This window comes from Ursus arctos, unplaced genomic scaffold (assembly GCF_023065955.2).
Source record: "Ursus arctos isolate Adak ecotype North America unplaced genomic scaffold, UrsArc2.0 scaffold_23, whole genome shotgun sequence".
In the NCBI taxonomy this organism is placed as follows: domain Eukaryota; kingdom Metazoa; phylum Chordata; class Mammalia; order Carnivora; family Ursidae; genus Ursus; species Ursus arctos.
In genome coordinates, this window is record NW_026622908.1 from 35,318,349 (window position 1) to 35,390,437 (window position 72,089).

The following is a 72,089-nucleotide window of genomic DNA, read 5'->3' on the forward strand; positions in this document are numbered from 1 at the left end:
ATTTTCTTACTCCTCTTAGCAACCCCTTAAGAAAGGTAGTCAGTACCTCCATTTCTCAAATGCTTGTTGTGTAACAGGAGTCGTCACGTGCCTTCTCTGATAATCAGCATTCTCTTATAAAGCAAGATGAAATCTGAACTCTGACATTTGATTTTTCTCCTTCTTTACTACATACAAAAATCCCAAACAAGAGACTGTAATAAAGGAGGCGGATGGATTCCATTCTATAAATTGGTCTTATTTTTCTGAACTGACCATGTATTTAGCATCATTTACTGGCTGAAAGTAACTTTATTTCTTGTTCAGCATGCTGTGATCTTCTCCGGACATGTTGGGACCACGATAAAGTCTCTGGATACACAGACACATTCAAATTCTCAGAGACTTCCTGATCACCCCAAGATCTTCATTTCTGAATACAGTGTCTTCTTAACATGAACCAAGTACCTGCTTCCGTGGCTGGGGTGGGAAAAATAAGACTGGCATATCCTTGTGTGCCAGGAAGTAAAGATTCCCATCAAAAGTTGGGAATGGGAATATATCAATAGGGCAAGAAGTCAGCTTTCTTTAGCCACAATTGGTAAAATTGGTAAATGAATAATGGTAGGAATGGGTTAAAGTCCATTAATCTGAAAATAATTCATGAATACTTATTAATATAAATAGATAAAGATAAATGGATAGATAGATGATAGATAGATAGATAGATGATAGATGATGGATGGATAGAGAGATAGATGATAGATAGATATAGATAGATAGATGATAGATAGATAGATGATAGATAGATAGATAGATAGATAGATAGATAGATGATAGATGATAGATAGATAGATAGATAGATAGATAGATAGATAGATGATAGATAGATGATAGATGATAGATAGATGATAGATAGATAGATGATAGATAGATGATAGATAGATAGATGATAGATAGATAGAGAGATAGATGATAGATAGATGATAGATAGATAGATGATAGATAGATAGAGAGATAGATGATAGATAGATATAGATAGATGATAGATAGATAGATGATAGATAGATAGATAGATAGATAGATAGATAGATAGATGATAGATAGATGATAGATGATAGATAGATGATAGATAGATAGATAGATGATAGATAGATGATAGATAGACAGATAGATGATAGATAGATAGATAGATAGATAGATAGATAGATAGATGATAGATAGATAGATGATAGATAGATAGATGATAGATAGATGATAGATAGATAGATAGATAGATAGATAGATAGATAGATAGATAGATGATAGATAGATGATAGATAGATAGATGATAGATGATGGATGGATAGAGAGATAGATGATAGATAGATAGATAGATAGATAGATAGATAGATAGATGATAGATAGATGATAGATAGATAGATGATAGAGTCCTTACACATCCATGAAAGAGATGAAGCAAAGGTGGTAAAATTCAGACAGTTGGTGCATCGAGATAATAGGTATATGAGTATTCATTTTTCTACTTTTGCTAGTTTTATGTAGGTTTCAGATTTCTAAAAATACAAATTTGAGGGAGGAATTGAACCAAGTGACTTTGTTCTTAAATGATTATCAACTATGGGCTTCAAAATCTCTCTGAAAATAAGATTTCATCTCTTTTTAAAATCAGAAGGGGGAATGAAGCATGAGAGACTATGGCCTCTGCGAAACAAACTGAGGGCTTCAGAGGGGAGGGGGTGGGGGAATGGGATAGGCTGGTGATGGGTAGTAAGGAGGGCACGTATTGCATGGTGCACTGGGTGTTATACGCAACTAATGAATCATCGAACTTTACATCAAAAAAATAAATAAATAAAAATAAAAAATTATAAAAAAAAGCCAGGGATGTACTGTATGGTGACTAACATAATAAAAAAATTATTAAAAAAAAATAAAAAAATAAAACCAAGGGATTCAATAATCACTGATCAATAAAATCCCACCCTAATCACCCACATTATTTTTTTTATTATAATAATATTTTTTTATTATATTATGTTAGTCACCATACAGTACATCCCTGGTTTTTGATGTAAAGTTCCATGATCCATTACTTGCGTATAACACCCAGTGCACCATGCAATACGTGCCCTCCTTACTACCCATCACTGGCCTATCCCAGTCCCCCATCCCCCTCCCCTCTGAAGCCCTCAGTTTGTTTCTCGGAGTCCATAGTCTCTCATGCTTCATTCCCCCTTCTGATTACCCCTTCATCCACATTATTTTTGAAATTTAGTTAACTCTTTCATGTAGATAGCCATCATGTCCCATGTCGTCAGAATGCTAAATTTTGCCACCTTAATTCTTATAAAATGTAAATTATTCTGATGTGCAGCATAGTATGTATCTCTCCTAGTAAGTCCCTAATGCTGTGTTCAAGACTTATATAATAGCGGTGCTGAAAATAAGGGGGGAAATGTTTGAATTCAAGAAAACCAATATAATTATTTTAATATATGTTTTCAAAACACCTCCAGAGCCTCCTCTATTCACATATCACATGAATCACCATAGTGGATTCCTGTGTCCATGCATGAAGACCTGTCTAGATTTTGCCCCCAGAACAACTTGCTCTGGCTGGTCAAATCTTCCTTCTTCACTGTGATTTACACATACGTGTGCGCATGCACACACACACACACACACACACACACACACACATCATACACATCATACACATGGACTTAGGAGAAGTACCATCAAGATCTTGGTGAAACACAATGTTAGTTTTCTCTTCACCTGAAGAGACATACTTTATGAATCTCTGAAAGGTCCACAGAAAGGAAGAAGAAAGGAGATTAGAGAAAAGAGAGAGAAGGAGGAAAAGAAGAGACTAGCCCAGGATGGAGAAAAGGAAAAGGAGAGAATAAACACCAAGACATCAACTGTAGGGGCACCTGGGTGACTCAGTTGGTTAAGCATCTGCCTTAGGCTTAGGTCATGATCTCAGCGTACAGGGACTGAGTCCCACTTCAGGCTCTCTGCTCAGTGGGAAGCCTGCTTCTCCTTCTCCCTCTGCCTGCCTCTCTGCCTACTTGTGTTCTTTCTCTCACTCTCTCTCCCTGTCAAGTAAATAAATAAAATCTTTAAAAAAAGAAGAAGAAGAAGAAGAAGAAGAAGACATCAGCTGTGGGATGGCATCTGTTTTAATAAACCAGCATGTTAGAATCACATCCTCCCACAAACTCGACCCCACCCATGCGCGGCAGGTATGTAGGAACGGTGTGTAAGTACTTGCAAAGGTGACATCTGCCTCCTGGAGGCCAAAAGGCCTCACACGAGGTTCAACAAGGGCCTCATGAAACCACATGGTAAACTTACAGTGTCTGCATTGGCTATTACTGAGCAGGAAGGAAAGTCCAGGAACTGTTAAAACAAAATGGCGGTGACCAGTGACGTGAGCCACCTGAAGCATAAACACCAGGGGACACATTTTTTTTTTTTTAATGTTAGAAAGTAGATGCAAACCACCTCCATCTCTACCACTTTTGAGCCTTGTAACCCTGGCCAGTATTGAATATACTCAATCTCTCTGAATCAGCTTTCTCCTGCCTGAGAAATAGAGCTAATAGCACTTCTCATGCCACTCTGGTAAGAAGTAGGTAAAATGAGGGAGGTAAATATGATGGACCCATGCAAAGGCTTAACAAACGTCTCTTTTAGCCATGTGTTCTCTCTACAAACGACATAGCTAGGAGGCCAGATAAAGGCCCCTGGCAATCCTGAAACTCAGTGCATTCTCCTGACCATTCATTCATGCTTTTACTCGTGTGCTGAACAAATATTTGGTGAGGACCTAATACTAGGCTGGACTCCACAAATAGGATGATGAGAATCAAATAGGTAAAAGCCCAGCCCCCCGGACCTTAGAATTTAATTCCCTGCTCTGTCCTCTAGGCAAGAACTTCTATAAACTTCTGACAAGTTCCAGGCTGAGAGGTGGGGGCACCTGGATACAGAAGGTCTTGTATTGGTCTAACCTGCCTGACCGGGGACTCTGTATTCAATGAATGAATACACTTGAGTCATTGTAACCCCCTACTCTGACCTCCTATGGAGTAGTGATGTCAAGAAGACTCATTGTTTTTAAAGATGCCAGAGAGGCCTGGAGGCACAATTCCAGCCCATAAAGTCTCCTCAATACAGGCTCGGGGGTTGGATCTATAAATACGTGAGTGATTCACCCTCCCCTGGTAAGAGATGCTAGTTTTTCAAAAAGCCCGTTGTGGAATTGACATCTCAGAATCATATCCTTCAAGGAAATTTTGGAATAAACACACTTGTTTGTAATCAGGAAAAACTCCATTACCAATACTTTCTGAGCCTTCTAGACACCTTGCACATAAAGCAGGAACGAAGCCATGCCCAAATACCTTTTTTAAAGAGGTTCTGATCCGCAACTGGCCAAGGCTCATGTGCTCTCCCTCTGTGACAAGGTCAGTGTGAGAAATCATTCTAAACTGTCCCCTGAACCACAAAGAGGTCCGTCTGGAGGGGGCCAGCAACAATCCTAGCACTACCGATGCACGAATACTCAGAAGTCAATCGTTACACTTTGCCATGAAATGAAGAATGCTTTGTCTCTCTTTTTGTACACTGTTAAATTTGAGGGGCTGCTGGCGGCCATCAATTTGAACATCTCACATTACAAATGAAGAAACAGTCCCGGTGAAAGGACCAGGCTTGCAGTAGTCGGGGACAAAGCTGGGACTGGCATCCCAGTCACCACTGTCGGACGTACTTCATCTCTCTTCTCCATACCACTTCTTTCTTTTCTACCTCCTCTGGGGTTTTGTTCTCGTTTCATTCACAGTTATCATTTCTTCTGTCACTTTCCTTCTCTCCCCGCTCTCCCTTTCCCTCTCTCTTTCTCTTTCTTCCACAGAATTGAGTAAAACAAAAATGGAGTCCACTGGATGCCAGTCTCTACTAAAAGAAGATAGAACAGAATTCCCAGCCTAGAAAGTCCCAGATGTTGGAGAGCCTTTTGAGTAGAAAGAGGTAGAAGCCAGAGAGCCTCACCTTCCATAGTCAAATACCTTTGGTCTCTTCTCCTGGACCCTAATAATGATGGTCATTTTAATGACAACATTAAAAATAATAATAATAATAATAATAATAATAATAATAATAATATGAAGTAAGGCCCCAAACACAGGCAACTACACTCCAAAGCAAAAATAAAACATACAATAGCAGTAATAGCAACTGCTGCATTTATTGAGTATGTCCAGGTGTTAGGCATGAAACTAGTTTCTTCCAATACATCATATAATTTAATCTGCTTTATAAATTCATAAGTATGGTTTTCGTTCACTCCACTTTGTAGAATAAGAAAATCTATACACAGAGGGGCGCCTGGGTGGCACAGCAGTTAAGCGTCTGCCTTCGGCTCAGGGCGTGATCCCGGCGTTGTGGGATCGAGCCCCACATCAGGCTCCTCCGCTATGAGCCTGCTTCTTCCTCTCCCACTCCCCCTGCTTGTGTTCCCTCTCTCACTGGCTGTCTCTATCTCTGTCAAATAAATAAATAAAATCTTAAAAAAAAAAAAGAAAAAGAAAATCTACACACAGAGATCATAAGAATCTTGAGCAAGTATTAATACTCAGCTTCGGTATTTCTGAATCCAGAGTTTATTTCCAGTGGTATAAGCAGCCTCCCTGCCTCCAAAGCAAACAAGTACAAAAGCTCCAAAGGCCTGAGAAGCTAGACTCGATATCCACGCGAGTACAGACAAGAAATTAACAATTACAAAAGTCCTGCTGTGTGCCAAGTGGTTGCAATGCAACACCAATAGAGGGATGAGAGAGTCTTTGATTATCTCTCCGGACGCACACCCCCACTTCCCCTCAGTGCATTTGTGTTCTGGAGTCGATCAAAATGACCTTATCCCGAGATTACAGAAAGAGCCAGCCAACTTCCCCTGGGCAAGCCATTTACCTGCCCCTGACAAATTTCCAACCAGACTGTTGCCCTCAAACCTCAATTATGCTGAAATCCTGCAGGTAGCCTTAGTGTATGTGTATAGCCTACAAATACCAAGTGTGTATATGTGGGACTCATGAAACTTCCATACAGAAGTCATGGAAGCTACTGAGCATTTCTGTAAATACCACGGCGTTTATGTTAATTCAATGGAATACTGAGAATAGTGCTTCTTTCATTTTACAGACGGGAAAACTGAAGCCCAGAGAAGTAAGGTGATTTGCGTGATCCTCTACAGCTAATAAATGGTAAACAGAAATCTGACCCCAGGTTCATCCAGCTCCAAAATTCATGTTTTATATATTTTTTCTTAGATCCTTATTTAAAAAACAAAAACTGCCTTTTCTAAATTATAAAAGTAACATGATTCATTTGTACAAAATCTGGGAAATACTATCAAAAATAAAGATGGAAAAATGCTTCAATAACACTATAATCCAAACTAATGGCAACATTAGTTTTTAACATTTTCCCTTCCAATCATATATTATTCAGTAAATAGAATTCATCAACTGATTTTTTCATTATATTGTATACATGAGTTTATGAATTTAAAAATTCTATAAAAACTTCTTTTTAAAACATCTGTATAATATTCGACATACACATAGTTCATCAGCCTTCTTCCTATTGCTGGATAATTAGGCCATCCCTGATTTTTAGCAATTATAAACAGTACTAGAATAAAACCCTTAGTATATAAATCTTAGGCTGAATTACTGATGATTTACTTAGGACTGATTCCCAAATATAAAAAGGGGTGTTTCCTATTATTTCATGCTGCTTCTTTTCTTGAAATTAAGACCCTTCCTCCCCACCACAACTACACTACCCCAGAAGCTCTTCTTCTGCTTCATTTCTAAACCACGGAGTCAATTTATTATCATATAATGTCTAGACCCTGGGTTTGAGGAACACATGGAGGAAAAGTTGGGGATCTGGAATCAGACAGTCTGAATTTCTGCACCAATTTACTTGTCACTGAAGTGATTCTTGCATGTTACCTGAGGTCTTCAGCTCATGTTTTCTCATCTGAAAAATGGGACACTAAGAATACGTCTCTCAAAAGATTGATGTGAGGATTAAATCAGATATAGCATGTGACAAGGGCTTTGTAAACCCTTGTTCATTCTGGCAAACGTCAGCTGCTGTTCTCTTTAGGAGTGCGACAGATTTAGACAGCTTTCAAAGATAAAGGAGAAAAGCTAGTTTTCTGCTCATTGGCTTTTTTGGTAAACCTAAACCATTCTTTTAAAAATGTTTTTTAAAAAATTGAGAACCCTAGGGAGAAGTAACAGCTATCACAAAGAATACTTTCCAAGTCCACCAAGCATTCATGTCGACCTGGAGATTTTGAAAGTTTTTGCTCCCATGTGAAATTAACAAACCTAAATGTCTCCATCCACAGGCAGGCCAGAGACCTAGTGAACCCAAGCCCACGGGGGAGCAGCGTAGGCAGCCCTGTGACCTGAGCCTTGCCCCACCACCCTGGGGCGTGCCGCGACTTTCAGACCGACTGGGATTGGCTCAAGCTCTTTCCTAGGGGCATTTAATGCTGAAGGGGGATGCCTGCCAGCAGAGATAGGAGAAGTAAGGAGAGAAAGTTGGTCTCACCTCCCAAGACAAAAATGTGATCCAGCCTCTATCCGTGCAGAAGATTCAGGACTGACAAGTGAGAAGCTGGGGTGTGCTCACTGTCAGTTTTGTGAAGCAGTAATGAGGCTCCAAAGAAGTTTTCTGGGCAGGTATCACATCGCAGTGGAATAAGAAGGAAGGAAAAGAGCCATTTTATGATCCCATCAGAGGCAAGGATTAGAAATTTCAGGAGTCAACCCAGAAATCTCAGGGGTGCAGTGACAATGAAGCTTGACGACAAGCATGCAGGTAATGAGAGCCTTGTAGGAAAGAGTCAGCAGTATCTAGGCGAGAAGCATGGAGCAAATGAGAAACCAGTAACAAATGGGAGAGGTGAGGACTCTGTAAAGGAGGAGTCAAATGGGAAATGCGACACGGCCAGAAAAAGCCTCAACAGGTACAGCTGGCAGGAGATCCAGAGACACAATCAGAAGGACGATCAGTGGCTGGTGATTCATCGCAAGGTCTACGATGTTACTGGCTGGGCCAAGAGGCATCCAGGTGGGCATCGGGTCCTCAACCACTACGCTGGCGAAGATGCCACGGTAAGGAACTCAGTGCTCTGCCCTCTCTCTTCCAGCTGCTGGGTAGTTGGGATGAGGCTCTCTTTCCAAGAGTATTTTGAGTATGTCCTCAAACTCCACAATTGCTCATCTCCCCCCAAACCAATTTTTCAGGATTCCTATCCAGCAAATTAAGCCTCAGGGCCCAACTCCTACTTTGGGATGAGCTCAGATGTTGACAGTAGACAGTGTTCGCATATTTTGGATTTTGTTTTGTTCTTGGTGTTTTGCTTTGTTTTTCATTAAAATCACTATTTTGTTTTGTTTTTGGAGAATGGTTGACACAGAGTTAACATTAGTTTCAGGTGTACAACATAGTTGTTCAACAACTCTATATATTATGCTATGCTCACCACAAGTGTGCCTACCATATGTCACTGTCTTTTTCTTCTTAAAAGAGCGAGTAAAATCTGGAAAAAATGTCTGTGCCCAAAGAGAAATTTCTCACACCCCTATAAATGGGGTGTGTAAAAGACAGACAGCAGTTCATCTGCTAGGTATCAAAATGCTAATAACAATAATGCAAACCTACAATTATGGATGGTGCTTTTCTAACCCAAGTCACAGAATCCGATCAGACGATGTGTTGGCAAAGATGTGAGCCTTCAACTGCCTTAGAAATAACTGATAAACTCACTTGGCTTGAGACAGCTGGGCTGATAAATCTGTAATTTGCTGATGATGTTTATCTCCCAGAAATTAGGAAAAGACCATGATTCTGCATACAATTCTAGCCTACAAGGAGAGACTGAGTAATAAAATAGAAACCATCAGAACTTTAGGGGAAAACACCCATGCCACCTAAGAATTCATACATAAAGAATGAAAATCCTGAGCATGATTGGTCAGCCATGTACCTTAGACTTTAGGTAAAAAAAAATCCAAAAATATTCAGAGAAAAGATTCTTCCAAAGGAATATGGCTCGAGAAGAATGCGAGGCTCCAGAAGAATTCTGACAAATGTAATATTCCATAGCTACTCCGAACACGGGGACCCTAAACTTTGGAACTGGTTGTGTGAACATGGGAAAGTTATTGAAATTCTCCCAGCCTCTACTTCACGATTTGCAAAATGGGAATGACCTTACCCATCTGACGGGTTTATGGTAAATGGGACTAATGCTTGGAAAGTGTTTAGCTCAATGCCAGACACTTAAGAAAGTTTCATTAAATTGTACCTATTTTATTTATCTCACTGACATCCCTAGCCTCAGAGGTGTAATTATTATTTCCTGTTTACCACCAGCTCAGAAATTCTGATTATATTTGGCGTCATCTGATTGGGAAAAGAGGGGGCCCATGGTGGAGAATTTTCATGCTCTCTAGTGAAGGTGAGCAGAACGTACAGGACCTGCAGTCAAATGCTTACTCTAAAACTAAGAGGTATTTGCAGGTTGTGCCCTGAAAGGCAACTGTGGACCAAAGAAAGTATAATCTCTGTGTGCTGGCCCTGGACCCAAAGGTGCCCACAGGGAGACACTTTTCTTTTATTTACATAGAAACACTTCTCCAAGCTTCTATCCTCCTCATAAAAGGTAAATAATGATAGTCTTCTCTGTAGGATGATTCATTCATTCATTCATTCATTCATGCAGTCAGCCATTCTAAAACCCTTGTTAAGAGTCCAGCCTAATGATTGAGTGCAGGTTTGGGAACAAAACAGGCCCGGCTTGCATCTGAGCTCTCCCACTTACTAAGAATGTCTTGAGGGGAGGATGCTGAAGTTCTTGGAACCTCGGCTCTTTATCTAGAAAGTGAGGATAATAATCTTCATCTTAGCCTTGCGAAAGTCAATAATGCCTGTGGTGCTTGGCACAGATTAAATACTGAAAAAATGGCAGTTCTTGTGCTTTCTTATTACTTAGTTCTCCTGAGATGGGTTGTAATCTTCTCCAAAGAAAAGACAAGACAAGTAAGTCCATAAAACAAAATGGGTACATCAGCTCCTCTTATTGCACATGAGTGATCTTAGTGTTTTCAAACTATATGATTTCGTACTAATGACACGATGGGGCACCTAGTTGGTACAGTCCGTTGAGCATCCGACTCTTGGTTTTGGCTCAGGTTGTGATCTCAGGATCACAGGATCGAGCCCCGCATCCAGCTCCACACTCAGCGAGGAGTCTGCTTAGGACTCTCTTTTCCTCTCCCTGTGCCCTTCCCCACCACCCAAAATGGATAAATAAATCTTTAAAAAAATTTTTTTTAAAAACTAATGACATGGTGCAAATAATTACAGTCTAGGCCTCGTCTTACCTGAGAAGAAGTCACAGGGAAAATGTCCAAGTAGGATTGATTATATAATTAACAATATATCTATATGATGGGCTATTTGGCAATTACGGAAATGAGGCTTACAAAGCATTTGAGGGCAGGACATGAAACACTACTTGGCCACAAGTTCTATGTAAGGCAATGGTAGGAAAGGATCAAGTGCAATCTTGTGATGCGTGCACATGAGCAGCAGATCCAGGACAAAGAAAGCAAGTTAAGTATCCTCCTTATCTCTGGACAGCCACACTCTAAGAAGGATGCTGAGAAACTCGAGTTCTTTCGGGTGCGGGTCAAAGGTGAATTTGACAGAGAAGGGATGACAAAAACTTAGAGGAAATATGGAAAAGTCCATTTCAGCTATTTAGAGGACAACCACGTGGAAGACAGGAGCATTGTATGCAACTCCAAAAAGGTGGTATGGCGCCAAGGGAGGGGAGGCGAGGGCAGGAGGAGGAGAGGATGTGCATAGAGGTGGAGCGAAAATAGGATTGACATCAAGACTAAGCACCCAGCCAGAAGGGGCATTCCAATGTATCCACTTCCTTTGCTCAGCACAATATTGGCACATAGTGTGTGCTCAGTTAACATCAGTGACTATCATGGCATGAGGAGGAGAGGATGGAAAGAAAAGATAGAGAAAGAGAAAAGAGAAAGGAGAGGAAGAGAAAGGGTCTTGAGTGCTGAGCCATGTCTCTTCCTCCTCTTCTAAGTGAAATATGTCAGGCAAAGACAAATACCATATGATCTCACTTATACGTGGAATCTAAAAAAGAAAACAAAAAATCAAGCTCATAGATACAGAAAGTAGATTGGTGGTTACCAGAGATGGGAAGTATGAGGTGGGAGAAAAGGTGAAGGGTTTCAAAAGTACAAACTTCCAGTTGCAATAAATAAATCATGGCGATGTAATGTACAGCAGGGTGACTGTAGTTAATAATACTGTATTGTATATTTGAAAATTGCTAAGATTAAATCTTAAAAGTTATTATCACAAGAAAAAAATTGGGGAACTATGTAAGGTGACAGATGTTAACTAGACTTATTGTGGTGATCATTGTGATACAAATATCAAATCATTCTGTTGTACACTTATAACTAATATAATGTTATATATCTAGTATACTTCAATTAAAAAAAAAGAAAAACACAAAGACCGCTAAAGAAGGAACAAATACACAGTTTCTTTACAATATAATTTGAAAAGCTATAGGAGCTATGGCAGCCCAGAGGAGATCATAAATAACTTTCCTGAGTGAGTTAGGAGAGACAATATAATCTGAATCTGGAAGGGTGAGGAGTTCTTATGGGAAGAAAATGGAGGAAGGCAGTCAAGGCAAAGCAACCAATGTGCAAAGCTTCAGAACAACATAGAAGTGTTAAATGTGTATTGAATGGGGAGAGGTCTGGTGGGCAAGATGGTTCATGAGGAGTAATGGTGAACGGTAAGCCTGGAGAGGTAGGTCGGAGCCAGAAGCAAAGTGATTCAGGGGATTAAAACCTAATGTGGAAAGACATCATTACTCTCTGCTCAGCAGATACATACTGATTTTTAGTATCATCCCAAAACAATCTGGCATCATTTCTCTCTTGAGAGGCCTTTCAGAAAAAGAATTATGCATGTTAAGGCTGGAATAAATCTTTACAGCTTCATGGCTTTAAAGTCACGAAGCCTTTAGTGCAAATCCCGGCTCTACCACTTACCTATTTATTGTGGCATTGTGGACAAGATGCTTCTCTCCTCTGAGACTTGGTGTCTTTAATTTTACATCAGAAGAGAGGGAGCCTCACGGAACTAAGATGTTGATTATGAGTTGGCCCATAGAGTGCCTTGTACACAGGATACATTCAACAGACGTTGGCACTATCCCGTCTCCCCTTCCTTTTACCCGCTCTTCTTTAGCGGGATTATATTATTACCCTTATATCCTTTAGCAGGATTATACTTGCCCAAGAGTGTTAATAACATAGCCTATTTTTACAGATCTTTCAAAAATATGATTTCATGACTTACACAATATCCAGCCTCTATTAAGAAATTCTTTTAAATTGAATATTCTAAGACTACCTAAACTCCTTTGTTTTACTGCTCATCAGTACAACAAAAAGACTTCCACATAGCAGGACAATGCCTACTATTCTGGAAAACTCCGTAGGTTTTCAGGATCTATTATCACAGTATTACCTGCAAATCTTGCTGGGAATCAGAAAAAAAACAATGAACGCAGAAGAACATTATTATCAGCACACTGTTCCAGGACTCTGCATGACTGCTCAAAGTAAAATGAAATGTCAATGGCTTACCTTTCTTCTACACTCTTACCTTGATCCATCAGAATGTTTTCTATCCTAATCTGCTCCTACACACGTAGAATATGATTTTTCACTACGGACAATCTTAAAATACTTTAATCACCTTCTTAATCATTGAATGGCTCTCTTCCTCTTTGGGGGCACTAAGTTTTAGACTTGAAGAATGTGACAGTTATGAAACACATTTGAGGGGCGCCTGGGTAGCGCAGTCGTTAAGTGTCTGCCTTCGGCTCAGGGCATGATCCCGGCGTTGTGGGATCGAGCCCCACATCAGGCTCCTCCGCTATGAGCCTGCTTCTTCCTCTCCCACTCCCCCTGCTTGTGTTCCCTCTCTCGCTGGCTGTCTCTCTCTGTCAAATAAATAAATAAATAAAATCTTTGGGGAAAAAAAAAGAAAGAAAGAAACACGTTTGAAATCATACAGTGTAGCATTTCCCAAGGGGGTCAAAGGAAGTATGCAGAAACAGAATGGACAGTAGAGCCTGGACTGGTTCTAGCAAACACAAAGCCCTTTCTACATCATTGAATCTAGAGACCCTTAGGTGAAGGAAGTCTAAAGAGTTGATAGTATACCCTTCTAATTAATGTCATTCATTATATAAATGCCTTCTAATAATTAGGCTTGTATGTATTTAAATAATACATTTATTTATAATGAGCCAGAGCTCATACCACATTAGGCATTGGAATATATAAAGAAAATCTATGAATTGCTGTATTGAAGAGAAGGTAGGTAGTAAGTTCTTAGCACTAGAAGCATACATACAAGAAAGATGGCTAATTTGTATTGAGAATTTACGATATGCCAATTGGATTCTAGTTGATTCATTTACTCCCTACAATAACTTTATGAATTGGTGGGGTATTATCATCACACTTATGTCAGAGAAAATCGAAGTAAAGACAGGTGAAGAGACTTGTCCACAATTACACGGATAGTAAGTAGAAACCAGAATTTAGATGTAGGAATGCCACTCCGGGGTCCACTTTCTTAGAGAATACTCTGGAACACCAGTGCTTTAGAGTTATGTGTAAGGCTTCCATGTATTCGAGTTACAATCTTGGTTATATTTCCTCATTTTTAATCACACTTGTCCCCAAAGCCACAATAGCAGAAAGTCTAACATCTACCTCTTGGAGAATTTTCCTTCCCCCAAGACTGTTTAAATCCCTGGGATGGAAGAGAACATTGCTTACTTCCAAATATAAGCAGGATATAAGAACTACCACTGCTGCTCACAGCCTCTATGAGGTGCTATTAACATGGAGCTGAGATGAGAAAAAACACAGCTGGTCACCTCTGTTCTGTGCCTGGCTGTCACAAGCCCTTGCAGAGATTGTCTTAACATTTTTTTAGAAAAAGTGATGAGACCCCCTCAGTGCCAATCTCTGCCGAGGGTGTACTACTTTAGACAAACCAGACCTCAGAGCTGTGTTCCCACGCTCTCTTGTGCACTTGACCTACACTACCATTGTCAACTTTAACCTGTCCTTATTTAGAAATAATGCAGGTCAAAGGCCTCATTCCTCCTGGCTTTGGCCAAGAACCAAGAGGGAGATTTGATGGGAGATGGGATTTTCATAGCTAGTCGCGGTTATTCCATGCCTCAGATAATGTGAGCAACTTCCGCCAAGCTTGATGTTGGGCTCTAAAGAGTCACCATGGTTCATTAACTCAAGCCAACTACTTCTGGTGCTCAACAAAATAGTGATCTCTTTCAGTGCTTAAGAATGTCCTGGCTGTGTTGGGCTTGCCTCATGAAACAGTGCATTAAGTACATGGATCTCCAGCGTGAGGCTTTCATAGGGGATTTCCAAGGGCAGTTTTGATTATTCGACTTGAAACATCCTCCTGGAGTTAGAAGAAATCCTCTGTAACAGAGTCTACTGATTCCCAAGATGGGCGCAGGATGAGGTAAGGAATAGGACTATTCTGTGGGCAGGTGTGTGTCTCCTAAGCGTCAACAATTCTCTCTGATTTACAGGATGTCTTCAGAGCCATGCACCTGAAGCTTGACACTGTAAAATTGTACCTTAATCCACTGCTCATCGGAGAGCTTGCCCCGGAAGAGCCCAGCCAGGAGAGAAACAAAAATGTGAGTGAGGTCTCAGGACCCAGGGAGCATGTGGAGGGATGGGGACAAGAGCCAGTTGACTCTTTCTTGATATAACCAAGAAATGATCATTTTCTGTGAGACCAGCTGTCACGCCTAGGTGAGCCTGCTATAGCATGAATGAGTAGATTCTGCATATTTCGAAACAATGTCATCCTCCTTAGACCCTCAGAACCTTCAAACATCTGTGTAAGAAAGGAATGAAATGTTTGGTCCTGCAACAAACAGTAATTCCATGTCTCAAAGTACCTACTTCATGCAGGCAATGTACACACACAATTTTTTTTCCAGTGGCTGCTTGTAACTGTGTGATGTCTGTAGCAATGTTTCCTGCTAAAGTAAGTTCCATGAGAGTGGGGAATATGTGTTTTTTGCTTATCCCTGTGTCCTCAAGAACCCACCTACACAGGATCAGATATGTGGTAGGGACTCCATAAATAGTTCTTGAATGAAAGATGTGAATATATCCTAACAATAGCTACTTTTAATTTGGTGAAATTATAGTCCAGGGAGAAAAAATTATTTTCTGGAAGTCCCACGGTTTGTGGTCAAAGAACCGGGACTCCAAGTCACTTCTTTCTGGTTCCCGCCCCTTAGGTATTCCCAAGGAAGGGTGCCACTCTTTTCTTTCTCTAATACTTTGGCTACCTGAAATACTGTCTTCCAAAGGACAGGGTCTCTGTAAGATTAAACATTCACTAGGATGATTTTACATAAAGCTTCAAGGGATTTACCTAATATTGAGCATTTCTTTTTTTTTTCTTTTTTTATAATTTGTTTTGTTAAAACAAACTCTTCTTCAGAAATAATTCTGTGTAATTCTTCAGAAATAATTTGTACCAAGTGCTGATCCATATGTCACTGTGAAGAGGATAGAATAAGGATTATGTTTCTGCTTTAAGAAATGAGGACACAAACCTGCCAGGAAAGAGGCAGAATCTGAGGACACAGAACTGGTTTGGGGCAGACCTCAGACGAACACTTACGATCACCCCTCAGGTCCACGTGCATTCTGCACAGCTATGTGTCAGGACACACAGCCCTCATGTGGCAGCAAGGGCTCTGTGGCAGCACACTTGGACTCACAGCCCAGCCCTGTCATAGGTTGTATGGGTTCAGGCCAGTTACCAAGCCTCTCCATGACTCAGTCTCCCTCTCTTAAAATAGCAACAACAGTAGCGCCAACCTCCTAGGAGATATTGGGGGATTATGGAAAGAGTTAAAGGCATTTCAAGTTAGCACAGTGTCTGGAACGTAGCAAATGCTTGATAAATTTTTTTTATAATAATTTTTTATTATATTATGTTAGTCACCATACAGTACATCCCTGGTTTCTGATGCAAAGTTCGATGATTCATTAGTTGTGTATAACACCCAGTGCACCATGCAATACGTGCCCTCCTTACTACCCATCACCGGCCTATCCCATCCCCCCACCCCCCTCCCCTCTGAAGCCCTCAGTTTGTTTCCCAGAGTCCACAGTCTCTCATGGTTCATTCCCCCTTCTGTCTAACCCCCCTTTCTTCTTCCCTTTCTTCTCCTACTATCATTATCATGAACTCAGTGATGACACCAGCAATTGACAAACCTCCAGATATGTCCCCATCACTTAGAGAGGAGGCTCTCAGTTTAAAAACAGAAGGTGATGCAAAGCTTGTTTTTCCTAAAATTTTCTCAAAGGAAAAGCAAGTCCACTAATGGTTGAGAGCTGTAGACAATCATTCATTACCTAAAAGAGTATTGGTCTCTGGGGGGAAAGATCTGCTGTAAATATCTTTAGTACATTTATATGGATGCAAAGATATACATATTCGTGTGTGTAAAATAACACATATATACTCAGATATATGCATAAAGACAATTAGTGTGAGCACAACACTTGAGTGTACATGCATGTACACCTGTTACACAGACACAGGACCAGGACCCCCACACATGGCAGCAGACACACACCAATGCCACCAGAGATCCTGCTTTGTTTCTGGGGCTCCAACAAGGCAGCTCACAGGAAAGTCATCCTTTGAGCTAATCTAAGTGAACTGTATCTTTCTGTTCATCATCTTTAATGAAAGAGCCCTTCACACATATTAAACTGCTGATGACATAGAAAATGCTGTGTAAAACCCCTAAGTATGGGGTATCCATACAGACCATGTAGTTTTCTGCAGCATAATCAGAGATCAATCAACACCTGAAACAATACTGATGGTTTAAAAGTTAAGCATCTGCCTTCAGCTCACGTCATGATCCGGAAGTCCCTAGATCAGGATCAAGCCCTACACTGGGCTCCCTACTCAGCGGGGAATTTGCTTCTCCCTCTCTCTCTGCTGCTCCCCCTGCTCGTGCTCGCTCACTCTCTCTCAAATAAATAAATAAAATCTTTAAAAAAAAATAAAGGAATAAATAAATAAATAAATAAATGACAACTATTAGACACAATAACCACCCCCACACCCAAAACAAACCCAATTCTGAGTTCCAAAACAGTTTGAGGACAGTTTACAAAACTCTACTCATCTTTCTCTTTTCCAGGAAAAAAAATATATATGTATAGATATTATCGCATGAAAGGTTTAAAAGGTTTTGTTTGTTCATGGTTTTATGTTTTTAATTTTGCCCAATTAAACATGCTAATATCAATAAATTTCTATTCATTAAAATTAAGGTATTAATAAGCTAATTAAATAGATTATTCATTGTGTTCATTTGTGTTTCCTGAGGGAACTAATTCCTTCCCTGAATATTTATTTCTCAGTCCCAGTTGGTGGAAGATTTCCAAGAATTGCGGAGAACATTAGAGGCCATGAACATGTTCAAGGCCAACTGGGTGTTCTTCTTCCTTCACTTGGCTCATATCTTGATTTTGGAGACCCTGGCTTGGCTAATAGTGTGGCATTTTGGCAACGGCTGGCTTGTGACAATATTCATTTCCTTTCTTCTCACAATTTCCCAGGTAAGCAGGTAGCCTAAGCTCAGGCAGGGGCTTAGAGGGAAGGCTTAAAATGTTTCCTTCTCTCTTTAGACTGGTACCAAGCTACTCATCAGTGTTGGATACATCTTGCCAGACCCCAGTTCTTTTTTCTGTAAAAGTGGGATAATAATTGTTTATGGAAATATTCTGGACTAAACAAGTTAATGTGTGAAATGCCTAGCACCATGACTGGCACATAGGAAATATTCAATTTATGACACATGCTACTTTTCATCTGATTCTCTCCATACCAGTTCAGTAACTGAAGTCCTTTCTCAGCCATGTGATACTCACCTTTATCTTGTATTCATCTTCCAACCAACAAAGAGAGAGAGGCAAGCCAAGGAACAGACTCTCAACTACAGAGAACACACTGACAGTTACCAGAGGGGAGGGGCTGAGGGAATGGGTGAAATAGGTCACGGGGACTAAGGACTATGGGGTTGCATGCAAGTGTTGAATCACTACATTGTACACACGAAACTAATATTATACTGTATGTTAACTAACTGGAATTTAATTTTTTTTAAAAAAGTATGGATTCCACCATAAATGATAACACTGGCACATAGCAGAACACTCGATAAATCTTTGTTGAGTGAAGTATGAATCTCTGAATGTGGCCTTCTGTGAGTGCAGCACTGTGTTGTAGACATGAAAGGAAATGCTTCTGGTTCCTGCCTTTGGGAAAAGTGTCTTCAAGTGTAGGGAATTGATATTCAAATTGCTAAACATACTACATGACAGAATGACATTAACGCCAAGGAGAGGAGCAAGCGTGTGCTGTTGGAGCAGAAAGAGGCATTTAATTCTCATTGGAATATCTGGGGAAGGTTTCAGTGTGGATTCCAGAATTGTATGTTAATTTCTTTTCATGAAAAGTCAACTTGCTTTCATTGAAAAGCAATTCTTTTGGAAACTGGAAAGGAAACAAACATTTTTTTTGGTGCTTAGCATAAGCCAGGCACTTTGTAGGTATTTAAGTTATCCAATGGTCCATGAGTAAGGTATTACTATCCCTTCCTATCAGATGAAAAGCTGAGGTTCAGAGGTACTGAGTATCTTGCCAAGATCCATGCAACACATACATGGGTGAAGAAGAGTTGAGACCCCAAATCTGCCTGACTCCAAAGGCCATACTCTTTCTACTTCTCACTGGAAGATTTTGATGGTGACAAAGAAAATGTTCTAGGCTGTAAAAACCCCATGGACAAAGGCACACAAGTGGGAAAGAATGCAATATGTGGCAAATAGAAAGTGACCGTGGCTTGAGGTCAGATGATATCTCCCACCGTTCCTCTCCAAAGGGCTCCTGAGTCTACAAGCAGGTTTATTTATTAATTTCTTCTTGACCTTGCCCACGACTTCTCTAACAACAACTTCTCTCTTCTAGATGCAGAGTGCATTTCTGCAGCATGACGCGGGACACTGTTCCATGTTTACGAATCCCAAGTGGAACCACTTGATGCAGAAATTTCTGATGAGTCATCTCAAGGTACAGGACGTTCGGGGAATGTGATGGGATTCTCAAACTTCACTTCCTAATGCAGTGCTTTCCAAGTTTGTGCACTTATGTCAGTAAAAAATGTGTGTGCACAAATAGATTTGCAAATAAATGTAAATATACTAACAATGTAGATACTATATATAAGCTAATATGTATATGACATCATACATATATATCTACATAGATGCTAAAATTAGGAAATTAAATTTTTATGAGGAAAGGTTTATTTTTATTTAGGAAGTTCCAACACCTTTTCTTACCCTAATAAACTCTTTGGCCCAATCCCTGGCACCCCATTAAGAAACCACCTCACCGGAGAAGGATCATGCTTTTATAAACGAAGGTGTTCCCTGTAAAATCATGAATGGACGTGTTCATATAAGGCGTCTGAACATTTAGTGCTGGGAAGCTACAGGAATCCAGCAAGCCTGATTAGTCTTGGAAGGATGAGCTATGAAGAAATAAAGGAACGGCTATAGAATAGATAAAAGTGAAGAGAAAGAGAATGGACAAGAAAGGTCAGATGGCACCATTCAAGTCAAGGATTGCAAACCCCAGACTGCTGGAAAAAGCAGTGGTGATGATGGTAATTGATCTTGTCTCCCCTCCCAACCTAAACATAATCTCCAGGAGGGCAGGCACATTGTCCTATGCGCCACTGCAATGCAGCACCTAGCAGAGTTCCTGGCGCATAATAGGCCTTCAGTAGCATTTGTTGAGTGACTGGCTGGCTGGCTGGATGGATGGATGGATGTGTGAACCGAGGTAACAGTACAGGACTGCTAGGACTGGGTTCTAGCCTGGCTCTGATAAGACTCCCTGTGTGATCTTGACTGAGTCATAGTCTATCTCTGGCTCTCAGTATTCTCATCTCTAATATTAGGACTTAAACTGCATCTCTGCTATTCTACGACATTCTAGGATTTATTGACTCTATTTATTTATGTACTCTTGCCCAGAAGCGGCGAAGTGCCTCTGAGCCTTCCACTAAGCCAAATCTTGCATTTGAGCCAGGTCACTTTAGGAAAAACTCATAAGCACTGACTCAGAGCCTATTTGTTTTGCCTTAACAAAGTTTTCATGTTGAACTGGAAGATACTTAAAATCACAGTCTTATCAACCCTCTTTCCAGCTGAGCAAACGAAGTTTAAGTAGAGTAAATAACACAGAGTCGGATCTAGATTTGTATTAGAATTATGTCTGTTACTCAGAATGGTTAGAATGAATAATATATTGGCATTTTATGTGACCAGTCTCATTTAACTTGAAAAAGTATTTATTCACTCAGAAATCTTTACCACAGAATAAAAGCAAAGACAGTTTCTTCTGCCCTTGTAAGAATTAGGTAACGAGGTCTCCAACTCTCTGTGTTTTGAGGAAGTCAGGGGAAGAGGGGGACTTGTGCCCTGGAGATAATTGCCAGTTGACTTGGTGCCAGTATATGTAATATTTCAAGCTCCACCCTTGTTGGTGCTTTTAAAAAGTCACTGCTTTCCCATTGGCCCAAATTCTTACACCACTCTCTCTCTGTAAATTGTGTTGCCAGAAATAATTTTGCTCTAGTTGAAATGAATATAACTTTGACGACTCATGAACGGAGTAAGTAAATGGGAAACTCTCTAAAAGCAAATCAAGTGTACTGTGCCTTTTTGCAGCAAAACCAGTGATTCGTGAGGAAAATGAATATAGGCTTCACTCTGTGCAGGAGAGAAAACCGTCTGTGGGAAGGAAAGGCAGGCAGGAGGGAGGTAACAAAGAAAATTATAATATAAGCAGCAACCCTTTCACCATTTACTTACATCACAATTTTAAATTTCAAAACTTGATCTCATGTCAATTTACCCTCCCCCTGGAAAAGCACAGATATTGGGATTCTCTTTGAAATTTTTTTTCACTCACTGCACTAAGTAAATTTGTCTGTCTGGTCTTCATAGTGTTTTTGCAATAAAAGAGCCCTTCTGAAAGCACACTGCCAAATATCTGCACACATTTTGGACTTCTGTGCCAAGCCAAAATCCAAATGGACTCCCTGTAACATATCTTTCAAATCCCCTCCCCCAACACCCAGGATGCACAGTTTGAAAACTGTAAGAATCAAGTATATTATAGGGACAAAAGGACAAAGTATTTGATACTAAGACCTACCTTGAAAATCTGGCCTATCCTGTTTCCATGACTACATCTGAAAATAATTTGGGGGTAGGAGTGTCAAGCATGTTATTTCCTGTAATCCTCTTCTTATCTATTTCACAGATGAGGATTTTGCCCAAGGCCATACACATCCGGGAGCAGGGATTTGAATTCAAGCCAAAAAATGGCTTCAGGCCAAGGCTTGGATTCCTTATACTGCACCAAGCAAGGACCTCACTTGGAAATGAGAAATGACAGGGTAGTTTCTAGATGGCATTTGGTATGGGGCAGCCTATTTGCATGCAGCTGATTATCTTCACTTCCCCATGGAACAGTCTATCCCTTGGCTCCAGTAACTGTGGCATCCAGACCCAGGGCTGAGGGTAGAGCCAGCTGCTTTAGATCACACCCATAATTTCTCTGACCGCTGTTCGAAGCTCCAGAACCTTGAACTGTCAAGATCTGCTCCACGACCTACCATGAATCAAGACTTGTCTCTCCTATTACCAGTTTCCAGATAGTTATTGAGTGCAAAGGTACAGCCAGCTGGTGGAAGAGGCCAAAATGTTGGCTCTCGAAAGATTTAATTAACAAAGTGAATCTTTGCTATTCACAGTGTCCTTGTGTGCTTACTGCTCCCATTAAGATGGTATGTTTCATAAGTGTGGGAACCCCATTTTATCATGTCTGACTTTATATTCCAAATGCTTGGCTCAGTGTCTGATGCGTGGGATGTACTTCAAAATAAATAATGAATGCATCAATAATAGGACAATGCACAGCTGTAAGAGTGAGCTCAGTTTGATGGGAGAAGTGCAGAGAGCAGTGGAGCCCTAGAAGGGAGAATAAAAATTGATGAGTACACATTGTTGACATATTATGAGCCATCCAAAATGAAATGTTTAGAAAGTGACTGCCCTTTCAAGCATGAGATTCAGGGGAGAGATCTGGGATGGAGGAAGAGAGATTTCACTGTAAGGATGGTAGGGAGTGTTAGAGGTGAAGAGAATATCTCTCCTGATGGATGGGGTCAGGAGGAGTTGGCTAAGAGAGGACTCCGCAACAAGGACCATGGAAAGACAATGTTAACACTTGCAGATTTTCAAACATGCCCATCCCCCTTTACGGAGGATGTCCGTGTCTAGACCAGCATAGTCCAACATAAATATAATGCAAGCTACATTAAAATGACATTAATCATTTTAAATTTTCTAATAGCCAGATTTTTACCTTTATTACCCCATATACATATTCAAAATATTATCATTTCAACATGTAATCAATAGAAAAATCATTAATGTGGTATTTTCACTCCTTTTTTCATCCTGAGTCTCAAAATCTAATATTGTACACATACAGCCCATCTTAATTTGACTGCTCATACTTCAAGTGCTCAACAACCAGCATGTGGCTCATGGCTACTGTATTGAACAGTGAAGATCTGAAACACGTATAGGCCAGTTGCTGAGAGAGGTCAAATATGCAATGAAAAACAAATGTTCTTTATTCTTCTGTAGCAATTAATGTAATAGGGGAAAAGAGGAGAAATTGAATATCTCAATACGCCAACATTCTACATACATCATCTCATGTCTCCCCAAACAACTCATAGAGGTAAATGTCATTATATTACATTTACTGAAGACAGAATAGAACCTCAAAGAGTGTGAAATTTACCCAAGCCACACAACAGTATTTGTACATCCAGGATATGAAACCACATCAATGTACTTTCAAATCTTAGCTCTATTAAGACCTTCAGATTGTCATTGAGAGAGAGAAAATCACAAACAACCTAATCAGAGGTGATTTGAGCTTGGCATCAATTCAAATATTTTTATTCTAATTTATTTTAATGTGAGAGCACTGAAGCCTGAACATGCAATGATCTGAGCCAAGTCCTCCTAAGAAATCATTTCAGACCCATGATTCTTTGAAATACTCATTAAAGCAGGATTCCTAGCACCATTGTTCCCCCAGAGCTAATTAAAATTTAAGAGCTGAGTTTTCTTTATTTGTATAATAAGAATACTCTCACCCTACCCACCTTTAGAATTTTTTTAAATGAGGACCCGCCCCCTAAAGAAAGAGGGATGGAAAAACATTTCATTGCAGCAGGTTTTTATGAAATTTCATGATCAGGAATTGCCTTAGTCTGAATTTGTGTTCCCGGATCACATAATTATTTGTTTGTTGGTTTTGAAAGCCTTTGTCCAATGAGTCAGTCTGTGGCCCAGGGGCAAGTTCAAGAAGCTCAGGTATCTTACTTTGACTTTAGAGATGCATATAGAAAACTCTGAAAGAGGACATTTCAGGAGAGAAATCTCGCCTCTAATGAAACCTCTCTTCTCCTTAGGGCCTGTCAACAAAATGGTGGAATCACGAACACTTCCAACATCATGTGAAAACAAACATCTACCCCAAAGACCCAGATATTAATGTGGGCCCACTTTTCCTGGTTGGAGATATACAACCTGTCAAGGTATGTTTAGAATTCCCAAGCACATGAGAAATGTTCCTGAAAGTGGTTTCTGGAAACATCTATGGTCTTGTCCAGGAAAAATCAAGCAGGAGGTCCACTTCAAGCACATTCTCAGAGCATATCCCCTTATTTTAAGTCCAGGACACAGATGTGAAATAACCAAATCTGGGGTTGTATGAATAGAAGGAGATGTAAAGCATGTGATTCTATGACCTTCAAGGACATCCAGCCAACCTCTTACAACAGGAAATATGATGACCCATATCACCCTGCTTGAGCAATCCTGGTGACAGACAGATCCCTGCCCAGGCCATCACTACCTCTGAGGAAACACAAGATAATGTTAAATAGTGAAACCAGATGACTAAGGTTGACAATGACTCTCCAAACTTTAATGAGGATATGGAGACATTCATTCAGAGAAAACATGTCAGTACAGTCAGTAAGCATTAAATCACAAATATCTGAAAAACTAGTTATCTCAACTAATTCTAGCTCAGTTTAAAAAGCTATGCTGGTATTTTTAGTTCATGTTTATTTGATTCATTCGTACATGAACCACAGCCCAAATGCTTTTATAAGACACTGAGAGATCTCACCTCTAATTTGGACTTCTTAAACAATAGAAAAAGGAGGGGAAAAGTCAATTCCAGAATTGCTCAGTTGCTGTTTGTTTGTTTGTTTTTATTTTTTTCCATTTATTCTTTTTTTTTACTTTATTTTTTTTTAAGTTCCATGATTTATTACTTGTGTATAACACCCAGTGCACCATGCAATATGTGCCCTCCTTACTACTCATCACCGGCCTATCCCATTTCCCCCCCCCATTTGTTTTTTTAACCTCAACTTAAAAATCATCATGTGAAGGACTTTTACCAAATTTTTTAGGAGAAAGTCTTACTTCAACAAAGAGATACAAGGATAATCACAGAAACGTATTTCTCTTCCAAGGGAAATGATAGAACCTGGAAGTCAGGTACTTAGAGGCTGCTATTTCCTAAAAGAATTTAGGAGTTTTTTGTTTTGTTTTGTTTAAAGATTTTATTTATTTATTTGACAAAGAGAGAAAGCCAGCAAGAGAGGGAATACGAGCAGGGGGAGTGGGAGAGGAAGAAGCAGGCTCCCAGCAGAGGAGCCTGATGTGGTGCTCGAACCCAGGATTCCAGGATCACGCCCTGAGCCGAAGGCAGACGCTTAACGACTGAGCCACCCAGGCGCCCCATAGGAGTTTTATTAAAAATAAAAGGGTATCGCTCTGTCAGTTGCTGCCTGCACTTGGCACTACATAAAACAAAAATTGGGCAACCTTTTGAAAGTAAGTTCTCCCAGCTTTGGAAGCCCCAACCTTCTGCAGCCGAATTAAGAACCAGTCTCTTGACTAGATTAAAAAAAAAAAAAAAAAAGTCTCTGGCTGTGATCCTCAATCGGTTGTTTTTGACAACGGCTCCACAATCAAGTTGGACCTCTCTGATGGTTGTGGATTCCTATACTCATCACCAAAAGTGTGACGCTGATTTCTCTAATCATCCGCATAGAGCAAGAATTTGTCTTACTGAATTTTACAAGGCAGGCTGACCCTCTCCAGAATTGCCCTCTGTGGGGCTATGTTCAATACGCATGCTACCTTTTTACAAATGATGGAGGTCACCTCTCCAAGTTTTACAGCTGCTTTTGGGACATGTCCCTAGACCTTAGGGTTTATGTGGTATGATTTCACAGCTACTGTCCAAGTCATTGCTTAAAATTATTTAAACTCTAAAATTCAGTTATTTTACATAAAAAATACTTCTGAAGAGCCCTCCACTTTCCCTTCCTTCTCGTTTTACTGCCAACTTTTCTATCTATACTCATGTTTGGAAGATGTAGAGCCCTCCTTTGGAGTGATACTCAAAATCAGTCCTCCATCTAGGTGTGCCATCTCCCAGGAATTTTCCACCTGTTCTTGTTTCCATGTTTCCCACTACTTAAATATCTGGAGGTTTGGGAGTAACTGCAAATAGCTCTTATAACATCATCACCATGATATTTCCTCTTATCTATGACAGTAAGAGAAGAAAGAGTCAACCCTACTATACAAATAGGAAAAGAAGTCTATATGTAGGAGGGAAGATATCAACAGAATGCGGGAGAGCAGAAATCAAATGCTGCCTATAGTCTTGTGACCGAATAAACTATAGTAAAAATATAGAGATGTAAATTTTCATTCATTCATTCTTTCTTTCAAAGAAAGAGATTTATTGTATTATAGTGATTTATTGCATGTTTACTAGGTACTGGAGATATAACCATTACCTTTATGCCTCCCCTCGGGGTATTTGCTGTCCTTGTGTGCTGAGCACAGACTAAATTAACTAAGGAGACTCCTAGAAAATGAATCAAATTTCCAGTATTAAGATTATATGTAGGGGCGCCTGCGTAGCTCAATCAGTTAAGCGTCCGACTCTTGATTTTGGATCATGATCTCAGGGTTGTGAGATCAAGCCCCACTCCAGGCTCTATACTGGGCATGGAACCTGCTCAAGATTCTCCCTCTCCCTCTCACTGCCCCTCCCTCCTCCAAAAAAGATATACGTAATGTCATTATGCCTTAGAAATAGTAAATCACAGTGTGAGAGCCATGATGAGAACATAAAGGTGGAAAGATGGGACAGATAAGAGGGGCCATGCCTATATCTTTTATCGCATGACCATTTGATAAATATCTGTCGGATGAATGGATGGAGATGAAGACTGGGTTTCAAGCAGAATTCTAAACACCACAGTTAAGATGAGCTAGAAAAACTCATCAGAAATATCCTTTTCAATCACCACTCTACTCCATATAAGGACAAAAAGTTTCAAAATGGCTTCCATAGGAAATTTCTTTTAATCACAATCCCCATAGTCAAATGCAAGAATTGCCCACATTTGATTAAAACAAAAAGATGCCTCAATATTTCCTCTGATTGCAGTTCTGGCTCTTCTAGTGCCTAAGTTTGACAGCCAACAAACTCTGACCAGTTGGCTCTTTCTATAAGAGATTTTAGACATGCACACACACACACACACACACACACACACACAGCATTGCCCTTGAATGTAATGACCGGAGGTCTTGTCTCTTATTTGAGTTTTATTCTCTCTCCATTCAGTATGGCAAGAAGAAAATCAAATACATCGACTATGAAAAGCAGCACCTGTATTTCTACTGGGGTGAGTCTCCTTGGAGCCACTTTCTTTATCATCCCCTGTCTTTGAAGCAAGCCATTGTCAAGGCAGACGGCATGACTGCAGTGCTCTCACAGAGCGATCAGCCCATGTCTTCTTGTGACTGGGAAAAGCAGCATATCTTATTTCAGGCTTCCTGGGGCACAACTCGTAAAAGGAAAAGCAAATAAACATTTTTAATGTGCATCTCATGAGAAGCTTCAAGAGAGATTGAAGTCGGGGTGCCAATCAAGGAATCTTGCATCTGCGAATCTCGTCCTTGAAAGACTAAACACCTTTCAAGAAGAAAGGAATAGTGGTATTTGGTTAGGGAAGAAAAAGAGATAGGAAAAGAATGCCAAAGGATTAACAATGTGAAGTCAGAAATGTAGAGTCTCAGGGATAAAAGGCACCTGTAAAGCTTCTGGGTGAAAGAGAGATGGCTACTCCCATGGCCTACATAAGCTGCAGAAGATATTTCGGTGGACAGAGACATGTAGATATACGTCAGTATATATTTTACTTTTAAGGTAGTAATTAAAATGGTCCAAGTGACAAAATTTATTGATATTCTACTACAAACGGCCTAAAATTATTATAATTTTTTTACAGAAAGCCAATATTTGAACAATCAACTATAGAGATGCTTTAACACACAAAGGAAACCTTCCATCATTCAAAGTGCATTTTTTAAGATAAAAGGTTTTTTATTTCTAAGCTGGTATCATTGACATCAAGAAGCTTTCAAGAAGAGCATAATAACTGTTAAGACATAGAACTTTGTTCAGTTTCTCAGTGGAGAACAGCTGGCATTTTTTTTTAATGATTTTTTATTATATTATGTTAGTCACCATACAGTACATCCCCGGTTTCCGATGTAAGGCTCAATGATTCATTAGTTGCGTATAACACCCAGTGCACCATGCAATACGTGCCAGCTGGCATTTCTATTCAACTTTTGAAGTTCAATAATCCTGCAAATGCTTAAACTCCCACTTCATTAACACAAGTCACTGGAAATCCTTTATGACATTTGCTCCCAATATAAGTGAAAATCACATGTATGTACAAATGTATATATAACAGATCTGAACGTGGGTTCAGGCTTGAAAGACAATAGGGGAGCTAAATAATTCTGATACTGATAAAAAAATATCATAAGCAAAAATGCTTTGGGTTGGGTTTTTTTATTTTTGTTTTTTGGGTTTTTTTTTTAGTTTCAGAGGTAGAATTTAGTGATTCGTCAATTGCATATAACACACAGTGCTCATTTTATCAAGTGCCCTCCTTAATGCCCTCACCCAAATACCCCTTCCCCCCATGACCTGTCCTCCAACAAACTTCAGTTTGTTTCCTAGAGTTCTGTGTCTTTTATGGTTTTCCTCCCTCCCAATTTTCATCTTATTGTATTTTTTCATCACTTCACCTATGTTCATCCATTTTGTTTCTTAAATTAGACATATGAGTGAAATCACATAGTATTTGTCTTTCTATGACTTATTTAACTTAGCATAATACCTCTAGTTCCATCCATGTCATGGCAAATTATAAGAGTTCATTCTTTTTGATGGCTGAGTAATATTCCATTGGTGTGTCTCTGTGTGTCTCTGTGTATATCATATCTTCTTTATCCATTCATCTGTCACTGGACATCTGGGCTCTTTCCATAGTTTGGCTATTATGGACATTGCTGCTATAAACATTGGGGTGCAGGTGCCCCTTCGGATCACTACATTTGTCTCTTTGGGGTAAATACCCAGTAGTGCAATTGCTGGTCACAGGGAAGATCTATTTTTAACTTCTTGGGGAACCTCCATACTGTTTTCCAGAATGGGGGGGGTACCAGCCTGCATTCCCATCAACAGTGTAAGAGGGTTCCTCTTTCTCTGCATCCTTGTCAACATTTGTTGTTTCCTGAGTTGTTAATTTTAGCCATTCTGACTGGTGTGATGTGGTATCTCATTGTGGTTTTGATCTGTATTTCCCTGATGCCAGGTGATGTGGAACATTTTTTCATGTGTCTGTTGGCCATTTGGATGTCTTCTTTGGAGAAATGTCTGTTCATGTCTTCTGCCCATTTCTTGACTAGATTGTTTTTTAGGTATTGAGTTTGATAAGTTCTTTATAGATCTTTAATAGTAGGCCTTTATCTGGTATGTCATTTGCAAATATCTTCTCCCATTCTGTAGGTTGCCTTTTAGTTTTACTATTTCCTTTGCTGTAAAAAGTGTTTTATCTTGATGAAGTCCCAATAGTTCATTTTTGCCTGGTTTCCCTTGCCTTTGGAGACATGTCTAGCAAGAAATTGTTACGGCTGAGTTTGAAAAAGTTCTCCCCTAGGATTTTGATGGATTCCTGTCTCATATTTAGGTCTTTCATCCATTTTGAGTTTATCTCTGTGTATGGTGTAAAAAAATGATCCAATTTCATTCTTCTACATGTGGCTGTCCAATTTTCCCAGCACCATTTATTGAAGAGACTGTCCTTTTTCCATTGGATATTCTATCCTGCTTTGTCAAAAATTAGTTGACCATAGAGTCGAGGGTCCATTTCTGGACTCTCTATTCTGTTCTGTGATCTATGTGTCTGTTTTTGTGCCAGTACCATACTGTCTTGATCATTACAGCTTTGTCATAGAGCTTGAAGTCTGGCATTGTGATGCCACCAGCTTTGGTTTTCTTTTTCAACATTCCTCTGGCTATTCGGGGTCTCTTCTGGCTCCACACAAATTTTAGGATTATTTGTTCCTGCTCTGTGAACAATGTCGATGGCATTTTGATACAGATTGCATTGAATGTGAAGATTGTTCTGGGTAGCATAAACATTTTAACAATTTTTGTTCTTCCAATCCATGAGCATGGAATGTTTTTCCATTTCTTTGTATCTTCCTCAATTTCTTTCTTAAGTGTTCTATAGTTTTCAGAGTACAGATCCTTTGCCTCTTTGGTTAGGTTTGTTCCTAGGTATCTTATGGGTTTTGATGCAACTGTAAATGGGATTCATTTCTTGATTTCAATCACAAGAAAAGATTTGGAAGGAATACAAATATACAGAGGTTAAAGAGCATCTTACTAAAGAATGAATGGGTCAACAAGGAAATTAAAGATGAATTTTAAAAATACATGGAAACAAACGAAAAGGAAAACACGACAGTTCAGAATCTTTGGGATACAGCAAAGGTGGTCCTAACAGGCAAGTATAGCAATATAGGACTTCCTCTACAAACAAGAAAGTTCTCAAATACACAACCTAACCTTACACCTGAAGGAGCTGGAAAAAGAACATCAAATAAAGCCTAAATCCAGCAGGAGAAGAGAAATAATAAAGATTAGAGCAGAAATCAATGATATAGAAATCAAAAAAACAAAAAACAGTAGAACAGAGCAACAAAACTAGGAGCTTGTTCTTTGAAAGAATTAAAAATGCTTTGTTCTTAACCAAAATCAAACTCATGTCAGCTCACAAAGAAAGTTTTCATGGAACCCCAAAATATGCTCATCTAAAAAATGCTTACACATTTGAGAAATAAGACAAAATCAGGGAAGGTCCCAAACATTTCCTGTAGATCAGTGGTTCTCTACCAGAAGTAATGTTATCCCAATGGGACATAGACAAAAATGTCTAGAGACATTTTTGGTTAACACAATGGAGGGAAAGGGATGGGACTGGCACCCAGTAGGTAGAAGCCAGTGGTTCTGTTAAACATCCTACAATACACAGGACAGCCCTTAACAATAAGGTATTACCTGGCCCAAAATGCCGGATTGAGAAACTCTGTTGCAGATTATCTGATTTGCCCGAATGTTAGGCACCAGTAGTCATCTGTAACATGCCTGACCAGGATGGCCTGTGATCCCATTTTTTGAGATATGAGGGTCAATTCCCACTGCTGCCCCTTCCACTGCTGGAATTCTGCAGCCCCATCCCATGATAGTCACGCTCTCCTTCTCCTGCATGAGCAAAAAGAGGAGTGAGGACATCAGTGCCCCATTTTGAAAGGTAGCTGATCTTGAACCTAAACAGAGGTGTGTTCCCATAAGAAAAAGAGCTGTTGGAATTTCTTTTCTGAGCCTTCTTCCCTGTCTATAGTGCTGCAATATGACCTTAGCTCATGAGGAATAAATGGATGGAGTGGATCCACTGCAGAATGCCCATCTCACAAAACTCTCTGTCCTTGGGAGCTGTTTCACTGTGTCCTTTTCCTTCTCCCCACTGGTCCTGGGGGAGAAGCAGGTAAATAACCATCTGGTCAGAAAATGAGTATTGCTTCTGTATTTCTGCTACCTTGACATATTGTGACAGGGCCCAATCCTAAGGATTGTCATGGACTGAAGGATTCCATGGACCTTGAGAAAGCATGAAAGTTCAGAGCAGAAGCTTTTCTGGAATGCCTCTATCAAGAATGACTCAAATTTTCAAAACTTCCTTAGTCTTCTTGAGGGAACTTGAACCAAATTCTTGTTTCAGCCTCAGAGACTCAAAGAGCCCCATGGAGTCCAGGGTATGGCTGTGGATCTCCACTTTGCATCGCTTCTCAGGGGCAACATTCCAGGAGTGACATGTTAAGGAGGTAGACTCCTGCTTATTTACACTGGGGTCACATTCTACTCATTTACTCACCATATTTTTTTACTGTTGTTCTTTTTCAGTTGTGATGCCCCTCTTTGGGCCTCTACTTGTCAACCTGAAATCCATGCGATCGATGTACATCCAAAGATTTTGGGAGGTGAGTAACTTGACTCATCCTCTGAAGGTAGATCAGATAGAAAAGGGGACATGAAAATGTTTAGTCCCTTCCAGATGTAGCTTCCTTGACTAATAAGGCATAAGACTTAGCCCTAGCCTAATGAAGGGAAAATGAAATTGTGTCCAGGGCATTTAACTGTCAATCATTCTCTCTGCAGGACATTGCTTGGGTCAGCAGCTTTTACATCCGCCATTTCATCATGTTAGGCCCTTTTTATGGAATCTTTGGAACCATATTGCTCATATTCATGGTCAAGTAAGAAAGCAAGAATATTCTTTTATCTGCATGACCTAAATGATCCTCTTACCTTCCTTATCTGAGCTGTTTGTGATTAGCAGAAGATTGGAACAGCAGGCCCCATTCTCTGTAACTGAGACATTTCCATGAACATATTTTTTAAAAGAAGTTGAAATAGTTGAATAAGAAAAGTTCCTTGGAAAAAGAATTTGCCCGATCTTGTCATTTTCTTTCCACATGTTTAATTCCCAATTGCAGAATTCCATCTGATCCCCAAGTTCTTTAGAATTGTAATCCAGCTGGACACCATAATCCTTGCCAAAAGTAACGGAAGGACAGGAATTTTTAATGGTTACTTTATGACTACAGATTTTCCCAAAACCAAAATGACTAAAGAGTTCTCTTCAACTTTTCAATTTATTCCTCACCCATTCTTTCACATTATTACTCTAAACCCTACATAATAATAAGGATATTTACAGCTACTATGCATCAGGCACTTGGATAAAGGATTTATCTGCATTATCTTGCACATTCCTGTGATGTAGATAGCATCATCTTCATTTTTCTGCTAAGAGAGCTGAAGCTCAGAGAGATTAAGTTGTTTGTCAAGGTTATAGAGCAAGTAAGGGCCAGTGGCAGTGCCAAATCAGAACTTGAATCCAGTTCTATCCTGATGACAAAGCCAAAGTTGTCAACCACTTTGCTTATGTCCTGGTTATCTTTTGATCCTTGGGCCAATGCTGCAGTGAACTTTGGGGTCACTGCTACCATACATTAGGCTGCAAGATTGGTCATGTACCAAAGTCTAGTGTGTCATCACTCTATATATAAAGGGCCCCCGAAGAGGAAAACAAAGGACCACCATTTTACTGGAATCTTTGATTCCCTTCCATTTCTTCCAATGCTCAGCCAGATCTGCCAGAAGTTGTAAAGCCCGGTGACAGGAACTGAAACACCCCAAGGAGTCCTCACTTTCTCCTTTTATTCTCTGAAAGGTTTCTTGAAAGTCCCTGGATGACATATATTGTCCAAATGAGCCATATACCAATGAAAATGAGCACAGAGGAGGAGAAGAAGGACTGGTTCAGCACCCAGGTAAAGTGGAGATCCTAGGAGAAGATCCTTGAGACCCTACTGATTTAGAGTCTGGTTACCTCAAATAATAATACTTTATACTTATGGAATGCTTACTAGGGGCCAGGCACTGTCCACTGTTTTGCATGTAACCACATGATACATGTGCTATGATTATTACCACTTCACGGAAGACATGAAGAAGTTGAGTAACTTGTATAAGATCACACAGCTAGTCAGTGGTAGAAAGCAGGTTTTATTTTTTATTTTTATTTTTCTTTACATTTTACAACTGACTTTATTCACTTAGCAATATTATTGGCAATATTAACAAAAAAAATAATTTATGTTTCTTCCATGTCCTTTCATGACTTGACAACTAATTTATTTTATATTTTTATAATAATTTTTTATTATGTTAGTCACCATACAGTACATCCCTAGTTTTTGATGTAAAGTTCGATGATTCATTAGTTGCGTATAACACCCAGTGCACTATGCAATATGTGCCCTCCTTACTACCCATCACCAGCCTAACCCATTCCCCTACTCCCCGCCCCTCTGAAGCCCTCAGTTTGTTTCCCAGAGTCCATAGTCTCTCATGGTTCATTTCCCCTTCTGTTTACCCCCTCTTTCTTCTTCCCTTTCTTCTCCTACCAATCCTCCTACCTCTTATGTTCCATAAATGATGAAACCATATGATAATTGTCTTTCTCTGCTTGACTTATTTCGCTTAGCATTATCTCCTCCAGTCCCATCCATGTTGCTGCAAATGTTGAGAAATTGTTCTTTTGATGGCTGAGTAATATTCCATTGTATATATGACCACATCTTCTAATCCATTCATCTGTTGAAGGGCATCTCGTCTCCTTCCACGATTTAGCTACTATGGACAATGCTGCTATGAACATTGGGGTGCATATGGCCCTTCTCTTCACTACGTCTGTATCTTTGGGGTAAATACCCAGTAGTGCAATTGCTGGATCATAGGGTAGCACAATTTTTAACTTTTCAAGGGACTCCACACTGTTTTCCAAAGTGGCTGTCCAACTTGCATTCCCACCAACAATGTAGGAGGGATCCTCTTTCTCCACATCCTTTCCAACATTTGTTGTTTCCTGCCTTGTCCATTTTTGCCATTCTAACTGGTGTAAGGTGGTATCTCAATGTGGTTTTGATTTGAATTTCCCTGATGGCTAATGATTTTGAACATTTTTTCATGTGTCTGTTAGCCATTTGTATGTCTTCGTTAGAAAAGTATCTCTTCATATCTTCTGCCCATTTTTTTATTTGATTATTTGTTTCTCATGTATTGAGTTTGAGAAGTTCTTTGTAGATCTTGGATACCAGTCTTTTATCTGTAGTGTCATTTGCAAATATCTTCTCCCATTCCGTGGGCTGCCTCTTAGTTTTTTTGACTGTTTTCTTGGCTGTGCAGAAGATTTTTATCTTGATGAAGTCCCACAAGTTCATTTTTTCTTTTGTTTCTCTTGCCTTTGGAGACGTGTCATGAAAAAAGTTGCTGTGGCCAATGTCAAAGAGGTTGCAGCCTATGTTCCCCTCCATGATTTTGATGGATTCCTGTCTCACATCAAGGTCTTTCATCCATTTGGAGTTTATCTTTGTGTATGGTGTGAGAGAGTGGTTAAGTTTCATTCTTTTGCATGTAGCTGTCCAATTTTCCCAGCACCATTTATTGAAGAGACTGTCTTTTTTCCGCTGGATGTTTTTTCCTGTTTTGTCAAAGATTAGTTGCCCAAAGAGCCAAGGGTCCATTTCTGGGTTCTCTATTCTGTTCCACTGGTCTATGTGTCTGTTTTTGTGCCAGTACCATGCTGTCTTTGTGATCACAGCTTTGTAGTATAGCTTGAAATCCGGCAACGTGATGCCCCCAGCTTTGTTTTTCCTTTTCAACAATTCCTTGGTGATTTGGGGCCTTTTCTGGTTCCACTCAAATTTAAGGGCTTTTTGTTCCAGTTCTTTGAAAAATGTCATTGGTATTTTGATTGGGATGGCATTGAAAATGGAGATTGCTCTGGGTAGCACAGACATTTTAACTATGTTAATTCTTCCGATCCATGAGCATGGAGTATTTTTCCATCTTTTTGTGTCTTCTTCAATGTCTTTCAAGAGTGATTTGTAGTTTCCAGACTATAGATCCTTTACATCTTTGGTTAGGTTAATTCCAAGATAACATATGATTTTGGTGCTATTGTAAATGCAATGGATTCCCTAATTTCTCTTTCTTCAGTCTCATTGTTCGTGTATAGAAATGCAACTGATTTCTGAGCATTGATTTTGTATCCTGCCACATTATTGAATTGCTCTATGAGTTCTAGTAATTTGGGGGTGGAGTCTTTTGGGTTTTCCATATAGAGTATCGTCATCTGTGAAGATAGACATTTTGACTTCTTCTTTGCCAATTTGAACACCTTTTATCCCTTTTTGTCTGATTGCTGTTGCAAGGACTTTTAGTACTATGTTCAATAATAATGGCGAGAGTGGGCATCCTTGTCATGTTCCTGATCTTAAGGGAAAGGCTTCCAGATTTTCCCCATTGAGAATGATATTTGCTGTAGGCTTTTCATAGATGGTTTTCTCAGGCCACAATGCTTTGAAATTGGAACTCAATCACAAGGAAAAATTTGGAAGAAACTCAAACACTTGGAGACTAAGAACCATCCTGCTCAAGAATGATTGGGTAAACCAGGAAATTAAAAATCAATTTAAACAATTTATGGAGACCAACGACAATGAAAACACAATGGTCCAAAGCCTATGGGACACTGCAAAGGCAGTCCTAAGGGGAAAATACATAGCCATCCAAGCCTCACTCAAAAGAATAGAAAAATCTAAAATGCAGTTTTTATATTCTCACCTCAAGAAGCTGGAGCTGGAACAGAAGAACAGGCCTAACCCATGCACGAGAAAGCAGTTGATCAAGATTAGAGCGGAGATCAATGAATTAGAAACCAGGAGCACAGTGGAGCAGATCAACAGAACTAGAAGCTGGTTCTTTGAAAGAATAAATAAGATCGATAAGCCACCGGCAAGACTTATTTAAAAGAATAGAGAAAGGACCCAAATTAATAAAATTACGAATGAAAGGGGAGAGGTTACAACCAACACCAATGAAATAAGAAGGATCATTAGAAACTTTTATCAACAGCTTTATGCCAACCTGGAAGAAATGGATGCCTTCCTGGAAACCTATAAACTACCAAGACTGAAACAGGAAGAAATTGATTTTTTAAACAGACCGATTAATTATGAAGAGATTGAAGCAGTGATCAAAAACTTCCCAAAAAATAAGAGTCCAGGGCCTGATGGATTCCCCAAGGAATTCTGCCAAACATTCAAAGAAGAAATAATACCTATTCTCCTGAAACTGTTTCAAAAAATAGAAACAGAAGGAAAACTACCAAACTCATTTTATGAGGCCAGTATTACCTTGATCCCCAAACCAGGCAAAGATGCCATCAAAAAGGAGAATTACAGACAGATATCCCTGATGAATATGGACACCAAAATTCTCAACAAGATCCTAGCTAATAGGATCCAACAGTACATTAAAAGGATTATCCATCATGACCAAGTGGGATTCATCCCTGGGATGCAAGGGTGGTTCAACATTCGCAAATCGATCAGTGTGATAGATCGTATCAACAAGAAAAGAGTCAAGAACCATATGATCCTCTCAATTGATGCAGAAAAAGCATTTGACAAAATACAGCATCCTTTCCTGATTAAAACACTTTAGAGTGTAGGGATAGAGGGTACATTCCTCAATTTGACAACTAATTTAGTTTCATCACTGGATAATATTCCATTGTATCGGTGAACCTCTGTTTATCCATTCCCCTCTTAAAGGACATCTTAGTTGCTTCCAGCTTTTCCCAACTATGGATAAAGCTGCTATAAACACTAGTATACAGGTTTTGAACACACAGAAGTCTTCAACTCTTTTGGGTAAATACCAAGGATTTCTGGATCATATCTTCAGACTATGTTAAGCTTTGTAAGAATCTGTCAAACTGTCCTCCAAAGTGACTGCACCATTTTGCGTTCCCACCAGCAATGAAAGCAGGTTTTAAACATAGGCAATCTGATTTCAAAGTCTTTGCTCTAAACTAAGGGTCAGTAAACTATAGTCCAAGGGCCAAATTCAGCCCTTTGCCTATTTACATAAATAAAATTTTATTAGGATACAGCGATGCTTGTACATTTACATATTATCTACGCCTGCCTTCATGCTACAACGGCAAAACTGAGTAACTATGACAGAGAATTAAATATTTATTGCCTTGCACATTATAGAAAAAGTTTGCTGACCCATCCCCCACACAACACAGCCTTTCAAGTGAATCTGAGTTCCTAGAATCACCAAATGAATTTTACATCTAGAAGGACCCTGGAATTTACTTCATTTCTTTGTAAAGATAGAAAGGCCCAGAGAGGAGACATGGCATGTTCCCTGAGCATCCTGTTAATGATTGACAGAGTTCTGATCAGCGCAGAATACCCCAGCCTCCTAAGCTTTCCACTAGCAGTGCCATGATTAACTGGAGAATCCTGTCATTATATCACTTTGTTCTCTAAGCTCATTCCCAAATTCAGTGGACCTTCAATTAGAGCATGGAGTATTAGTTCTCAAACTTTTTGGCCACAGAACCCCCTTTTATTCTCAGAAGTTACTGAGAACCTCAAAGAGCTTTTGTTTATGTAGGTTATATCCACTGACAATTACTACATTTGAAATTAAAACAGAATTTTAAAACCTTTATTTATCAATTAACCTTAAATAACAAAAAAAAATTAATACACGTTAAACATCAGACTGATGATGCCATCCTATGTTTAGAAGCCTCTGGGGGGAAAAAATCCGCTGTACAAGCATGAGAGATTGAAAATGAAAAAGGCAAATTCTATCTTAGAAGTATTCTGGAAATAGTTTTGACCTCGCAGATCTCCTGAAAGGATCGTAGAGAACCCAAAGTTATGCTGAAGCACACTTTGAGAAGCACTGACAATAGAACCACCACAAAAACAACATTCGAAATGGCAACAACCCCGACTAGAATTAAACCGTAGAAAGGCATCGACTAAAATGACACTCCTGCGAGTTCTTGATCTTGGTAGTCTGGAGAAGCCCGTGAACCCCTCCCTAGGGCAAGGGTTTTAAATTCATCAAATAAAATATGTTAGATTACAAAGGAAACCACTTACACTGAAATACACTTCTATGCCCAGAACGTGTGGCTGGAACAATTGAACGCCTTACTTCCCCTCTAGAAGTCCTTCCAGTGTACTCTATGGAAATGGTATTCTAACCTCTACAATCTAAAATCCTACGATCCCACTTCCCTCTTCCAGAGTCCTCATTCATGACAGCTTAGCCCTCTGTATCCGAAGGCTGATGGTGATTTAGCCCCCTAAGGTCCCATATACTTCTTCATATCTATTGTCTTGTATAAACTTCTTAGCAAAATGTCTTATTACCTTTTTAAATCATAAGCTCCTTGAGATCTTGCACTGTGTATCTTTTTTATCCCTCATAGTTTCTTACATAAAATAGGTACTTGTTGAACAATTGAATTATTAAAGGAATAAATAAACATTTCTTTGATTGACACTTCAACTCATTTACATCTAATATAAGCTTTTTCTTTGCAGGTCTTGGCCACGTGTAATATTGAACAGTCCTTTTTTAATGACTGGTTCACTGGGCACCAGAACTTCCAAATCGAGCACCAGTGAGTAAAAAAACAGTCCATGGTAAAAGGCAAACTCCCCCATACAGTCCAGAGCAAAGCCCTACACTCAAGATTTTAGAGGGAAAAAATGAACCAGAATTCTTTAAAGGCCGCTATCTTTCTATAAACATTAATGGTAAGGAAGGGAAGAAAGAAAAAAAGGCGTAACAATTGTGAGTAAATGGAGCGAATCTTGAAAAATATATCAATGACTTGGTTTCTAGATTCCCAAAGACTTAGGAATTGGTGATTGGGTTTTTTGTTGGTGGTGGTGGTGTTTTTTTGTTTTTTTCTTTTTGGTTTTTTTTTTTGCATGTGGTTTGTTGGCAAAACCCAAGAAAAATCATAGTACTTGTGTTGAAATTTAATTAAGATTTAATATTAATATCAATCTGTATCTTTAGAGCCAAGGTTATGAAATAATCAACAATGAAATCCAGTTCCTGCTGCAATTTCCAAATGATACCTGAAAATACTTTACCAATGGGCAGTTAGGTGGACATGCACTAAAGAAAGAGAAAATGATAGTACTTTGAAAGTCAGCCTCTCCAGAATATTCAGGGAAGAGACTTTCCACATCCTTTTTGTCTAAGCCATATCTGTGATAGTCAGAAAAGGAAAAAGATCTTATAACTACTTATGGGATTTTCTCATCCTTTTTTTCCTGTTAGTCCTTTAAAATCTCAGCAGGGGCCACCTGGGTGGCTCAGTCGGTTAGACATCTGATTTGATTTTGGCTCAGGTCATGATCTCAGCAGTGTGGGATCAAGTGTCACGCTGGGCTCTGCGCTCAGCCCAGAGTCAGCTGGAGATTCTCTCTTTCTCTCTCTCTCTCTCTCCCCTCCATGGCCTATTTATCTAAAATAAATTAATAAATAAATAAATAAATAAATAAATAAATAAATAAAATCTTTAAAATTTCAGCAGAACAGTGAAGATTATTATTCATATTTTATCAAAGAGAAGGTTAAAGGCCAAGAAGTTCATCTGGCTGATGAGTGAAAGCCTTGGGTAAAACCCATCTCTCCTCACTTCTTATTCCTATCCTAGAACTTTCCCCCACATACCTTGACTAAAACTTACTGAATACTCAACATACTCATTTTGCAGGAATTTAATGTATATACAGCGAGACAGAAACGTGGTGGGGGAGGTGGTTATCTCCAGCTCTCTAGGTAATTCAAAATGGTAGAAAACCCTCTATTTTCATTTGACCTGGCCAAAAATAAATATATTTGATAGAGGTAATTCTCTTAGGTCTTCCCAAACATTTGCCACCCACAGGGCTTGCAGAGCATTAAGAGATAAGAGTAGAGCGTTTTGACAAGAGTTCTTGAACTTCTTAGAACAGAAGTACTGTACAATGTTGAGGTTGGGTCTGCATTGCTAATAGAGTTTTATCTAGTAATAGGGGAAAGAAAACTCCTTCAGGTTGCTCTTTTGATCTAAGTTTTGTATTTCCTGTCTCTGTTTCCCTAGTCTGTTTCCCACAATGCCACGCCATAATTATCACAAGGTGGCACCCCTGGTGAGGTCACTGTGTGCCAAGCATGGATTGCTGTATGTGACTAAGCCCCCGTTGGAAGCATTTGGAGATATTGTCAGGTAATTACAGAGACTTTCAACTCACAGCTCTTATTTCCCCTCCCTGCTCGTCCCCAGACTGTCACTGCCTTGTGAATCATTTACTCAGCAACTATTATTAAAGGGCATCTGTATACCCAGTACGGACATGAGACTCTTCAGGGAACAACATCAACAATGCAATGATAAGAAATAATTCTTACCGCGTACCTACTGCCTTCTAGATACTTCTTAGTGAAAATGCCTTGCTGCCCTACTAAATGTCAAGCTTTGAAAACCAGTGCTGTGTGTCGTATGTCCTTGTATCCCCTGCAGAGCCTTATCATGCTTTAGAATTTATGTGCTGGGAGGGACTCTCTGATCATCTCACCCAGAGATACAAACTTAGATGCTTACAGGGTCCAGGGACATAAATGTGTGGATCGGAGAGTGGTAACTGACCAAGAGCAGAGAAGCCTGCAGGAACTGAAAATCTGTACTCATCTTAGTGTATTCACACACCCCTATAAAACATTAACAACCCATGATCTAGGTGTAATAAGTTCTTTTACAATTAGAAAAAGAAGAAAATACCAGTGTCTTGAATGAAACCAACAAGGCCAGGCCTGGCCTGATCTGACCCCTGGAGAGTGCTCCAGGTTCAGACTCCCCACCACTCCCATTTCCCTCTTCTGCTTTCCAGATATCAGGCTTCTCTTCAGTTGCTACAGAACTCCCTGCCCCTTACCATTTCCTGTCCTTTGCCACCTTTTCTTTTGCCTAGAATGTTCTTCCAGCCCACCACCTCCCCTCATATCACCTTCTCAATCACCATCCACTTTCCAAGGCTCATAAATGCCTTTTCTTTATCTCAGTCTCCCCTCACCCCCAGAACTAAATCCATCATCCACTCTTGCAGCACCTGTTTCTCTTCACTTGCGATCTTTATCATAATCATGATTAAATAACATCGTGGGTAGTACATTACTTAATATATGTCTCCCAACCTAGACCAGGAACTCCATGTAGATGGGACTCATGTCTCTCCTACTCATTGCTATACCCCCAAAGCCTAAAAAATATCTTTCACATTGTAAAATACGATGGGTGGGTAGATGTAGGATGGGTTCGTATAGAGGTATATGCTTTATCTTATAGAGACTCAGAGACTTACTTTTTAATACTAGAAAGAAGAACAATTGATTAATCGGGGTACAAAGAGAATAAAATGAAATAAAAACTCAATCTCCTTCCTATAGGAAAGGTGAATTCATCTGCTAAAAGACAATTCAGTGTATTTGACTCCCTTCACTGGGCAAAAAAAAAAAAAAAAAGTCTATCAGATATAGCTGAAAATAACAACACTGTCCTGAATCAAGTAAAAGAGCACATGTTATATGGAGCAGCTCCTTTTACATTAAAGTCTCACCTACTGATTATTTTGTTTACCTCTCCTGCAGGGCCTTAAAGAAATCTGCAGCCCTCTGGAGGGATGCTTACTATGAAACATGAAGCAGAGCATCAACCTTAACACACGTGTAGCTCCATCTCTGAAGGAGGCTAACGGATGTACAAGAGATCTTTCCTGCTTACCTGCTGGTGCCAATGGCATAATTGAGGGTGCCAGGAGGGTGAATTCCAAGGATACATGACAACCCCTTCCCTGAAGATTTTCTCTGCAAATGCAAAGCAATGGAAACACAAAGTGATTAGGGTGACAAAAGGGAAATGGAAATCAAATTCTTTTATTTCCCAATCCCCCACCCCCCTCCCCTCTGATAGGCTGGTGATGGGTATTAAGGAGGACACATACTGCATGGAGCACTGGGTGTTATATGCAAACAATGAATCATGGAACTCTACATCAAAAACTAAGGATGTACTGAATAGTGACTAACATAACATAATAAAAAATTATTATTAAAAAAAACAAATTCTTTTATTTCTTCAATAGAATATTGAACTTAGTCCTACCAATAGACCTAATTGGATCATATCCATCACTGGGGCATAAGCACAGGAACCAGACAAAAGTTTTACTGATGAGGTGGGTATAGGAGAAAGTGGGCCAAAGGAGACACCTCTAATGGGCACTTCGGGAAACACTGCAGTTGCTCTTAGAAGAGAATGGTGTATTTAGGAAATTTCTGCTGGAGTACAAATCTTTACTTATTCCTTACTTAAATGTGTGAGCCTCTTTTTCTCTAAAAATTGAGTCTAATTAACATCAAATCCTCCTTAAATGTTTCAATCTTCACTTTGGATTTTCATTATTGTACCTACATATGGGTAATTGGTGTGTATATATATTTTGCTTTTAAATTATAAAATCTCTTAAAGGAGTTCCCTACATCCAGGCCCAATAGCCACTGATCAAGAAGGTTAAGGTTCTATGTTTTAAAATTATTGGTTTTCTGCTAAAGTATAAACTGTCCCTGAGCATATGATTGATTTCTCTAATCCCTACCCACCAGAGCAGAATTATTACACCTTGTTATTGAGTAACTCTGATGAGTAAAAAGATTAGTTTTCTGTAATGTAGACATTGGGCTGTGTCAGGATATTTTTCAGTCTTAGCATTGAATTAGGCAAGGGCTGAGACGAGAGTTTCAATGCTAGAAGGATTAGTGGACACTCTCAGCACCATACTGATGTCTAGCATCTGTGCTTTGCTCATCTATTCCTGGGGTCATGTTAGAGCTGATCCTAGCTGTGGGGAGAGAAAACAAACAGCACAAATTTCCATCTGAAGCTCCAAGCAAGTCAGCATTATGGGTTATCTGTTGTCTGAAATGCTACCAGGAAATATTTCATTCCCTTTCTCCAAACCCTGTAAAATACTCTTTTTCTTTGTTTCTTAATTAAGTCCCTGGGTTCCAGAGGCAAGATGCTATGCCAGAAGGGAGTGTGATAACTTGAAAGAAGCTGCTGCTGCTAAATCATTGGGACCAGAGGCCAGAGTGTTACAAGAAGGACACTGAAGAACAATACGTGAGGTTATTCAAAGGTCCAGGGGAGTTCTCAGAAAGCAAGAACTGGTTGGGAGGAGGAAAGATTGAAATGCTAATAGTATCAAACAGGGAAGTTGGGCAGAGGATGGAAAGGAAGAAAGACTTTGTTGACTTCATAATGCTTTATGATATAAGCCCTGAATGGACGTGGCAAGAACCCACATTCCACCTGCTGGTGGATCTACACATGATTTCTTCTGCCTGAAGTCAGGGTTGCAAATGGTTGTGGGGTACAGTGGTTGGTGTTCTCTGATTTACCTGGCCCAACTCCCAGAGATGCTCCAGCACTGTTTCTTCGCCTGGTCACTTGAAATAGCAACCAGGCCTCTCTCTGGACAGACTCACTACCTCAAAGTCATCTCTCCCTCAGTGTTGACACTAGCCCACTTGGCAGTTGCCCAAATGAAGTTGGTTACTGTGGGACTGAACAAATCTGGGAGATTGAGACACATTATGTAGGGGAAACATGTGAAATCAGTTCAAGAAAGTTGCTAAAGAATACAAATTTATGATGGAGTAAATTTTAACCTGCTTAGTGGGTCTCATGTCAGCATAATAGTCATTTTCCTGAACTATCTCAACTGATTCTTCTCCCTCACATTGTGCTGACTGGTTTTTGTACTTGATGAGGCATTTTATTACTTCTTTTACTTTATTACTTCTACAACAAGCCTCCTAGAGAAGGAGAACCAAGGCCTGTCATGTTCACAGCTTCCCAGACCACTGAGCACTAAGTTAAAACCAGTAGGAGAAGGAAGGGAAGAATGAAGGGGGGTAAACAGAAGGGAGAATGAATCATGAGAGACTGTGGACTCTGGGAAACAAACTGAGGGCTTCAGAGGGGAGGAGGGTGGACAGGGATAGGCCGGTGATGGGTATTAAGGAGGGCACATATTGCATGGTGCACTGGGTGTTATACACAAGTAATGAATCATGGAACATTGCATCAAAAACTGGGGATGTACTGTATGGTGACTAATATAACAAAATAAAAATTATTTAAGTGAAAAAAATAAAATAAAATAAATAAAATCTAGATGGTCAATACTCAAGGTATTTCATTTCTGTTCTCCAGAGCATAGGGCTCCGCTCTATGGCTGCATGAATGAAGATGGGCCAGACTTCTGCTTCTTTAAATTAAATGACTCCTGAAAGTGGCACCTGGGTGGAGCAATCAGCTGAGCATCAGTTTAGGCTCAGGTCATGATCTCAGGGTCCTGAGATCAAGCCCTGCATCAGGCTCCACACTCAGTGCAGAGTCTGCTAAGACGCTCTCTTCCTCTGCCCCTCCTACACTCTTGCTCCCTCTCCCCCCCCCCCAAAATAAGTAAATATAGTAGGAGGAGGGAAAATGACAGAGGAGTAGGGGGCCCACATTTCATCTGGTCCCTTGAATTCAGCTAGATAGCTATCAAATCATTCTGAACACCTATGAATTCAACCTGAGATTTAAGGGGAAAATTGCTGCAATTCTACAAATAGAAAAGCCACCACTTTTTGCAAGGTAGGAGGTGCAGAGATGTGAATCTGAAGGGATAAATTGGAAGATAAACCGCAGAGGGAAGGGAGCATGATCTAGAAGTAGAGCACAAAATCAGGACTTTTAGAGGCCTGCTTCAGTGAGGGATGTCCCTACCTGAAAGGGGCTCAGGTGGCAAAGTGGGGCAGAATGGTGGGGATGGGACAATGTGGGACAGTGTGGTGGGGATCTCAGGATGCCCAGAATCACAGAAAGAAGAGGGGTGCCTGAGGGTGGCAGAGCTCCCAAGCATTGGAGCAGGGAAGCCAGCTACAATTAGCAAGCCCTGGACTGGCCTCTCAGCTAGGTGTTGCCATAAACCATGAACCGCTCTCCGAGCAGGGGCCCAGCAAGCGACAACCACTGTGAGACGGGGCAACGGCTCCCTGAGCAGGGGGCACAGGAAGTGGCAGGGCTGCTCCCTGAGCAGGGGCACAGGAAGTGGCAGGGCTGCGGTGAGACCCTCTTTCCCTCACCTGGGAGGATTGGTGCAGGTGTGCACCAAAAGGGTCTGCAGAGTTTGGCGCACACACAAAAGGGATTGACTGCTTTTCCCTGAGGATGCACTGAAGAACGGAGGCAGAGATCATTCAGCTCTGGGGCTGGAGATTGGGGCCCTGCCATTTTTACTTTTATCTTCATCCTCTAAAGCAGTGGGAAAAGACTTCAGGGAACAAAAGCCACATAAAGCAACCACAAGACGCTTACACTGAGCCCTGCCGCCTGGCAAGGGGTGGTGCAACTCCACCCAGACAAAGACACCTGAGAACCACTGCAACAGGCTCCTCCCCCAGAAGACCAGCAGGATCTCAGGTGAATACCAAGTTTATGGAATACACAGAACTGAAAAACTCCTGAGCTAGGGGAAACTAGTATATAGAATTCGAGGTTTTCTTCTCATGAGACTTTAGTCTTTCAGTTTCAGATTTACTTTTTCTGTATCTGTTTTCTTCTTTTTCCTTTTCAACTAATTTCTTATTTTACCAACTCTTTGTTTTTAAGTCTTTTTAATTTTCACTTTTACATTTACATTTTATAGATATATCCTTCATTATTGGCTTCCTATCATGGTATTCAGTTTTATTTTTGTATGTATATGTTTTTCTTTCCTTACAACTTTGGGATTTAGTGTTTTCTAACAGATCAAAACACACCCAGGACCAAGTGGATCACCCTGTTTTGTTCACCTAGGAGATTACAGTTTCTCTTTTTTCCCTTTTTTTTTTCTTTTCTTTTTTTCCTTTTGTTATTTTATTATATTATGTTAGTCACCATACAGTACATCCCCGGTTTCCGATGTAAGGCTCGATGATTCATTAGTTGCGTATAACACCCAGTGCACCATGCAATACGTGCCCTCCTTACTACCCATCACCGGGCTATCCCATTCCCCCACACCCCTCCCCTCTGAGGCCCTCAGTTTGTTTCTCATAGTCCATAGTCTCTCATGTTTCATTCCCCCTTCTGATTACCCCCCCTTTCTTTACCCCTTTCTTCCCCTACCCATCATCCTAGTTCTTATGTTCCATAGATGAGAGAAATCATGATAGTTGTCTTTCTCTGCTTGACTTATTTCACTTAGCATTATCTCCTCCAGTGCCGTCTATGTTGTAGCAAATGTTGAGAACTCGTTCTTTCTGATAGCTGAGTAATATTCCATTGTATATATGGACCACAACTTCTTAATCCAGTCATCTGTTGCAGGGCATCTCGGCTCCTTCCACGATTTAGCTATTGTGGACATTGCTGCTATGAACATTGGGGTGCATATGGCCCTTCTCTTCACTACGTCTGTATCTTTGGGGTAAACACCCAGTAGTGCAATGGCTGGATCATACGGTAGCTCAATTTTTAACTTTTTAAGGGACCTCCACACTGTTTTCCAGAGTGGCTGTACCAACTTGCATTCCCACCAACAATGTAGGAGGGATCCCCTTTCTCCACATCCTCTCCAACAATTGTTGTTTCTTGCCTTGTCTATTTTTGCCATTCTAACTGGCGTAAGGTGGTATCTCAGTGTGGTTTTGATTTGAATTTCCTTGATGGCTAATGATTTTGAACATTTTTTCATGTGTCTGTGAGCCATTTGTATGTCTTCATTGGAAAAGTGTCTGTTCATATCTTCTGCCCATTTTTTTATTTGTTTATTTGTTTCTCGTGTATTGAGTTTGAGAAGTTCTTTGTAGATCTTGGATACCAGTCCTTTATCTGTAGTGTCATTTGCAAATATCTTCTCCCATTCCATGGGCTGCCTCTTAGTTTTTCTGACTGTTTCCTTGGCTGTGCAGAAACTTTTTATCTTGATGAAGTCCCATAAATTCATTTTATCTTTTGTTTCTCTTGCCTTTGGGGATGTATCATGAAAAAGGTTGCTTTGGCCGATGTCATAGAGGTTGCTGCCTATGTTCTCCTCTAGAATTTTGATGGATTCCTGTCTCACATCGAGGTCTTTCATCCATTTGGAGTTTATTTTTGTGTATGGTGTGAGATAGTGGTCAAGTTTCATTCTTTTGCATGTAGCTGTCCAATTTTCCCAGCACCATTTATTGAAGAGACTTTCTTTTTCCCACCGGATGTTTTTTCCTGCTTTATCAAATATTAGTTGCCCAAAGAGCCGAGGGTCCATTTCTAGGCTCTCTATTCTGTTCCATTGGTCTATGTGTCTGTTTTTGTGCCAGTACCATGCTGTCTTTGTGATCACAGCTTTGTAGTACAGCTCAAAATCCGGCATTGTGATGCCCCCAGCTTTGTTTTTCCTTTTCAACAGTTCCTTGGAGATTCGGGGCCTTTTCTGTTTCCATACAAATTTAAGGACTATTTGTTCCAGTCTTTGAAAAATGTCCTCGGTATTTTGATCGGGATAGCATTGAAAGTGTAGATTGCTCTGGGTAGCATGGACATTTTAACTATGTTAATTCTTCTAATCCATGAGCATGGAATATCTTTCCATCTTTTTATGTCTTCCTCAATGTCTTTCAAGAGTGATTTATAGTTTCTAGAATATAGGTCCTTTACGTCTCTGGTTAAGATAATTCCAAGGTGGGGCGCCTGGGTGGCACAGCGGTTAAGCGTCTGCCTTCGGCTCAGGGCGTGATCCCGGCGTTCTGGGATTGAGCCCCACATCAGGCTCTTCTGCTATGAGCCTGCTTCTTCCTCTCCCACTCCCCCTGCTTGTGTTCCCTCTCTCGCTGGCTGTCTCTATCTCTGTCAAATAAATAAATAAATAAAATCTTTAAAAAAAAAATAAGATAATTCCAAGGTAACGTATGTTTTTTGGTGCTATTGTAAATGGGATGGATTCCCTAATTTCTCTTTCTTCGGTCTCGTTATTCGTGTACAGAAATGCAACTGATTTCTGAGCATTGATTTTGTATCCCGCCACATTACTGAATTGCTCTATAACTTCTAATAGTTTGGGAGTGGCTTCTTTTGGGTTTTCCATATAGAGTATCATGTCATCTGCAAAGAGAGACATTTTGACTTCTTCTTTGCCGATTTGAATACCTTTGATCCCTTTTTGTCGTCTGATTGCTGTTGCAAGGACTTCTAGTACTATGTTGAATAATAGTGGCGAGAGTGGGCATCCTTGTCGAGTTCCTGATATTAAGGGAAAGGCTTCCAGCTTTTCCCCATTGAGATTAATATTTGCAGTAGGCTTTTCATAGATGGCTTTAATGAGATTGAGAAATGTACCTTCTATTCCTACACTCTGAAGGGTTTTAATCAGGAAAGGATGCTGTATTTTGTCAAATGCTTTTTCGGCATCGATTGAGAGGATCATATGGTTCCTGAGTCTTTTCTTGTTGATATGATGTATCACGCTGATTGATTTGCAAATATTGAACCACGCTTGCATCCCAGGTATGAATCCCACTTGATCGTGATGGATAATCCTTTTAATGTACTGTTGGATTCTATTAGCAAGTATCTTGTTGAGGATTTTGGCGTCCATATTCATTAGCGAGATCGGTCTGTAATTCTCCTTTTTGAGGGGGTCTTTGCCTGGTTTGGGGATCAAGGTAATATTGGCATCATAGGATGAGTTTGGTAGCTTTTCTTCTGTTTCTATTTTTTGAAATAGCTTTAGGAGAATAGGTATTATTTCTTCTTTGAATGTTTGGTAGAATTCCCCAGGAAAACCATCCGGGCCTGGAGTTTTGTTATTTGGAAGGTTGTTTATCACTGACTCAATTTCTTCATAATTAATTGGCCTGTTTAAGAAATCAATTTCTTCCAGGAAGGATTCCATCTCTTCCAGATTGCTTAGTTTATTGGCATATAGCTGTTGATAAAAATTTCTAATAATCCTTCCAATTTCAATGGTGTACGTCGTGACCTCTCCTTTTTCATTCATAATTTTAATAATCTGGGTCCTTTCTCTTTTCTTTTGGATAAGTCTTGCCAGTGGTCTGTCAATTTTATTGATTCTCTCAAAGAACCAGCTTCTAGTCCTGTTGATCTGCTCTACTGTACTTCTGGTTTCTGCTTGATTGATTTCAGCTCTAATTTTGGTCAACTGCTCCCTCGTGCATGGATTAGGCCTGTCCCTCTGTTGCTGTTCCAGCTTCTTGAGGTGAGAATATAAAAACTGTATTTTACATTTTTCTATGCTTTTGAGTGAGGCTTGGATGGCTATGTATTTCCCCCTTAGGACTGCCTTTGCAGTATCCCATAGGTTTTGGACTGTTGTATTTTCATTCTCATTGGTCTCCATAAATTGTTTAATTTGATTTTTGATTTCCTGGTTTATCGAGTCATTCCTGAGCAGGATGGTTCTTAGTCTCCAAGTGTTTGAGTTTCTTCCAAATTTTTCCTTGTGGTTGAGCTCCAATTTCAGAGCGTTGTGGTCTGAGAATATGCAGGGGATAATTTCAATCTTTTGGTATTGGTTGAGACCTGTTTTGTGTCCCAGAACATGGTCTATTCTTGAGAATGTTCCATGGGCATTAGAATAGAATGAGTATTCTTTGGTTTTGGGGTGTAGTGTTCTATATATATCTATGAGGTCCAACTCGTCAAGTATGGCATTCAAAGCCTTTGATTCTTTGTTTAGTTTTTGCCAGGGTGTTCTGTCTATTTCTGATAGTGGAGTGTTGAGGTCCCCTACTATTAATGTATTTTTATTTATATGTCTCTTTATTCTGGTTAAGAGTTGGCTTGTGTATCTTGCTGCTCCCCTGTTGGGGGCATATATATTTATAATTGTCATATCCACTTGTTGAATACTTCCCTTAAGAATAATATAGTGCCCTTCTGCGTCTCTAACTATAGTCTGTAGTTTAAAATCCAACTTATCTGATATGAGAATTGCTACCCCAGCTTTCTTTTGAGGTCCATTTGCGTGAAAGATGGTACTCCATCCCCTTACTCTCAGTCTGAGTGCATCTTTGGGTTCGAAATGAGTCTCTTGTAGACAGCAAATGGATGGGTCATTTCTTTTTATCCAATCTGCAACCCTGTGGCATTTTTTTTTAAGATTTTTTTTTATTTATTTATTTGACAGAGATAGAGACAGCCAGCGAGAGAGGGAACACAAGCAGGGGGAGTGGGAGAGGAAGAAGCAGGCTCATAGTGGAGGAGCCTGACGTGGGACTCGATCCTGTAACGCCGGGATCACGCCCTGAGCCGGAGGCAGACGCTTAACCACTGTGCCACCCAGGCGCCCCAACCCTGTGGCGTTTATGGGAGAATTTAAGCCATTAACATTAAGACTGAGTACTGAGAGATATGATTTTAATGATGCCATGTTGCCAGTAAAGTCTTTGTTTGTATTGGCTGTGACTTTCTGTTCTGTATCACTCTTGGGGCCTTTTTACTTTTATAGAACCCCCCGTAATATCTCCTGTAGGGCTGGTTTTGTGGTTACGAAATTGGTTAGTGACTGGCAATTTTGAAATGTCTTTATTTCTCCATCAATTCTGAATGACAGCCTTGCTGGATAAAGGATCCTTGGCTGCATGTTTTTCTCTGAAAGAGCTTTAAATATGCTCCCCCAACCCTTTCTCTCATTCCAGGTCTGTGTAGACAGGTCTGACGTAATTCTGATGCCTTTGCCTTGGTACGTGAGAAATTTCTTTGCCCTGGCCACTTTCAATACTGTATCCTTGGATCTAATATTTGCAAAATGCACTATGACGTGATGTGGCGTAGGTTTGTCGTGGTTGAGCTTGGGAGGGGTCCTCTCTGCCTCTTGGACACGAATGATTGTTTCCCTCGCTAGATTAGGGAAGCTTTCATCTACAATTTGTTCAAATATCTCTTCTAGACCTCTGTTTTTCTCCACCCCCTCGGGAATGCCGATGATTCTAACATTGGATCGTTTCATTGAGTCAGTAATCCCCCGTAACCTACATTCGTGGGCGTGGATTTTTTTAAGACCATCTTCTATTTTCATTTTTTCCTCTATTAACCCATCCTCCAATTCACTAACCCGTTCCTCTGCTTCTGTGACCCTGGCCGTCAGAGCCTCTAGTTTTGCCTGCATTTGGCTCATAGAATTTTTAATTTCTGTCAGATTCGCTCTCATTTCTGTACTTAGGGATTCTATATTCTCAGTAACCTTTTCGTTAATAGTTTTTTCAATTCTACTCATCATTTTGACCATCGTTACTCTGAATTCCATTTCTGATAATTTGGTTACATCCATATCCATTATTTCTGTGGCAGAGGCCACAGACTCACTGTCTTTTCTTTGCTGGGGGGGGCTTCTCCTTCTTGTCATTCTGATGAGGAGAGGTTGCAGGGTTGTCCAGAGCCCAAATTATTGACTGGGTCCCAGGCCGTGCCCCTTGTTTTATAGGGATCTTAGGGATGTGGGCTTCTTCTTTAAAGATTTTATTTATTTATTTATGTGGCAGCCAACCAGCGAGAGAGGGAACAGAAGCAGGGGAGTGGGAGAGGAAGAAGCAGGCTCCCAGCGGAGGAGCCCGATGAGGGACTCCTTTCCGGAACGCCGGGATCACGCCCTGAGCCGAAGACAGGCGCTCAATGACTGCACCACCCAGGCGCCCGGGTTGTGGGCTTCCTGATTTTTCAGTCTGCCTTCTGTGTTCTGGGGGAGGGGCCTGCCCGGCCGATACTCAGGCAGCCATGTTTGGGTAGAGTCTCGGCGTCCCCTGCGAGGGAGGATGGGGATGGGCACTCCCTGAGCCGGTATTTCCAGGCTTTTGTTCTCTGGCAGCTTTCCCTGGCGGTTTGCTGTGCCTCTTCTGAGAGTCAGAGCAGCAGTGGCCTTATCTCAGCCTCTGTCACAGAACAGAGGGATTGCGGCCCGTTCTCTACTAATGTTCTGGCCACTTTAACTCTGTTTCTGTTGGTGCTGCTCAACCCTGCAGCGTCCGGGATGTGCGCCCCACACCCGGCGTCCCAGCCCTCACCTCCAGGGCCGGCGCGTCTCTGTCCTTTGTGTTTCTAACGCCGCCAGCCGCCCCGCGCGCGCTCCGGATCTCCCGGTCTCAGTCTGGATCCAGTGAGCGCACCGGGATTCCGGTGTTCCGCGAGATGCCTGGTGGCGCGCGCACCCGGCTCACGGTCTCAGTCTGCTGTTTTGCGGGTGCCTACCGCAAGCCCACCTGCTCCCCCGTGCAAGTGGCTACCGCTTCCCGGCGCCCGAACACGGCAGCTCCCTCCCCCTTCCGTTTATCTTCCGATATCTGTGCACAGTTTCATGGCTCCCCGCTTCGTACCTCAATACTCAGTGCTGGAGATGTTCATTTGTAGAGATCCAGATGCATCTTCCTGCGTCTCAGGCTGGTTCCGTGGTTGTTTAGGCTGGTCTGGTACCTTTCCAGCTAGACTCGGGGGACCGGCTGAAAAAGGTTTCTCCTACTCCTCCGCCATCTTAACTCCTCCCTCCTCTTTTCTTTTTTTGGTCTCTGACCTCTTCAGATTTGTCTACTGTGTATTTTGCTAGGGTCATAGTTGATAATTTTTATTTTGTTCTCTCATTCATCTATTCTTCTCTGAACAAAATGACTAGAAGGAGAAATTCACAACAAAAGAAACAACCAGAGGTAATACTCTGTGCCATAGAACTAATCAATATGGATATAAGTAAAATATAAGACCTAGAATGCAGAATAATGATTATAATGTTACTAGCTGGGCTTGAAAAAAAGCACAAAAGACACTGGAGAATCTCATAGTAGCAGAAATAAATTCTAATCAGGCCAAAATTTAAAATGCTTTACCTGAGATGCAGTGTAAAATGGATGCTATAACAACTAGGGTAAATGAGGCAGAAGAGAGCCAGTGATGTACAAGACACAAGGATGGAACGGACGGAAGCTGAGGAAAAGGGAGAAAAGCAACTAATACACTGAGGGGAGGCTTTGAGAAATCAGCAATACCATAAAGCAAAACATATTCGAATTATTGGGGTCCCAGAGGAAGAAAAAAGAGAGAGAGGGACAGAAGGTATATTTGAGCAAATCATAGCTGAGAAATTCCCTAACTGAGGAAGGAAACAGTCATTGAAGTCCAGGAGACACAGAGAACCCCCCTCAAAATCAATAAAAATAGATCAACACCCCAATATTATACATATTCATAAAATAGTGAAGCTTGCAAATTTCAGAGATGAAGAGAAAATCCTGAAAGCAGCTCAAGACAAGAGGTCCTTAACGTACAATGGTAGGAATATTAGACTGGCAACAGACCTATCCACAGAGACCAGGCAGGCCAGAAAGGGCTGGCATCACATATTCAGGGTATTAAATGAGAAAAACTGCAGCCAAGAATACTTTACCCAGCAAGGCTGCCATTCAGAATAGAAGGAAAGATAAAGAGCTTCCAGGACAAAGAGAAACTGAAAGAATTTATGATCACTAAACTAGCCCTGCAAGAAATATTAAAGTGGATCCTGTAAGCAAAGAGAAACACAAGGGACAGTAAAGGTAATACAATGACACCAAATTCATATCTTTCAATAGTTACTCTGAATTGTAAATGGGCTAAATGCCCAAATCAAAAGACACAGGGTAATATATTGGATAAAAAAGCAAGATCCACTCATATGCTATCTACAAGAGACCCATTTTAGACTCAAAGACACCTCCAGATTGAAAGTGAGGGGGTGGAGAATTATGTATCATGCTATTGGACATCAAAAGAAAGCTGGTGTAGCAATCTTTATAACAGACAAATTGGATTTTAAACCAAAGACTGTAGTAAGAGATGAAGAGGGACAATACATATACTTAAGAGCTATCCAACAAGAAGATCTAACAACTATAAATATTTATGCTCCAAACTTGGGAGCAGCCAATTATATAAACTAATTAATAACAAAGTTAAAGAAACACATCAATGATAATACAATAATAGTAGGGGACTTTAACACCCCACTCACAGCAATAGACAGATCATAGCAGAAGATCAACAAGAAAACAAGGGCTTTGAATGATGCACTGGACCAGATGGACTTCACAGAGATATACAGAGCATTCCATCCTAAAGCAACAGAATACACATTCTTGTCAGGTGCACATGGAAATTTCTCCAGTATAGATCACATACTGGGTCACAAATCAGGTCTCAATTTGTACCAAAAGATTGAGATCATTCCCTGCACATTTTCAGACCACAATACATTGAAACTTGAACTCGATCATAAGGAAGGAACTCAAATATTTGGAGGTTAAAGAGCATCCTACTAAAGAATGAATAGGTCAACCAGGAAATTAAAGAAGAATTTTAAAAATTCATGGAAACAAATGAAAATGAAGACCCAACTATTCATAACCCTTGGGATGCCGCAAAGGCGGTCTTAAGAGGGAAGTACATAGCAATACAAGCGTTTCTCAAGAAATTAGAAAAGTCTCAAATACACCAGCTAACCTTACACCTAAAGGAGCTAGAGAAAGAACAACAAATAAAGCCTAAGCCAAGCAGGAGAAGAGAAATAATAAAGATTAGAGCAGAAATCAATTAAATAGAAACCAAAAGAACAGTAGAACATATCAATGAAACTAGTAGGTGGTTCTTTGAAAGAATTAGTAAGATCGATAAACCCCTAGCCAGACTTATCAAAAAGAAAAGAGAAAGGACCCAAATTAATAAAAGCATGAATGGAAGAAAAGAGATTACGACCAACACCAAGGAAATACAATTATAAGATCACATTATGAGCAACTATATGCCAACAAATTAGGCAATCTGGAAGAAATGGATACATTCCTAGAAAATTATAAACTACCAAAATGAAACAGGAAGAAATTGAAAATCTGAACAAACCCATAACCAGAAAGGAAATTGAAGCAGTAATCAAAAATCTCCCAACAAACAAGAGTTCAGGGCTAGATGGCTTCCCAGGGGAATTCTTCCAAACATTTAAATAACTAATACCTTTCCTTCAGAAGCTGTTTCAAAAAACAGAAATGGAAGGAAGACTTCCAAACTCGTTCTATGTGCCCACATTACCTTAATCCCAAAACCAAAGACACCACTGAAAAGGAGAATTACAGACCAATATTCCTGATAAACATGGATGCAAAAATTCTCACCAAGATGCTAGCAAGTAGGATCCAACAGTACTTTGAAGGGATTATTAACCATGACCAAGTGGGATGTATTCCTGGGATGCAAGGGTAGTTCAGCATTCACATATTAGTCAACATGATTCATTACATTAATAAAATAAAGGACAAAAACCATATGATCTTCTCAATTGATGCAGAAAAAGCATCTGCCAGATACAACATCCTTTCTTGGTGAAAACTCTCCACAGCGTAGGGATAGAGGGAACATACCTCAACATCATAAAAGCCATATACAAAAAGCCCACAGCAAATATTCGCAACTGGGAAAAAGTGAGAGCTTTCCCCCTAACGTCAGGAACATGACAGGGATGCCCATTCTTACCGCTGCTGTTCAACATAGTACTAGAAGTCCTAGCCTCAGCCATCAGACAACAAAAAGAAATAAAAGGCATTCAAATTGGCAAAGAAGAAGTCAAACTCTCTCTTTTCTCAGATGACATGACACTTTATGTGGAAAACCCAAAGGACTCCACCCCAAAATTGCTAAAACTCATACAGGAATTCAGCAACATAGCAGGATACAAAATCAATGCACAGAAATCAGCTACATTTCTATACCCTAACAAGTAGACAGAAGAAAGAGAAATTAAGGAATCGATCCCATTTACAATTGCACCAAAACCCATAAGATACCTAGGAATAAACCTACCAAAGAGGCAAAGGATCTGTACTCTAGAAAATACAGAAGACTTCTGAAAGTCAGAAAGAGATGGAAAAACATTCCATACTCATGGATTGGAAGAACAAAAATTGTTAAAATGTCTTTGCTTCCCAGAGCAATCTGCACATTCAATGCAATCCATATCAAAATGCCATCGACATTTTTCACAGAGCAGGAACAAATAATCCTAAAATTTGTATGGAGCCAGAAGGACTCCAAATAGCCAGAGGAATGTTGAAAAAGAAAACCAAAGCTGGTGGCATCACAATGCCAGACTTCAAGCTCTATGACAAAGCTATAATCATCAAGACAGTATGGTACTGGCACAAAAACAGACACATAGATCACAGAACAGAATAGAGAGTCCAGAAATGGACCCTCGACTCTATGGTCAACTAATCTTCGACAAAGCAGGGTAGAATATCCAATGGAAAAAGGACAGTCTCTTCAATAAATGGTGCTGGGAAAATTGGACAGCCACATGTAGAAGAATGAAACTGGATCATTTTCTTACACCACACACAGAGATAAACTCAAAATGGATGAAAGACCTAAATATGAGACAGGAATCCATCAAAATCCTAGGGGAGAACACAGGCAGCAACTTTTTCGACCTCGGCCATAACAATTTCTTGCTAGACATGTCTCCAAAGGCAAGGGAAACCAGGCAAAAATGAACTATTGGGACTTCATCAAGATAAAACACTTTTTACAGCAAAGGAAATAGTAAAACTAAAAGGCAACCTACAGAATGGGAGAAGATATTTGCAAATGACATACCAGATAAAGGCCTACTATTAAAGATCTATAAAGAACTTATCAAACTCAATACCTAAAAAACAATCCAGTCAAGAAATGGGCAGAAGACATGAACAGACACTTCTCCAAAGAAGACATCCAAATGGCCAACAGACACATGAAAAAATGTTCCACGTCACCTGGCATCAGAGAAATACAAATCAAAACCACAATGAGATACCACATCACACCAGTCAGAATGGCTAAAATTAACAACTCAGGAAACAACAAATGTTGGCAAGGATGCAGAGAAAGAGGAACCCTCTTACACTGTTGATGGGAATGCAAGCTGGTACCCCCCACTCTGGAAAACAGTATGGAGGTTCCCCAAGAAGTTAAAAATAGATCTTCCCCGTGACCAGCAATTGCACTACTGGGTATTTACCCCAAAGATACAAATGTAGTGATCCAAAGGGGCACCTGCACCCCAATGTTTATAGCACCAATGCCCACAATAGCCAAAATATGGAAAGAGCCCAAACTGTGGAAAAGGCCCATCAACAGACAAATGGTAAAAAAGATGTGGTTCATATATAAAATGGAATATTACTCAGCTATCAGAAAGGATGAATATTTACCATTTACATCTATGTGGATGGAACTGGAGAGTATTATGCTGAGCGAAATAAGTCAATCAGAGAAAGACAATTACCATATGGGTTCACTCATATGTGAAATATAAGAAACAGCACAGAGGATCATAGGGCAAGGGTAGGAAAACTGAATGGGAAGTCATCGGAGAGGGAGAAAAACCATGAGAGAATCTTAACTATAGGAAATAAACTGAGGGTCACTGGAGGGGGGGTGGGGGGAAGGGGTAATTGAGTGATGGACATTAAGAAGGGCACGTGATGTGATTAGCACTGGGTACTATATGCAACTGATGAATTATTGAACTCTACATCTGAAACTAATGATGTATTATTGTTGGTTAATTGAATTTAAATTTTAAAAAAGAAAAAGAAAGAAAGAAATATAAATCAATCAATCAATCCTGAGAATTAAGTCACAGCCCTACCTAAAACTCTTCAGTGGATTCTCATTGTTCTTGAAATAAGATGGCCAAAAGACTTTGCCTACATTGATCTTCCCCAAGCACCCTGCCCCAACTTATGCCACTCCGGCCCTTGCTCCCTCTGCTTCAGACTTCAGACACCATGACTTCTTCTAGTTATCACACTCCCTTCTGCCACAGGGGTTTTGCTCCTGAACCCAGTGTCCGAACATCTCTGTCGCCCTCCTGCCCTCACTTCTCATCTGGTTATGTGCCCCTCACCTGCTGATCTCGGGGCAGCCTCCCCACTAAGTCAAGGCCTATTGTGATATGCTCTGTAGCCATTACTACAGGTAAAATTTTACATTCTTTCATGTGATTCCTTAATTTGTTTGTCTTCTACCGATGCTTGCAATATTTATGAGAGTAGGAACTGCCTGACGTGTTAGGCAACAAAGATGTGTGGAAGAAAGGGAGGCAGGGAGGGGGGAGGGAAAGAAGAGAAGTAAATGGATGTAATTCTTTCTAATTAGATCAAAAGGTAAATTTTGTCAAACATATGAAAAGCACTTCTATATTCTAACTCTGAATTATTAAAATTCTTATCAAAATTTAAGAACATCTACCAAGCAATAAGTACTAAGCTACACCCTTCATGGCATTATTCCATTTAATCCTCATAACAGCACCATGGGGCAAGTCCTATAATTAATCTCATTTTATAGATGAAAAACTTGGGGCTTAGGTAAGCCAAACAACTTGCCTGATGTCACAGGTTGGAAATGGTGGAGTAGTTTCAAACTGAGGGATATCTGACTCCATAGTCAATGCTCATTAATTTCCATGCTAAGAAATTCAAAGCAAAGAATTATGTGACATTAGTAGGCATGGAAAGCTGGCATTTCTGGAATGTCCCCAATAGCTTGGCAGGAGCAGATGGAATAAGCATTAAGGTAGTTAGCTTTTCACCTCAGCAGGAACAGGCACCCCGGGGAAGGGAAGGCCAGAGGAGCATATGACAGGGACAGCACTATCCCAGATCAGAGAAAGCCTGCTCAGAGAAATTTCACTTGGGAGTAGTCAAGCTGAGAATTAAGTTTTCAGAAATGACAGGCACTGCATTAACTTATAGGAACAGGATGAAGAAATGGATTTGAGGTTTTGTGGTGATTTAACATGAATTCAGCCAAACGAAAATTCATCCTCCCTGTGGCTATTTTCACGTAGCCTTCCCTGAAACCCTATTTCCTCTAAACTTCATTCCTCTTGGTAAAATGGGGCAGTAAGAACTTGCATGCACCTTCAGTGGGGCATTAAGCAAGGGTGACTGGAATAGAAGTCAGAACCTAGATTCGAATTACAGCTCCTTAACACCCTACGATGAAACTGGCCAGGTCATTTATACCTTTCATACCTCAATCTGTGAAATAGGCATGGTGCCTACTATTACCTGGTCTATGTGCATCATAACATGGTTGGGACAAATGACTAAGGCAAATGACTAAGGCAATGGTTTCATAAGCAAGAACACCCATTCAGATGCTCATTATTGTTGTTTTGTTATAATGAGATTCCTCCCATCCAAGACCCACCAAAAGCAAGAGACCATAGAGTCACAGAGACCCACAGGATGGAAAGACACTTAATTATTTTAAAAATGACAGGGGCACCTTTCCCCCAATGAGAAGCTTATGAATCACAAGTGAGAAAATGATTTCTCCTGTGGCAACAAGTAACACCCATGAGTCACCTTCCACATCTAGCTCTATTAAATCCCCTGGGACCAGCATAGATCTCAGGCTGGTGGGATAGAAGAGAGCCAGAAGTTCTACTTATTGAAACTCTTGGTTAACCATGTGAAGGCACAACTCCCATTGTTGGAAATCATACCCAATGTAAGTGTACCATTTGTTACTTAATCAGTATATTATAAAGGACTCCCTTGACTATTCCCATGCTAATCATCAACCTGAAAGTTGCAGAAGGTATGGGACACTGAAATTAAACCCTCTTGGTGGCAGGAATATACTCAGGGACCTTTTCTTTCCCAGCATCATTTGTGGAAATTTGCAAACAGCCATAATGAGAGAATTTTACAGTGAACATCTGAGTAGCCATCACCTAAATTCAAACTTAACATTTTAGAAAACTCATTCATTTCACACCTCTCCATCTACCTATCTGTCCATTACTCCATCTGATATTTGTATGTGCTTCAAAGTAAATCTCCAGAGGCTTACTTTTAAAAATAAGCCTCAGATTAGTCAACCCACCAAAGTATATTTCTCTTCTTCAGTAAAGAATTGGTGAAAATTATGAAGCAGCTTCCTCTTACAAGGAATTTTAAGGGAATTTTTCTATAAAAGAAAATAACATTGTTAACTTTCTGCAAAATTAAGTCAAAACAGAATAAACATTGGGCATACATTTATCTTTCATTGTTTTTCACTTACTCATACATTTATCTTCATCATGTTCTTTCATTTGGCAAGTTATTAAGCACCTACCATTCGTCAGGTGTTGGGCAGGTGATGCAAACAAGAATGGATGGAGCCTGGTCTCTTGGAGTTTACATTCTACTGGAGGAAACAGTCAATAAACAAGTAAATGGAAGAAAAAGCAAGATGATTATGAACAATGAATATAAACTGGGTGTTGTATGAGAGAGTGATAAACAGGATGTCAGAGGAAGGTGAATGTGAGAAGAAAGTGAAGGAGCCTGCCATGAGATCCTGATGAGCAGGATCAGCAAAAGCAAGTGCAAAGGCCCTGAGGTAGGAACAAGCTACTGTTCAAAGAACAGAGTAGGAAGCCTGTGAGACTGTGGAATAGTGTGTCCGGTTCTCTCTTCACTTTCACTTCAACTTCATTTCTTCAGGAGTCTATTTTGCCTTGGCTTTTCAGCAGCATTCAAACATAATTTTCTATTATTTGTACAAACATGGTTTTCTCTTGGACATCTCAGACTTAATTAACCAGGTTAAGTCTCCCTTGATAAGTTCCAGTGCCCTGTATACTCACTGATACAACTTATCCCGGCCTGTATACCCACTACACTGAAAATGCCATAAGAGTTGTCACTCATCATTTTATTACCAACCCAGCCCATCGTTTGGCATTGAGTGGGTGCTCCGTAAGAGTTTTAATGAATTAGTTAGTTAGAGCTATGGTACATAAGCCTGGAAAGTTACACAGAGTTCACATTGAAAAAAAAAATCTAAAATGCCAGGCTGGAAAATCTATGTTTGGTTTAGTAGACTACATGGGTCCACAGGGAATCTTTGAGCTGGAGAGCAGTGTAATTGGAACTGGGCTCCTGGAGGACCGTTCTGGAACCACATAAAGAGAAGATTGGAAGATGACTGGCATAGAGGAGGAGAGACCAGCGAGGTGACTAATTCAACAACCTGGGTGAGAGATAATGAGAACCCAAATTCGGCTGGTGGGATAAGTAATGAAATGGAAAGGAATGGAAAATAAATAAGACACGCTGTAGAGGCTGGAGCCATGGAACATGGCACATAATTAAACATTAGGGAAGCCTAGACAACCCAAAGTTCGCGTCGTAGGTGGTGACATTAACCAAGGGGTAAAAAGTAGAAGATGGAGCAAACGTGAAGCATTGCTCCTAAACATCGTGAGCTTATGGTACTGAAAGAAAATCTAAGTGGGGATGGCTAGCAGGTAACTGGAGAAAATGCCCTTGCAGAACTTGGAAGGGAAGTAAGGACAAAAAATACCAGCTTGGACACACTCTCTAGACGGGTCACTGAAAAAGAGAGTAGAGGGGGAAACTTGCTTTGACAGAGCTTCTTACAGATATTTTCAGTTGAGTTGGGGGGAGAAAAATGGACCAGCCAAAAAAAAAAAAAAAAAAAAAAAAAAAACGGCAAGAGCTGAGTCCTGGCCAGAAATATAAGGGAATGTCGGAGGCAGGAGGTGGAAGAGAAGAAAGGCTAGAGGAGCAGCTGGGAAACAAGTCCAATACCAAGAGAAGACATCAGGAAGGAAAGCCCATTGCATTTCATTGAAGTTTGTTCAGTTTGCAAAGTTGAGTTCAGTTCATCTCAAGAAAAAATGAAACATTCAGGCTGAAGGATGTGCCCTAAACACGTTGCGCTATATTCTAAAAGGAAGATTTAGCTAATGTTTGCAAGTTCGCTGTCGTTCATAAAAAACATGGATAAGGATTTTATATTTGCGTACCACCCAAAAAATTTTCTGTAATGGCACAGACACGAAATTAGAATGTTCATCTGAAACACAAGGGTAAATGGACTAGAATGCTCATTGCGCAGGAGGACCCACCAGGAAGCTCTGTGCCCCGGGCCCCGTGCAGCCGAACTGAGAGATGAGGGGGGTCAAGGTCCCAGCATACCAGGACCTTTCCAACCCATATCTGCACATGGCTTGGAAAGTTCTGTCCTACACCACCTCAAGGGACGTGTCTGGATTTCACTACTAGTCCTGCAGACAGAAATAGGAAACAGCCTCTGCAAGTGTATCATTAAAAGATTGAGACACTCCCATGTCAGTTGGTATATAGCCACTACTCTCTACCCAAAATCCTACCAATTCCCTTTCCTTGATGCCCCATCCCTTCTACCAGGACACACCCCCTCATTTGTCCCAGAACGGAAACTGGTGAGTGAGTGAGTAAGTGAGTGAGTGGGTAGTAATTTTCCATACCTTTTAAGCCCTCTCCAGTGTACTGAGGAAGTAGTTTATTTGCCAAAGACAATATCCTATCCAAAATAAAATTTAAACTCTAGGCTTCGGATGAGTTGAACTTGACCATTTCAATATGACCAACAAAATCTACCCATTGAGAACAACCATCGAAGCCACAAAATGTCACTACCTAGTGAAGAGAACAGTCAATAATCTTTATGCTTAGGACAAGCATTCCAAACATTCCTGATCATTGCTGCCCAGAATCCAACTGTCATACCATACCAGTGCTCCCTGTTCAGTATGACCTAAAAAATGCCTAAGTGGCTGGAATTATTAAAGCCTATAACTTGGAACTCTGTTCAAACAACTGGAAAAGGTTGCACAAGAACAATTTGGCTCCCTTGCTCACTGGGACAAATGCAAACATTGACTTACGCTAAAAGAATTCTTGTTCTGACACATGATTTATTGGGGGCAGGACTAGGCAGAGCTGAAGAGAGAAGGAGTGAGGCTTCTCTAAGCCACAATGGGGAGTTCCTAGCCAGAGTGGTTCAATGACCAGAGCCCCAGCCGAAGGTTCTCTTAACCGTTACGCATCTAGAGGGCGCCTGGGTGGCTCATTGATTGAGTGTCTGCCTTCAGCTCAGGTCATGATCCCAGGGTCATGGGACAGGATTGAGCCATGAGTCAGGTGTCCTGCTCAGTGGGGAGTCTGCTTCTCCTTCTCCCTCTGTCCCCTGCTCCCGTGCTCATGTTCTCTTGATCTCTCACTCTCTCTCAAATAAGTAAGTGAAATCTTTAAAAAAATAAAATAAAATTACACATCTATGAATTAACCATGTGATCATGAGCTTGCCCCTTCCTAGAGATTACCTTTATTCATAAATGACCAATGTATTTGGGGTTTTTTTTAATTTTTTATTTTTATTTATTTTTTTGATGTAAAGTTCAATGATTCATTAGTTGCGTATAACACCCAGTGCACCATGCAATACGTGCCCTCCTTACTACCCATCACCAGTCTATCCCATTCCCCCACCCCCCTCCCCTCTGAAGCCCTCAGTTTGTTTCTCATAGTCCATAGTCTCACATGCTTCATTCCCCTTTCTGATTACCCCCCTTTCTTTATCCCTTTCTTCTCCTACCGATCATCCTAGCTCTTATGTTCCATAGATGAGAGAAACCATATGATAATTGTCTTTGGGTTTTAAAAATACAAAGTATGTTAAAGTATCAGAACCAGGCCTGTCACTGGTCACCTTTCAGGAGCCATGGTACTAGCTTCCTGACTGTTGTCCTTGCTTCCCCTCCTTCTCTCTCAGGAGCACCTTTGAACTTGGTGTCCTACCTACCTAGAGTTTCCCAGGTATTTGCACTAGTGGTACCTATTTAACATTCTGGTCACCTTCTATCCACTCCAATTCATGCACAGAATCCATGTGCCCTCCCCCACCACCTTTGCCTATTGTTCCCTGACCACTAACCTGTTTTCTTTCCTTTATAACATTTATGCCACCTGAAATTATTTTTTTTATTGGTCACCTCCTCTCACTGGCATATAGGTTTTAATACAGAAACCTGGAAGAGGTGTCCTAAATGAATGAACGAATTTGTGTGTCTTTGTCATTTATAAAGTGGAAGGAGAATGGGAAAATGACATCAGTTCCTTGAGAGCAGTAATTTTTGGCAGACTTGTCTACTGTTCTATCTCTAGCACCAGTGCAGGGCCCAGAACTGGTGGTCAATGGATACTCCTTCTGGAGGGACTGCTTTTTTCTTCCTCAAGCTATCAACCACATCTCCCAGTGGTCCTGCAGAAGGTGTGAGGTCTGGGTCTGGCTGGAATCTCCTAGGGCAAAGCCATCAGCACCATCCAGGGCAGTAATATTTGCAGGAGGACCTCTGATGTCTGCTTCAGAGAAGCCAAGTAACTGTGGAGACCCTGTACCGTGGTTAATGCTTACTGCAGTCACGTGCAATGTGGGCATGCCATTGTTCCGCCCTCAAGGAGGGCAGATTTTGTGCCAACTTTATAAAGAAGCCAAGATTGATATAAATTAAAAAGAGGCATGAAATTAAGACAGTCCAGGGCTGTCAAAAATAACAGGAGCAAGTGGGGTACAGGGGTGCCACTTGGCACCTAGGCAGGAGCTGCCTTTGTCAGGATGCAGGGGGAGGAGTCAAGGGGGGTAAGGTGGGTGGAGCAAGGAGAAGGGGGCATGAATGACAACAGCGGGGCGGGGGGGGGGTGCGATGTGGGAGAAAAGGTCCCTGGAGGAAGGGAGGAAGTGGTGGGGAAAGGGGTGTTGGGCAGCGAGCAGTGTGGGAAGGGGCTGCCAGACTCCAGAAGCCCTCGTGGGAGGGCCTCCACAGGGAAAAGGGGCTGGAAAAGCTGGAGGCAAATGAAACCTAGGCAATAGAATCGGCCTCCCTCCCCATGCCCCCCCCCCGCCCCCGCATCTAGGAACATGACCTTCCCATTTGAGGGAAGGTCATACCTGGACTTGGATGACTTCCTGCTGGAGAATGGCATCCCCACCAGCCCCAGCTACCGGGCCCAGAAGCTGTTGTGCCCGTGGCTGAGCAGGAAGGAAAGCGGTCCCCACTGTCCTCCCCCACATGCACTGTGCTGCAAATTATTGGGAAGCTCAGGCAATATTAATTATTATAATGCCAGCTAACATGTATTTAGTACTTATGCTGTGTCAGTTACTTACACATATCCTCACCAAAAAATTGATACTATTATCCTCATTTTATAGGAGAGGAAACAGAAGCAAAGAGAAGTTAAGTAACTTGCCCAAGATCACTTGCCCCAGGTCACATGGGAGGTAGGTAATGGACGCAGAACTTGAACCCAGGATGTCTATCTCCAGACTCAAGTACTGCTTAGGCATTGGACCAAGAAGACATTCCCACTGCACTGGCAACAATGCCTACTGAGCTTTGACCTCTCTGCCTTGGATTTCTCATGTGCTAAATTAAGCTAGAGAGGGAGATAGGAAGGTAGCTATTTAACTGGGATTTCTCTCTCTTTTTCACTTCCTACATTCAAACCCAAATCAATTTTCCCGTAATCTCTACCTTCTCAAAACAGTGCAACTAAGTATCATTGTCTCCATATCCCTTATACTACTCTAATTCAAGCCCCTGTTATCTTTCAAAAGAAAGACAGCATGGGCCTCATTAAAGGTCTTCCAACTTCTGTTCTTGCTCTTATCATCTAAGTCTAATAATCTGCCCAATGCAAGGATACGCCTAATGTCACTTCTCCCACAATAAGACTCTACTACGATGACTCCTTATCACACTAGAATAACATTCAAACTCCTGAAGGCTCTGTGTGATAAGGCATTTGTCCAGGTCTCTGTCCCCACGTGTAACATGTCCCCCTTCAGTTCCTCCAGCCCACTTTCTTGTCCTTGGAACACACCAACAGACCAAGCTCATTCCACTTCCCACCGTAAAGATTGTGCACTATCTTTTGACTGAGATCGTAAATTCTGGATTCAAAATGACTTATTTGAATTCCACATTCATATCGTACTACCCCTGTGTTCATGGCTGACTCACTTCACATCTCTGAGCTGCAGTTCCTTTATCTGTAACATGCAGATAATAACAGTGCTTACGCCATAGGGTCATACACAGATTCAACAAGACAATGCATGTAAAATCTTTGAGCCCAATGTCTCTAAATGCTGATCACTAAATACACATTATTACTATTACCAGTGTTGGTTTGGTGCTCTCAGCAGTTGCCACCATAAAGTAGAAGGGGTAGATTACCCCATCAGAGATTATGCCTCTTTCATTCACACCCATTCATGTATTTATTCCATGGATTATCCTTCTGGTACAGTCAGCATTTGGTCAATCAAAGTACAACTAGAAAAACGTCACTACTTAGTAGGTAATCGGGCAACAGATTCAAATTTATCGAGCACTTCAATAAACATGGATTAAACTACTGAATGCATGATACCATCCTTAAATCCATGAAACCTGAAGTCCAAAATCTCCAAGAGGTTTATTAACTTGCTCATGGTCATGTAGTTGGTAAAAGAGAAAGCCAGGATTTGGACCCAGGCCAACTAACTCTGAGAGTTCATGCTTTAAACCCCTATGCCATCCAGCCTGTCACCTCGCCCATCTTCCTAGGAAGAAGACCAAGAGAGACAGTCTCTTAATACCACACAATAACCGCTGGAAGAGCACCAAATATGAGATAAGGAGGCGATAAAGTAGGAGCCACACTCCTTGCCAGAACACCTATGTCTGGGGGAGAAGGATTTCAACTCTGCAGAATCACTCATTGGGCACTTGTACTCAAGAAGGATCCTAAAGAGCTCTCTGAATTGATAGTCTAGAACTATAGGGTAACACCTATGAACTTTCTTTTAATGATACCACAGGGTTATTAAAATGAGACATGGAGATAATCGAGTTAGAAGAGCATGTGAACGTCCTCACTGATGTTGTGGACAGAGCTTCTGTTGAGGATCTTGCCTGTCTGTGTAAGACCCCAGAGAGTCATTGAGGAAAATGACAATGATAACAGGCACAGCAATGAGAAGAAGGGGCACTTTGATTGGGAGGAGACTTCTGGCAATGATAAGCCTGATAACCCCTCCCATGGCAAAGCCCTCTGCTGTTCAAAAGATACATGCTTGTGCATTCCCTTACTTGCTTTTCCAACACCACTGAGGCAGCCACACCTGCCTATTTTACAGACATCAAAACTGAGGTTGAGTCCAGAATCCAAGATCAGCCCCATGTTGGAACAGATGGCCCCCAAACTCATAGAAGTAAACAAGATGCAAATTCCCTGAAGGATAGAAACTTGGAAAAAAAAAAAAAAAAAGAAAGAAAGAAAAAGAAATTAATGGTCTCAACTGAGAACTTCAATACTATGCACTTAACTCAGCCCCCAGTGTTTGAGATTCTTATGGGAATAGATCTTAATCTCACAGCTCTCAAACTATCCCCCCCCCCCCCGACTTGTAGCAAAAGCAAAAATATCACCTTGCAGCAAGTGTTTTTCTAAGCAGACACTTGGTGCAGTATCTAGAAGGAAAATCCAAGCCTAGGGGCCAGAGAAATATACCAGGAATTTTATCTCTGGCTCTTTGCAGACTCCAGAAAATCAAAAATTGAAACAGAGTGGCAGGATCTACTGATGGGGTGAGTTTGAAGCATTTTCAACATTCAGCTCCTAAAACACATTTAAATACTGTCAATGCACGGTAAAAGTTTTGTAACTAAAATAGTTATCTTGGTTACCAGCTGACACTTTGGGAACGGAAGAAGTCGGATCTACACGCAAAGTTTACTATTTTAAGAATATCTCTGAGTAGAACAGTAGTTGCTGGGGGCCAGAGGGTGGAGGAAATGGGGACATGTTAGTCAAAGGGAACACATTTTCAGTTATAAAAGGAACAATTTCCAGGAATCTGATGCACAGTATGGTGACCATAGTTAACACTACTGTATTGTGAGAGTTGCTGTAAGAGTAGATTTTAAGTATTCTCACCATAACAACAACATGATAATTATGTAAGGTGAAGGATATGTTAACTACCTTTGTTGTGGTAAACATTTTGCAATATACATGTGTATCAAATTCTCACAATCACATCTTATTGTATACACAATATTACATTCAATTATATGTGAATAATACTGCGAGGGAAGAGAATAGCTCTGAAAGAGGTACAGGAAAAGTCCATGGTAACTTAACATAGAAGTTACTCCTAATTAGAGTAACACTCCTTAATCTATAATGTGACTTAGTATAACCCCTTAGTATATCATGTGACTTCCTATTGCCTCTTTCCCTTAGCTTGTGGGACAACATCACCATGCATTTGTTCAAGTACTTCCTCTGCCTGGAGCTGCCTTCCCTGGCCATACAGCTCTCCATCCTATACAATCCCAAACATATTTCTAGAACCAACGTAAAAATTAAATTTGAGGACTGGATGTAACTTGCTCACCACTTTAGACCCCAAATCTCTGACCATTGTTTTCAACAACTGAGATGCTCAATTTTTCCTTTGGACTGAATTGACCTATTTTAACCCTTAAAATGGTAATACCCTTGTTTCTCTAATGTCTTGTAAAGGCGGTGTGGCTTTGATAAAACCACGACAACAACTGGCAGTACTTTGACTTGCTGAGTGTTAGTATGTCTGTAACCTGTACTTAATTTTTTTTTATTATATTATGTTAGTCACCATACAGTACATCCCTGGTTTCCGATGTAAAGTTCCATGATTCATTAGTTGCGTATAACACCCAGTGCACCATGCAATACGTGCGCTCCTTACTACCCATCACCGGTCTGTCCCATTCCCCCACCCCCCTCCCCTCTGAAGCCCTCAGTTTGTTTCTCATAGTCCATAGTCTCTCATGTAACCCGTGCTTTAAAGGCAATTTAGGGAGTATAAAATACAAACAAAAAATATTTAATAATTACATGAAGGCATACAGAATATACACCGAACACGTTACCACCACATATCTACAAATATAAAATATCACCAATACCATGGAAGCCCCAGTATTATATCTTATTATAATTAGTCAAGAAGCTCTTTTCCTCAACATTATGATGTTTAAAAATGAGTAGAGAAATATAGGCCTAGTGAACTCATTTTCACTGATGGATAATTTGCTATTATTTTTATGCCATTATTTATTTAATCATTACTTGTTTGGGTTCTTTTTAATACTTTATCTATCACATAGCCTGATCCACATTTTTAAAATCCAGTTTGATAATTTTTGTGTTTTAATGGTGAGTTTATTCCATTTATATTTATTATCTTCACTAATACATTTAGACTTATTTGTGCCTTGTCAGGTGATTTCTGTTTGTCTTGATTTTTTTTTCTATTTTTTTTCCTACTCCTTCATTCTGTTTATCTAGATTGATTTTTAAATTCCTTCTCTTCCCCTAAGCGTTAAAAGAAAATTTCACTTTTATCTTTTGTAATTTTTGAAAATATATACGTCTAAGTAAAAGTCGCAAGTATGAGAATTTTAGAGCACCTTAAATCTAATGAACCATCTAATATATCAGTGTTAGCTGGTATTTTCAGTTTCTTGACCACTTCCCAGTGGAAACTATTATTAATATTTTATACCACCTCTATTCTAATTTTCTCACCCGTTTACCAATTTCTAAGCTCCCCATTTCTTCTTGTTTCTGGGACTTTTTAAAGGATCATATTACTCTCTTCTGAACAACAGTCTTTAGAAGCATATTTAGTGAACAACGATTGATGGTAAACTCTCTCCATTTGTTTTTGCAGGACAGTGTTTTATTTCATCTGTGCTCTTCATTAACTTCTTACATTTAGATGTAAAACCTTCATAAAAGTTAAAATGATGGCGCAGTGAGCACTGGGATACACTGCACCTACGTTAACCAATTCTTTTTCTTTCCCTTTTGCTCTATCTCTACACAGACAAATGGATACATGAGAAATATAGAGCACATACCTTCTGCGAACAAAGAAAATCTCTGTTATAACCACCCATTCCCACCAAAGAAATTTGATATTGATGGAATTACATTCTATATCCTCACTATTCTAATTCTCTCACTTTTCCCCACAGTATCTTTAGTAGATGTTGTATTTGCAGATTCAGGAGCCAATGAAGGATTGTGTATTTAATTTAGTTGCAATGTCTTTCTACTCTTATTAAATCTAGAACAGTCCCCTGTTTTGTTTTATGTTTGTTTGTCTTTTATGAAATTGATATTTTTGAAGTGTCTAAGCCAGTTGATGTGTAGAATTTCCCATCATTTGGATTTTTTTCAAGTTGCTTCATGATGATTAGATCCAAGAGAAACATTCTTGGCATTAAAACAACGTAAGTGACATTGTCGCCCTTCTTTCTATACATGCATATATGTATATATAAAATGAGAGGACTATCTGACATGTACAGATGGGAGTTGCATGTTAAGGATAGTTGTAGAAAGACACTCATAAGTCTTCAAATGTGTGTAGACCATGAACGGATCTCAGAAAATTTCTCTAATTAATGCTACTAATTTCAGGGGTTTGACCGGGATTAGATGGATAAATGGCTGAGAAAACCTACATGTGCTGAAAAGGTGCAAAATCATATTTGAATATTGCTTTCCGCAAACCTGGATACTTATTTAATATAGTGGAAACGTGTAAATCAACATTTCTTAGAATCACACATATTAGAAGTCGATCTTCTTCTATGAGATCCCCTTCATTTTGAAAATGAATCCATGGCTCACACATCATTTTTTATGTGGTGATTACTTATCAAGGAAGTAGAAGAAATATATCCTGTTGTGAGCATTTGCCTTAAGAATCAAATTCAAAAAAAAATAAATATAAAAGTCTTGTTCTTTCGAGAAGTCACAAAGATTTTCCTTCTTTTCTTGGTCCTCTTCTTGGTCCTTTTCAGACTTTGGTAGCCATGACAAAAGAAAATAGCACTGAACTGACTGAATTTTTTCTTCTGGGATTTGGGGCCCAACACAGGTTTCGATACATCCTCTTCATTGTATTTCTGGTCATCTATGTGACCTCCATGGTGGGTAACATTGGAATGATCCTACTCATCAAGACAGATTCCAGACTTCGAACACCTATGTACTTTTTCCTACAACATTTGGCCTTTGTTGATATTTGTTATACCTCCGCTATCACTCCCAAGATGCTGCAAAACTTCATATTAGAAAATAAGTCTATATCATTTGAGGGCTGTGTAATGCAATTATTGGTTTATGCAACATTTGCAACCAGTGATTGGTACCTCCTGGCTGCAATGGCACTGGATCGTTATGTAGCCATCTGTAAGCCACTTCAGTATCCCATGATCATGTCCCAAAGAGTCTGCATCCAATTGGTCACTGGTTCATACGTCATGGGTTCAATAAACGCTTCTGTGCACACAGGCTTTACATTTTCACTGTCCTTCTGCAAATCCAATATCATCAATCACTTTTTCTGTGATGTCCCCCCAATTCTCGCCCTTTCATGCTCCGACACTGACATCAATATCATGCTCCTTGTTGTCTTTGTGGGGTTTAACATGATGTTCACTGTGTTGGTTGTCATCTTTTCCTACATGTATATCATAGCCGCCATCGTGAAGATATCATCCACTGCAGGGAGGAAAAAAGCCCTCTCCACGTGCGCCTCCCACCTGACAGCCGTCACAGTGTTCTACGGGACTGTCTCCTACATGTACCTGCACCATGGGACCAAGGAGTCTCAACAGCAAGAAAAAGTAGCTTCTGTGTTTTATGGCATTGTGATCCCCATGTTAAACCCCCTCATCTAC

At 40.4% G+C, this 72,089-nt stretch overlaps 2 protein-coding genes across 2 annotated transcripts in view; both read left to right on the top strand.

The window, feature by feature from the left end:
• The first annotated feature begins 7,865 nt into the window (after window positions 1–7,865).
• On the top strand, window positions 7,866–42,067 carry LOC113246509 (fatty acid desaturase 2-like protein FADS2B). Its single transcript, XM_026487106.4, has 12 exons — window positions 7,866–8,186; window positions 14,774–14,884; window positions 17,658–17,855; window positions 19,267–19,368; window positions 23,867–23,992; window positions 27,124–27,184; window positions 31,828–31,904; window positions 32,083–32,180; window positions 33,161–33,260; window positions 38,913–38,992; window positions 40,472–40,597; window positions 42,016–42,067. The coding sequence occupies exons 1-12, from the start codon at window positions 7,866–7,868 to the stop codon at window positions 42,065–42,067; spliced, it is 1,452 nt and encodes a 483-aa protein (XP_026342891.4).
• A 29,152-nt stretch (window positions 42,068–71,219) lies between these two features.
• The window catches only part of LOC113246510 (putative olfactory receptor 5AK3), a 930-nt gene continuing 60 nt past the window's right edge, over window positions 71,220–72,089 (top strand). The window contains exon 1 of the mRNA XM_026487107.3: window positions 71,220–72,089. This exon is cut by the window's right edge and continues 60 nt beyond it. Coding sequence (XP_026342892.3) covers window positions 71,220–72,089 — 870 coding nt within the window.

Coding starts and splice junctions, on each gene's coding strand:
- LOC113246509 (XM_026487106.4), top strand. CDS start 7,866: ATGAAGCTTGACGACAAGCATGCAGGTAATGAGAGCCTTGTAGGAAAG. Junction 8,187..14,773: donor ACGCTGGCGAAGATGCCACG/GTAAGGAACTCA, acceptor TCTGATTTACAG/GATGTCTTCAGAGCCATGCA. Junction 17,856..19,266: donor TTCTTCTCACAATTTCCCAG/GTAAGCAGGTAG, acceptor TCTCTCTTCTAG/ATGCAGAGTGCATTTCTGCA.